Below are 60948 nucleotides of genomic sequence, written 5' to 3' on the forward strand. Positions count from 1 at the left end.
AGCCATCTCAAAGAGGCATAATCATTTCTTCAGCTACAAACCATGTACTTTTTATTTCAAAATGTAGCCCATATAAATATTCCTTATACAAAGAAATATGGTCTTTTTAGCTCTTTCTGGGGAGAGTATATTTCAATATGTGTTTCCTATAGCCAATCAGCATTAACAAGCCCCAGTGCATACGGCACTTTAAAGAGCTTTGATGAACTTCAGTTAAAAAGGTACATATTGATGGAAAGATGCTCAACATCGCTAATTATTAGAGAAATGCAAATCAAAACTACAATGACATACCACCTCATGCAGGTCGGAATGGTCATCATTAAAAAGTCTACAAATAAATGCTGGGAGGTTGGAGAGAAAAGGGAATCCTCATACACTGTTGGTGGGAATGTAAATTGGTGCAGTCTCTATGGAAAACAGTATGGAGGTTCCTTAAAAAACTAAAAATAGAGTTACCATGTGATCCAGCAATTCCACTTCTAGGTATATACCTGGACAAAACTATAATTCAAAAAGATACATGCACCCCTATGTTCACAGCAGCACTATTTACAATACCCAAGACATGGCTATTGTATTCATGTATTCATCAATAGATGAATGGGTAAAGAAGATGTGGTGCATACACACACACACACACACACACACACACACACACAATGGAATACTACTCAGCCACAAAGAAGAATGAAATAATGCCATTTGCAGCAACATGGATGGACCTAGAGACTATCATACTAAGTGAAGTAAGTTAGAAAGACAAATATCATATGATATCACTTATATACGGAATGTAAAATATGACACAAATGAACTTATCTACGAAAGAGAAAAGACTCACAGACATAGAGAACAGGTTTGTGGTTGCCAAGGAGGAGGGATGGAGTGGGAGTCTGGGGTTAGCAGATGCAAACCATTATATATAGAGTGGATAAATAACAAGGTCCTAGTGTATAGCACAGGGAATTATATTCAATATCCTCTGATAAACCATAATGGAAAAGAATATAAAAAAGAATATATATATATATATATGCATAACTGAATCAGTTTACTGTACAGCAGAAATTAACACAACACTGTAAATCAATTATACTTTGGTTTTTTAAAAGGTGTGTATTATATTTTAAAAATCATGCATTGCACAATTCAAAGATAGTTTGGTAGAGAATACGACAACACCTATACCAAGAAATCTATTTCTAACAAATTTTGGTGCTATTTATCAGCAGATACTGCCTAGTTTTCCTTAGAAATCTACACAACCAACTTCAGAAACACTCATGCCTAAGAGAACACCAGAAGCAGCAAAAATCCCCTCAAAGAGCAATGAAATACCTTTCCAGAGAAACCAGATCCAGATTCCATACCATAATTCAGGCAGCACAGCCCATCATAAACAAAAATTCATTATGCCTGCTGTGTGGAAAAATGTTAAGCAAGAAGAAATAAACAGAGAATGTTTTAACAAATCATATTAGCCAAATGAAAAAAAAAAAGGATAAAGCCACAGTTCTGAATGAGTCTGCCAATAAAGCTTAAAACCGAGCCAAAATTTGGAAGAAATCTAAACATAGCCAGACCAAGTCTGAGTCTTCCTATGATATTATATTCTGTTTTTTTCCTTTCAACTATTTCCTTTAGGTTTAAGGGGAAACCTTGACCAGATCTAGAGATGTAATATTAAACGCACCCAGAGTGAATCTGAGCCTAAATTGAGGATGCAACTGAATGAAACTTAAAGACATGAAACAGAGCATCATTCTCATAGAAGAATTACAAAATACATAAGGAGAAGATGAAAATATTTGTAGTTCTAGAATGTTGCCTTTAGAAAAATCTGAAAATGGTTGTTTATCATCCAGTCCTCCGTCAATGTGCAAAAGCATAAGTAGATGCAGTATGTATATTTCTCAGAAGTTCAGCAGCACGTTCAAAGTCGTTAGAAACGTGTGATAAAATGTACTGATCTGTGTAGCTAGGACAATCAAAATACTTTTTGATTTGGTATAACACACACAATGACAATGAGCTGGCTGAGAAAATCCAAAGAAAATGAAAATCCCCATCATGAAATAAAATCTATCATTTGTAGAACAAGGCAATCATTCAGTTCTCTTCCATCCTGGTACTTTGGTCAGGTACTCACTGCCTAAGGCAAGTGGACAGATATAAACTGACTCCCCTCTATGGCTGAGAAGGCCCTCTTCGTGTGCTGGTCGCTGTCCCACAATTGTGATCTTGGAAGAGGGAGAAGGGTTAAAGATGAAGTGTGGAGAGGGAAGAAGGGAGAAAGGAAAGGAAGACACCTTATAGAAGCAGGTAGAATTTAACTGCCTCACCTCTGCTGGGGGGATTGGGAAGTTAGGCACATCTTTTTTTCTTGGGGAATGGTTCTTACATGCATGCAAGAACAAGCTGGGCTGCAGAGTCAGGCTAAATGTCTAAATGTGTCTTTGTGAACTATCCTGAGATCTTAACCACCATTTTTAACATCGTTTACTATTGGAGAAAAAAAAATAAGGTCTATTAAGTTCCAGTTAACTGAATTATGAAGACATTTTTAGAACACATTGCCTTTAGAAATTGTTGTATATTTATACAGTATAGTGGAAAGCCGTGAACTAAATACTATCAATGTACTAACCACAGCAATTGAAACACATCACTCTATATTCACAATTGGGACTCTAAAAGAAACAAAAAATTCATCATCTGAAAATTATAATTGATCAGATGATTATATAAAAGCTGTGTCACATTCTTCAATACAGATTTTTAAAAATAATGTTATGAATATTGAATTCATTCCTCATGGATACATTTCTGAACTAGATGTGTGCTTTGAAACAATCTGTGTTTCTTCCTATACTTCATACCTATATATACTCAAGTGATCTTAAAGAGGGAAAAAGATGACAGAGGAAATGAAACAAAATATGTAGCACATCTTGCCCTACACATCTGTCTTGTCATTCAGTGTCCTAAGGCAATTCTCTCTCTCTAGCCCTTTCTGGTCACTTTTCCCTTTTATAGTCTGTACCTCTCAAATGATTAAATGATTTTATTTAAATCATTGTTTTCCAATCTCCCTTCCTAAAAGAAAAAGGAGGATGGATGGTGGAGGAAGAGAGTATAGAACGGGGAAACTCAGTGAAGACCACGAGACAGTTCTGAGAATCAAAGTGCTAGAATGATACACAGGTGTCATTCACACAGATAAAAACTGCACATATCTGTGTGTTCATTATGGCCTTAAATCCTAAATTGGAGTGGGGGTAGGGGAGTTAACAAGTCAAATTTTGAAGAAGATAATTTTTTTTAAATCCCTAAGCCTGAATTTTAGTGAATGTATAGTTTCATTCTCTTCCTCAGTGCCCTTTTTCTTACTAGAAATACTAACAAGTTGAAATAAGGATTTGAGTTTCCCCTCCTTCTTCAGCCCCTACAATAAAATAAATACATGTGTGTTTGTGTGTGTGTGTGTATTTATGTATGTAAATCGTCATGAAGAAGAAACAGTGAGTCTACAGTGAACAATTAGACTGAAAAAATTAGACTCAGAAAAGCTGACAGATGGTTAATTCATAACTATTACAGGACATGGCTTGTGGACAATTTTTTTTCTTATAATTAAATCCAGCCCTATTCCGACACACAACAAGTTTTGAAGATTATTGAATTCAGTAAAACAGACTGGTTAGTAATCTTGTTTATAGCCCGATTATTATCAAAGACTTACTTATTTGCCTAAATTTTTAAAAATTAGTATTTGTTTTGAAAAAGGCTAAAAGAAATACATTCATCTATATGAAGCTAATACTAAGATTTCCTTCTCAAGTCTTAAAATAAAATCCCAGAAAACAAATATGCAATTATTTATTTCCATGACATCTACTATTTCACGTGCTTTAAATGCTATCAGAATAAAAATTATGGCAATGAATCTGTTTCAGGCTAATAGCTAAATATTCCAGCTTAAATAGACATTCTACTATGTGCTGTTCAACAAAAGCTTTCCTTATACTATACTCAAGGCTGACAACTTCTAGTTAATTTACTGAAACTGAAATGTCCATATTTATAATATTAATAAATCATTTGTTTCTGTGCCTGCTTCCATAGGCACAGAAACAAACATTTTGCTGTGTGATTATATGTATTGAGGATTCACAACTTTTTAACTTAGCCAGATTACACTAGAGATTTAATCAATGTTCTTTATAAGCAAATACAATATGGAACTGCTGACAAGAGGAAAGATTCAGAATTAGAATAATAAAGAAAGATGAGGATTGCTTCTTGAATAAGCTGTTTTACCAAATAATCTATGTTACCTTTAACGTTTTGTATACTGTTTGGGGGAAAATGTTTGTTTCTTTATGCTTTGCAAATCACATATAAGGTTGTTGTTTTCACATGTAATATGAAATCAGGTTACTGAAAAATAATAATTACACTGAATACATGTTTCATTTAACAAAAATTTTAAAGTTTTTTAGCTATTTCTTCACCTTAAGTTACACATACATATTGCACAATCTATCCTAAGAATAAAAACCTGAGTTGGTCAAATTAATCAAATAGCTATCCCAATTTGATATTTTACTCTGCATTTTAGAGAGCAAAAGCATTATAATTTAAAAAATTCCCTAGAAATGGAAAAAACTCCTTGTATTTACATTTTAGTTAAATACCCACACTTGTAATACTAAAACTTAAACTTTGCATTATCTATGTAATTGCTATTCATTATTATTAGCATTCTAATTTTTAATAATTGTTACTTTGAGTAACAAAATATGCATAAAATTAGAATATGTACATAAGCAAAATATTTTTAATCTCCAGTTGATATAGATTTGGATATGTAGAGAATGAGATATAAAGATACAGATGTAATTGTTCATATACTCCAGTGTTCATGGATCCCCCACCAAAGGCACAAACATAAATACGGTACCCCATGAATGCATCCACTCACATACGTATTTCTTTCCTTTTTCTCTTCTTCCTTTTTGTTCTGTTCTTTACTCTGCCTGCAAATGTGTATCTATGATAGAGAGACAGAGACATCAATACACTTTTAGATGGTTTTTAACTTGTCAATGTACTATAGTACTTAGATGGATTTAGTAAATTTTAGAAGTTGTAAAGCAGAAGTATATAAACAGATAAGGAGGATTTGTATCATTTTTTACATATATATTCATAGGTATATTGTGTACACATTCATATACATAGACATCCACAGAGCACATGTTACCAATCAAAAGCTACATAAACTTAAACCTGAGTAAAATCTTCAAAGCTTGTCGGCCTATGAAAAATGTACATTGCCTTTAATTCAATGAAGAAAGCAAAACAAACAAACAAAAAAAACCTTTCCATAAATAAGCACAAGAATTCTTCTATATTTAATTTTTTTCCATGGATCTATAAAGTCAGGGAGGGGAATAGGCAAAGATGAACTCTCCTCAATTTTTGCTAAGTATCATCTAACATAAGAGCTAATTGTTAATATAGTGGTGACATGACATTCTCCTTTGAAATCAGGTATCATATATCTTGCTGCCGTTTGTTTATGATCTTTTTTTTTTTTTTGGTTACTCTTAACTCAAAATTTTAATTTTGAAAATTAGAATGCAAGCATTCACCTATTTATAGAATATGTCCCTAGGCACCTACTAAATAAAAAGAACTCTATGAAATACTAAAAGTATAAAAAAATACTCTCTGTAGTATGTGTAATCTAGCAAAGGAAACAATTGCCTGTTTGGCTAACTATAACACATGAAGTAATGGAGGTATGATCAAAGTGTAGTGGGAGCATTCAGGAGAGAGTGATGAGTTCCAACTGAGGGGCTGAAAAGCTGGAGACTCCACAGATACGTTTTTGAAGAAACAGTAGCAGCTGATTTCAAAGAAAATGTCATAACTTGAAATTTACAAAAATGTCAGGGAAACATGGCATGTCATAACAAACAAGACACAGAGTGATGCTGTCTAGTCATATAAACCAGTTTGATGTTTTGACTGACTTAATCAGTCAGGTCAGGAGAAAAAGAGAAGGCTGTACTCTATGACTGACGTGACAGGTACAGACAAAACAGTACCCCGTGTTTGTGTGCGTAAAGAACCAGTGTGCATATCTGTTTACATTGCACAAGAGAGACACATAAGTGATAGAAGCGACTATGTTAATGCTTTTAAGGAGCAGATTGTTCTCTTTACCCTGTAATGACTGAAAAAGAGAAGAGAAAGGTAAAAGGAAAAATAGAATTATTAGTGCTAAGGAAATACAGAGAGGAATTATAGTTAGGGGTAGAGAGAGAGAGGGTCAAAGCCTAAAAGAAAAGCAAGATTTGGCAACATGGAAGGAAGGAAGGAAGGAAGGGCGGGAGGGAGGGAGGAAGGAAGGAAGGAGGGAAAGAAGAAAGAAGAGGGAGGGAGAAAAAGAAAAGGGGAACGATCAACACAGAAACAGGAACTATTGAAGAAAGATGAAGGTGAAACATCTGTTAAGTGCTGTGTGTGGGGGGAGAGGAGGGGGAAAGGACAGGCAAACTTATGCCCACAGACAACAGGGCTCTCACACGAAAATGTTTTCTTTGATTGTGTGTATCCAGAAAATTTTTTGGTTTATTTATCCTTGTCTAGTAAGCCTGTAGGCACACAGGTTCTATGTTTTAAGCATTCTAAAATTCCTGTTACAATTATCCACTGAAAATGCACATATATATCTTGAATAAAAAGGCACCAGGCAAAGATATTTAATAAAAGAATTTGAAGGAAGCTATTTCATCGTGTTTGTTTCCTTTTGGCTTTGATGATAAACAATGAAAGATAACTGTCACGTTAACAAGCTAGTAAATAGTATTTGCCAAGCCTGTTTCAGTCCCATAAAATTTCTTTATTACTCCTCTTTGTTCAGCACAGTACCCTACCCAAAGCATTCTACCTATGCCCATAACTGAGCTGCAGAGACTTTTTTTTTGGTATTTTGATGTAAACATGCATTTGATATAATAATCATTAAATTAGAACACATGTCATTATTTTCAAGGACTATTTGCTACTTCATAAGCTAATCTACTCTGTAATCAGGTAAAATATAAAGCTTTACAGCTTTTGGAGTGCTCTTCAAAAGACGATATTTATGTCACTTTTGATGGTATTCAATAGATACATGCTAATTCATAGGGAGCACTGTTCTCTTTTTGCTTCAGACCTGGTAGAGCTGATGTCGGCAAACATAACTCCCAACTGAGCATTTCAGATGTGGAATACGAATTGCTTTTTTACCTTTTAGTTCGCTTTAAAATGTGCAAATCTCATTTTCCCTTAAAAAACTAGAAATGGAATTATCATTTACCATGAAAAGATAAATATAGTTTAAATATACATATATGGTTAAACCTCTTTATGGAAGAATTCCAAACAATAAATGTAGAAGAAATGAAGAAAATAGAAAGTCACCATTAGAACGCCACAGTAATAATGACTGCAGGCAAGATCCATGAATGAACACTGTAATTAGCAGGTGAAACTTTAAGGAAAAACAGAATATTTGTGTATCCTCAAGGTACCTCCCCCAAATCCTTATTAATTTCTGTGGTGGTTTTAACATATGTCCACAAATCCTTTGATCCTCTTCCCTCCAGGAGGTGGAGTTTAATTCCCCTCCCAAACAGAGTATGGAATAGGAAAAAAATAGTAAATTTGAAGTGGAGAAAATAGGTAGTGTCAAACACTACCTTCACCAAGTGATCAAGGCTAAGGTCACCAGTGGTGATCCATGTTGATATCATGTACCCCTGATATAATATGATGAGAATGGCATTTCACTTCTGAAGGTATTCTTTCCAAAATCTCATAACCCCACCCTAATCATAAGTAAAAAAATAGGTGAACCCAAATTGAGGTATCCTCTACAAAATACTTGACTAGTACTCTTCAAAAAGTTTAAGAACATAAAAAACAAAGGAAAACTGAAAGACTGTTACAGACAAGAGGAGACAAAAGAAACATGATGATTAACTGCCATGGAGTATCCTGGAGGGGAACTGGAGCCCAAAAAAAGGGGGGAGCGTCTGTAGAAAAACTACTGAATCTGAGTTTAGTTAATAATATGGTACCAATGGTAATGGGTTCATTTTGGTAACTGTACGATGGTACGACAGATGTTAACGTTAGAGAAAGCTGGTCAAGGGTGTAGAAGAATTCTATGTACTATCTGTGCAACTCTCTATCAATCTATTATTACAAAATAAAAAGTAAAAAAAATATCAAGTTCTTACAGTAGCCCACAGGTACCTTAGTGACTGGTCCCTTGTATCATGTTCTCCCTCACACAGTGGGGAGAATCCTCCCTTGGGACCTTGCAGTTATTTCCTCTGTGTCAGTGCCTTTCCTCCCTATGTCCCCTTGGCATCTCCTGCATCTCCTTCGACTCACCTTCTCCAAGAGATGTCCCCTGACTATGTCAATATAAGCATAGTCCTCTTCCACTCTAGTGTTTCCTTACCTCCTCTTTCCTCTGTTTTTTTAACTGAGTACTTATTTGTAACATACCATGTTTTCACTCATTCCTTTAGAATATAATCTCCATGGGGACAGAGAATTGTTTGTTTTATTCACTGCTCTATACCAAGCACCTACAACAGTGTCTAGCATCAGTGAATAAATATTTCTTGAATGAACTAATGAATTCTATAAATATTGCATCTCTACTATGTTCCAGATTCTGTGAACAAAAAGGACATCGTCCCTATATTCATGGAAGGTTACAGTGCAGTGAGGAGTTAGACACAGAAACAGCTGTAACAAAGTACGATAATTGCCATAACCAGGGAAATAGAAGGTGCAGGGCGACTTTGAACAGAACCACTTGGGTCAATGTCAGCAAATGGTCAGGAAAGACCTCCTGATAAAAATGACTTTTAAGTTAGAACTCAAAAGGCGGGAGGGTAACTAGATAAAGAAGAAAGAGAACATTTTTTCAAGGCAAAGTTAATAGAAAAGAATCTCAAAGGGAAAGGACCAGTTTGGATGCCCACCAAGACTCTGAGAATAACTACAAAGAAAACTCCTTGTGGTGAAGGTTCTAAGACTTGGGACCTTTTTCAGATCAAGATCTACAAGCGATTCATTGACTTACACAGTCCTTCTGAGATTGTCAAGCAGATTACTTCCATCACTACTGAGCCAGGAGTCAAGGTTGAAGTCACCATTGCAGATGCTTAAATCAGCCTTTTTAATAAATTTACATCTAGTTGTTAAAAAACCCAAACCCTAAAGATCAAAAAAGAGCATATAGTGCATCCAGGAATTGAACAACAATTGGTCATGGGTTAGAGATGTTAGCAGACACTGGATCACAGAATCCCTTGTCCACCATGTTACAGGATTGTGACTTTAACCTAAGTCACTTGAAGACACTGAAGAGTCTGAAGCAGAGAAGTGACTTGATAAGATGTGAGTCTTACACTCGATTGCAGTTTAGAGATGGGCTCTGGATCGTGACAGACACGACTAGAGGCAGAAATGCAGTAAGCCAGGTAGACACAGGGAATAGATTACATTTTTATTCCAATGTGGAAAATTTCTGCTTTTTATCTTGTTTTATGTGGAATATTTAGGAACGGCTTTTTCTTCAAACTAATGTTAGTCATTAACTCATGAAAGATAGGTTCAGCATGGTCTTAGAGCATCTTTCTTCCTCTCTTACTTTCATTTGTTTTTAACCTGCACATGAACAATCACACACACAAACACACACATTCACGTACATAAGCACACACGTCACATTGAGATCTATTTTTAAATAGCCACTATATAGTAAAGGGAATAGGATCTTTATCTGAGAGGATTCTTCTACAAGGTACTGGGATACTTAATAATGAAACTCTAGTTTCTTAGGAGCTACATGAGTTCTTTAAAGAGCTAAAGTTTATCCCTGCCAATTGAAAGTCCAATATTAAAATACTTTTAAAGTGGCATTTTTTTCATTCACTCAAGGTCAATTTAATGCAACTGCATCACATAAGACTAACATTTAAACTTGTTTATGATCATAGTTAAACTATAAACCCCAGAGGGCAGGATTTATGTCTAAGGATGTATTCCTGTATCCTCCATGATACTTAGCACACGGCTTGCCACAAAGTATATGTTCAGATTGTCCATACATGACCTTAAATTAATTCAACAAAATTTTGTTGAGCACTTCCTATGTGCTGTTCATGGTGTAACGTATAGCTGCCCATCAGTAAATCCTATCACCTTATTTAATTAACATGATATACTGATTATTTCCTTAGAAATATTTTTGCACAGAAGATCATTTTTGGTGGCACATAAATTGGCAGCTCACACCATTAATATTACAAAATGAAAGACCTTCTTTTCTTTCCTTCCTTTTTTTTTTCTTTGTACACTCCTACTTTCAAGAAGTTCTTCTCCAGGATCTCCCTGGCCTCCAGCGCTCTCCTGTTGCTCGCCCTCGAAAGCTGTGTAATGAGGTGTCTGAGCCAGTGATAATCCCCTGAGGTTCTCAACGTCCCAAAATTCCCTCTCTCCCTTCTCCCTCAACAATGAAAACCTGAAACCAGTATTTTGGAAAAGCATTTCTGGAAGGCTGCCAGCCCCTGACCTGGACATTAGTGAGGCTTGATTCTCATTCCATTCATGTGACCTTATTTCTTTAAAAAATAAAATAAAAAAATGTGGTAGGTTTTTCAGAGGCGGCAGCATTGGTAGCAAAGACAATAGAAGAAAGAGTTAAAGTTGTTTTACAGAAGCCAAAGTGAGAGAATCCAGTTCGTTTAACACTGTTCTTCTCTTCTTTTGGGGCCATATTATATGTGCACTTATGATTAATTGCACTTTCACACTTTTTGATTACTCTGCCTTTGCCAGAAATGAACCCTTGATACTTTGCTTTCATGTTTGTCAGTCTCCTCTCACATTAACTGTACATTTACTCTTTCATATCTCATGGCATTGAAAGAAGAAATATCGGCACACAATAGCTTGATTCACAGCATAAGCTGGAAAATGCCCCAGAAACAAGTGGGCCTTCCTGTGGTTGTGCGAAAAACAGGAATTCAGGATGTCCAGTAGATTCCAGGATTCAATCACCACTTCACCACTATATGCACAGTGAGCTTACACGCCTCATTCTGCATCCTGGGTAATGAGACCTCGTAGTAAGGTGTCTGAATGAGGGGCTCTGTAATGCAACTTGCGGGGGGAGTGTGTGCAGTCAGTGCCAGTTAGCCAGTCTTCTATGGGCCCTAAGAGCATCTTAAATGCTTATATTCAAAGTTCAAGAAATGATTAAAGACTTGGGGGCAGTAGGTTTCTCTGAAACGTAACCAAACAGGCATGGAAATCAACATGGCTGGCACTTCAAAACATATATTAAAAGTGAAAGGTTAGTTGAAGGTCAAGGGGGGGTGACAATTCACCTTATGTCCTTTCAAAATGGCTCACAGTCAAAAGTATCTCGTTTGCAAGGTTACCTAATTTTCTCCCTCTGTCAATGGAATCAAAAGTAATAATCCAAAGGAGATCTCGTCCTCCTTGAGGCAGGAAGCTTCCACACTATGCCACTCATGTATTCCTTGCAGTTGATTAAGATCGCCTTACATGTGGGGAAGCTGTTTCTGATCCCCTTATCACAGTGTAAAGTAAAACATGCTTGACTGGTTAATAAAAATGGAAGATGGAGTTACAAAGAGGAAAAGTTCACTTGAGAATCCAAAGACTGAAGTTCTTTGGTCATACCCAAGAAAGTCAGACAAACATATTTTGGAACTATATAGATGGTTAAAGCCTCCTTGGCAAAATTTTTCTAATTTACCATTAATTATGAATATATCTAAGAAAAAGGGCACTCTATATTAGCTGTATGAATTCAAATACATAAAACAAAACCCCCCAAAATGAATGTTTTCCAGACTTAAGCTCCACAGGCTAGGTATGCAGTTGCCAAAGGCATCTGTAAAAGTAATTTTTTCATGTGTACAGGGAACACTAAATGAGTTCACTGTACTTCGTAAGTTATTAATATGTATGATTTTTGACTTCTTCTTTCATAAATCACTATTCATTCTCTCTAGATTTTCCATGTATAATATAATCCATTTTGGACATTGCACAAGTAGTCACTTCTCTAATGTTTTGCTATAACAATTAGACACATAGAACATCAGACCTTCAGTTAATCTCAGGAGTCAGCTAGATTGGCCTCATTTTACAGATGGGGAATCCAAGACACAGAAATTAAAGTCAGAGCTGTGTCAGAACTGGTTCCCCAACAATGCTCTTTCCATGGAAGACCATATATACTATAATGGTTACAAGTGTTGGTTGTGCAGTCTGGTTGCCAGAGTTTGTATCCTGGCTCTACCACCGACTAGCTGTTTTACTTTGGATAAATTACTTACTCTCCAAACCTCGGTTTCTTCATCTATGAATTGGGAATAGTAATAGTAGCTGCCTCACAGAATGATTCTGAAAATTGTTGATGAAGTGCTTAGTGGGATACTAGTTGGCTATACTAACCTTTGTAATATATCAACCATTTTTAATAATCTCACTCCCATTCGGGCTATAAGAGCTAAAACCAACATTTCCTCCAGGGGAAGTTTGCCTGAAAGGGGATGTTGTTTGAAATCAAACAACCACCATGACAAATTCTTAGTTTCTTTATTCCAAAGCCTCTTTGCAGAGTGTCTGATACCACTAAATGTCCATTTTTGTTAACATCAATCTCTATTACCCAGTCATTCAATAAGCTGTAAGAATCAAGAGATCTTTAATGGGCTATCACATATATGAAAAAATATATAGGAAAAAATTAAAAACCAATTATGGAATATAAAGAACATTAAGCATATAATATTTAATTATTATGGCTTTCAGAAACAATTTTTGAAGATTGAACTATTTTGACTTTCAACAGGAAGAATGTCTTTTATTCACAATTGTTTTTAAGTAAGGAGACTCACCAACTTATATTTAACACTTGTTATATCACTCTGAGTATATTTTCTTAAAGCACACTCCTCTCTGTGGTTGAAAAGTTCACAAGAGGCCCCTTTCGTTTCTCAAGCCTCACATAAATGGAGCTGTTTCAGGACATTGCTAAGCACTTAGAAAGAGTTTGCAATGTGGTTCATTTTAGTGCCGGGAAATCCTTCTTGGTGTTACCCTGACCTCAAGTGGTCTATTTCCTAATGCTTTTAGCAGTCAAAAACATCATATTACATTCAAACCTATTTTATACAGTTTATAAATTAGACAGGAAACACCAATCCACTTTAAATAGCCAGAGTTTTCCTTAAAGTCTGAAACAGAATTAGTAGGAAGACCAGTTTGCTCTTTGGAGTTCATCCTACTTCATTTTTGGTCCTCCTTTATCTCACCTCCTCTTCACATAGTCCAAAACTGTATGTTCTTATTGTCCAGGACCTCATGTCTGATGCTTCTATTTTGGTAGTGTCACACGATTTATACCTTTATTTTCCCACAATGAAACCCATGTACCTATTCCCTCAAGACCCTGAGCAAAGTACATATATTCTCCCAGCCTCGGTTTCTTCCACATTAAGAGGTAATAAGAATACTTACATCAGTGTTCTGAGATCTATCCAAACTGTGGCATTATCATGGCATAGTGGGTAAGATTGCAGGCTCACAGGTCAGATAGAGATCATTTCAAAGCACTTTTCAGCTACATACTACGCCTCTTGAGTAAGTCTCTTAAGTTGTCATCATCTGTAAAGTGGATATAAATGGTGAGATTGACTTCAAGGGGTTGCTGAAATCATTAAATGAATCAATGCAAGTAGAAAACTTCGCACTGTGTGTAGTGCGCAAAGTGCTCAAAAAGACCAGCTATTGTCACTATCATCATGAAAAGCAACTGGCACAGTACTTGACATGTGCGGTTGAATAGGGAAATTATAAAAAATCAGGGCTATGGCATTTGACAATAATAGGAACAAACGCATCCTCGCCTCTATGTTAATAGGTGATGTGCCACCTTTCAGATGCAACACGTTATATGTTAACTCTCTGGTGACACTCAACCTCATTCAAATGATGGAGGGAAGTATGATTTGGAAGGCAGATCTGTGGCTCAGGACCCTCAAACTGCAGCTCACAGGGGCCAGCCCGGTACTCTGATCACACACCAGGCCTGCCCTGACTGACTGTTGCCTATGGGGGGGCTTCAGCCATATCACATGTGCTATTCATTAGTGAGAATTATATTTTACCTTTGAAGTTCCTGTTTTTAAATCCAATAATACTAAATATTCAGCCATCCAAATTACATATAACTGCTTTAGGATTTTACATACCTCCTTATGGGCTTACCAATTTCTGTGTCAAATACAAACTTTATTTTATATACACTAAATCCCAAAGACATTTATTTTGAAAACTTTTTGGCACTCTAGTTCAAAACAGATGAACATGACCCAATAAAGCTAGGTCTATTTGATAAATTTTGTGATCACATCTTTGAGTCAGGCATTCCAAAAAACCTGTTTTTAACAATAAAAATCTAGTCAATATACTCACTTACCCTGAGGAGAGTATCAAAATCTACAGTCGGATTTCCTAAATCAGGTGTTAACTAACAAAAAAATTCTGTGATTAATTAGACTAGAACAACTCTATATATTATACATCACCTCCTAGAGATCGATTCACTACGTACATGAACATGTTAAAGTTCTGAAAATTCCTAGAGGACAGAAATCTGTCCAAACTTGTTTTGCCTACCTGATAAACTTATAATGTGTTTTCATTTGAACAACACCTATTATCAATCTGAGGGATAGTGTTCCTTAAGACATATTATGGACAAAAAAATTAATGACTAATATAGAAAAATTTTTTTTTCTCTTAGACTGGGTAAGTGGACAGTATTTGGTATCTCAGCTGTCACCTCCAGCCACTGGAAAGGAAAGAAAGTCCAATCTTGCTACAATCTAGATAAGTTACACACTTAACAGCCTACCACTGAACTTTGCACACCTCTGCCTTTGCGGTTAGAGGAGCTGAGGCTGGCCAGGAACTAACTGAAGATAATTTATATAGTTCCACAAAATTCTAAATCGAGAATGTCAAAGTTAAATACAAAAAGCAATTTCTACTAAACACATCAAAAATAAGTATAAAATCTATCTTAATAGTTCAACTAATAGCAACCTACAATGGCAAAGTGTTAGAATTGAAGGTGTTGAATCCAGTCATAAAAATATTTAAGAAACATTTGTTGAGCACGAAGCATTGGATGTCTAGACGCTGGAGACATGCTGTTGGAAAAGACACTCTCTTTCCTTAAGGATGGTGGGTGAGATGGATGTATTACATGAATAATAGATAGAAGTGGATATTGTGATGCAATGAGCATAGGAGGCTATGGGAACAGATCAGAGGGCACTTAGCCCAATCCTGGGGATGCAGTTTCAGAGATTTCCCTAGGATATAGGGTTGTCCGAAAAAATAGAAGATGCCCAGTTACACTTGAATTTCTGATAAACAATGAATAATTCCTTAGTATAAGTATGTTCCATGCAATATTTGTAACTGGGTATCCCGTGTTTTTATTTGCTAAATCTGACAACTGTAACTAGGACATGATATTTAAGTTGCAATCTGAAGAAAGAGTCAAATGGAGAAACAGAAAAGACCAACAGAAGTAAATGGACCCATATGTACAAAGATGCAGATTTAAGTATGGGCAAAGTGCCTGCAGAGAAGTACAGGTCAGTATGGCAGACTTAAGGATTTGGGTGGAGCAGGGAGTTATAAACATGTTTTGGAGTGTCTGCTTTCTTTAGAGGTGATGGGGAGCCATGAGATGGTTTTATGTTTAGTGTTATCAGATTTGTGCTTTAGAAACAGCAGTCTGGAATAGGGCCAGACTGGATGCACGAAAGCCATTAAGAGAGAGCTGTTAGTAAACTTACTGAAAGATGATGGTGCTTGAATTAATATGATGACAATGAGAAGAGATATTAATGACTTCAAAATATATTTAGAAATTAGTGTCATGGTTGGGGGTTCATATTCTGAAGTCACACTGCTTTGCTTCTTGTGAGCTGTGTGTGGTAATATACCATAAGGGTTAAGAATAAAGGTGTTTCAGTCTATTTACACAGAGTCCCCTCCGAGCTCAGGTCATACCCTAAATAGGGTATGACCCCATTTTCTAAAGTTACGTGTATAGAATGCAAATGCATTAAAAAAGAACTGGAAGATGAAAAAAATAGAACAAAACACAGTACTCTCCATGGATTGGCAGAAATCAAAACCCAGTTGTGGAGGTTTGACTAGTAAATGGCAAGTGAAAGAGACGAGGGCAGATACACCTTCACAGGAAGTTTTGGGGCAAACCTGGAAGTAGTGAAGGGGTGTGAAGATTTTTTTTTCCCACTTTTATTATTATTATTATTATTATTATTTTAACACATAAGGTTAGGTAAATGGCAGAAAGAAGCAGCTTAAACAGACAGGACATACTGTAAAAACTCTTGACAAGATGGAAAAGGATGCAACACAGAACAAGGATTAGAATTAGAAAGAGAATATCTCTTCCCCTAAAATAAGCCAGAAGAAGGAAAGCACTTATGGATACAGGTATATTTGTCGATGTAGTGGCAAGAAATTGGCAGAGTTCCCACAGGATTTTTTTTTTTTTCCCTCATGGAGAAGATGCAGCGCGGTGGGAGAGCATTAAGGTAAAAGATTTGAAGAGTGGACAAGATTTGAAATGTTTATGGTTGAAAATGGGAAGAAAGAGCGACTGGCTCAGGCATGTGGAGGGTCCCTTTGGGACCGAAGGCCCACATTTTTAGTGGACCTAATACACATTCTTTTAGTGGAGCTAATCTGCACGTATTTCTGGGTTTTTTTTTAAGTGATGTTGATTAGCCCAGGTGGAGGCAGGTGTGATAAAAGGAAAACAGCAGGCTTTTGAAGGTATTGGCCAAAGAGTAGTGAAAGAGTGGGCTGTGAAGTTTAAGCTGGATAGGAAAAAATGGAGATATGGAAGGGTGTCAGAGAAAACATGCAGAGGCCCAGGGACTGGAGGATTTGACGAAGTCAGATAATAGGCACATTGAAGAAAGTAAGTTAAAATTTGTGAACGGGGTAGGGTACTGCCAGAGAACGGGAAGGTGGAATTTCAGACTTCCATGATGGTACAATTCTGGGTAACCTGAAGCTCTGAGGTGTCACTAGAGATGTAGATGCCTGGAGGAAGGGGGAGGCGAGAATTACTGGAGTTGATGCTCCAACGCACCGAACAAGTTTGTAATCCACTTGGTAAAGTTTTTAAAGTATTTTCTACATCAGCTAGAATGTAAAATACAGTTGAACAATATTAAGAGTGTATTTATCTTAAAAACATGCAGCATCCTGACTCTAAACAAAGCTGTGAATTGGTGAATTTTATGTACGTATAGCATCTGTTCCTCTTTGTTGGTGTTTCTTATTACTGTTACCTTGCCCTATTTTCCTCCATAACAGACCCATACATTCCCTCCCCCTTGAAGACCCCTTTGCTTTCTTCAACATTACCCCCATGATCCTAAAACTTCTCTGTTTCTTTAATTGGAATCTGTCAGTTTCAATACCTTAGATTTTCAAGACAGCTCCTTACAAACTGTTGATTAGAAAAATGAGTGATTCCTGTTAGTGAATTGAGAGGGAGCAAAGAAGAGAGAGCACAGACTAGATCAAATGCCTGGGCCAAATCCTAGTCCTACCACTTAAGTAGCTGTATGACATTAAAGAATCTTAACCTCTCTGTGCTTCGGTTTTCTTATCAGAAAGGGGATATAAGAAGACTTGCTCATCTGTCATGTAATAAGCACTGTTTGAGTGTTTGGTAAATAAAATGACTGTAAATGAATTTCTGTTCTTTCCTCACATACAATTGTTGGGATTCCTGGATACAGTACTTCAACTATGAGAGAGAATTCTAGTGGAGGGCATTTCACACCAGCCGCTCGGTTGATGACCCTCTCTCGTAGACGTCTCTTACACCTGTGCAGTGCCATCTACTGGTAAAATAATAATAAGTGGATTTAATATTTTCCTCAATAATAAATTTTTTCAAGTTTCTGAACTTTTAAAAATGCATGGAGATCTCTGATCTTTTGCTAGCCCGATATCCTTCACCTAACCTGTTTTTTGTTTTTCAAAAGGTAGAGTTTGCCAAAAATAAGATAAATACAATAAATGCACAGAATGTTTAGAAGGAATGGCTTTCTACAAATGTCTGAAACTGATTATATTATTTGTGGGATAAAGCAATAACTTTTAATCCATATCTGAGTGTCTAATTGCTGAATGGGTTATATACTCATTCAGGAAGACAAGTGAATAGCAAGACCAAAGTATTGCAGGTCCATGGTAGATGGGCAGCTTCCATGTGGTTTATCAGCGGGGTCTACTCAAGATTATGTCATTCACCTTAATAGCGTCAGCCAAACATGCACTGGAGGGAAAGTAAGGAAGTCGCTTTCTTACGGTTGCTGTGTTATCCCAGGGATTGGTAGCTGCTCTTTCCCTGAATGTCACCTAAGATATTAGACTTGAAGAATGGGTTCTGGCTAGGTATGGGCTCCAGGAAAGGGGAGAATAGATAAAAGAAGAAGGGATAGATAAGGAGTGGGGGAAAGAAACTATAGAAGAAAGATCGAGAATTAAGAGATAAGTAGATTAAACAAGCTGATACAGTGAGTTGAGGAGAGATACAGAGGGCAATCAATCTTTTTCTTGGGTATTATAAATTGTCCCCAATTTGAGTTTTTCTCCATTTTTATAATAGGCTCTAAATGCTGAACTCTAGTTTTGTTGTATATGCTGCCATCAAACTGGTTTCATGGATTTCTTTAATGATCTCTGATCAATTTGACTGATTGATAACTGACTTATGATAGCCAAGGATAAATCCATATGATTTCTTAAGTGTCCATGAAATTCTCTTTGCATGGGAAGGCTTAAATTAGAGATGATTTCTTATTCCACGTTTTAGATTCTTTTCAGGTGATCAGATTCAACAGACTTTGAGACACAGCTATGACCACATCCAAAAAAGAAAAAAAAAAACAAACAAAAAAAACGCTTCTGTTAGTGGACTAGGATAAAGGCAATCTTCCCCAAAGGGGTTTGTTTGTAAATTGCTTTGGTCCACTTTACAAGGTCAAATCCATTCTCCTAATGATGAATCTCATCTGTTCTGGCAGAGAAAGAAATGTTTTCTTTCACTTCTACGTGTGGCCAGAGCTCATTCATCTCAGTAAGTTCTGAAGAGAAATCTAGCTACATCAGAGAGAGGAGTATTCAAAGGGCAACTGATGGCCAGGAAGATATATGGAATTCACTTTCCTGAGACAGACATTCAAATGGTAACAAGTGATAGAAAACAGCTCTATATTTCAGCATGATGTGTGTTCGCTCCTGATGATTAAACCCCCTGTGAGCCATCTGCGTTTAATGGGTTAGAACTACTTTGTAGCTGCAGTTTTTTCCTTCCACTGCTCTCTTATTTATTTGAGAGAAGACCGAACTCCACTCTTTAAAAGTTAAGCATGTAAGAAACTCTGCCAAGAGAATCAGAAAGAAAAGACAAATTTATAGCCTAGTGTTGTTTTAAGCATTTAGTAGTATAAATAAGAAGTGTAGATAAATGGGTACAAGTAGACGCATAAGTGACCCTCTGTTTATCTCGGTTACATTATTTGCCTAAATTCCAGAGCAGAATTAACCCAATTAGTTTATATAATGGCTAATGCTGTCCCTCAGCTGAGCTATTAGGGACATGTATAACTGATGCTAGACCAGGGATGGTGTTATTTTACTTCTAAGTCAAGCCTTGGGGACTGTGGTTTGTATCCAGTGATTCTTGCAGATAAAAATCCGAATCCAGTGTGGAAATTATTGTAGCTTGAAGCCATGTATACTATTGGTGTTATTGATGCAATTAAATTGAACTTCTGGTTTAAAATGCCAATGATGATAATGGCTTTCTATATGCAACTGTGTCTTACCCAAGACATGTCACATCTTACTAACATCTCATTATTTTTCTCTGACTTAGAAAAGTCGGCAGCCATAAGCACTCAATAAATATTTGCTGAATTGAACTGAACTCTGAGAACTGAGAGGTGAGGTGGCACTGATCATCAGTGACACATCTGGGATCAGAATCTTGATTCTGTTCTGCCAGACACTTAGTGATCCCAGCCAAAGCCATTGGAAATATTACATGAAGAAGTTTAAATCTAAAAAAAAAAGTCACACAGCTACAAATGTTAATCTGAGTCATATAACTATATAAACCCAGTAAATTCTCTCTTGCCATGTATTTTCACTCAATACGTTGACTGATTTCAGGGTTTTCCCCCTTCATAACATCTAGCTTATAGGTCTCTTCCTAGGTCATTAAAATTTTTTTCAAAGATATTTCCCTGAACAATTTCTCCTGCCTTTTTTTTTTCTTTCCTTTGAACCAGAGAACATATCTACAAGGGGAGGCTTCTTAGGGCTTTAAAAACATCAATCAATTTCACAGCTGGGAATGGAGAGATCTAGATAAGAGGGAGCAATTCGTCCATTAAACCTCTGTTTATAAAATTTAGGCAAGAGTTTTGTATAAAATGAGACAAACTTTGACCATACCGAGGCAGACAAAGAGTTAAGGACACAAAAGCAACACCCAGCTGCTGCTGCTTTTTCTTCTCCCTTTCGTGGAGTAGGGAGTATTTTTCCTGTAATGACCTTAGAATCTTCTGTCTTTTTCTTGGTCAGAGATCAAGGGGTACACCAGGGTGAAACCTTCTTCTTATTGAACTTTTCTATCAACTTTCTGCATGCGTACTTTGAAGCTGCACTTACAATTTTTTCTTGTTTTCTGTTATACATTTATTAAATATTAAATATTTAATAAATACATTTATTAAATACGAAAATAACATATTAAAATATGTTTGCTGTATTTTCATATTAGGTAAGTTTCAGCAAATGTTATCCATCCAACTAAACTGACTATTCCCTGAAGACAAAAGTCATGGTTGCATTTATTCATAACCTCCATGGCTAGCATAGCACATTGTAATACTATGAGCTCAGCCCATATTCACTGAATTGAGAGTAAAAATCTTGAAAAACATTATTGAATAGAACAAACTGTTTCTCCACTGAACTTGAGAGCTTCAATCCAGTTAATAAAGTAATAATAATAAGGAAAAGAAATATTTAAAATTAGAGAAAAGTTGTTTGGAAATATTTTTAAAAAGTTGTTTTTAAAATTAGAGAAAAGGTTTGGAAATATTTTAATTAGCATGGACATAGTCTTTCAAGACACATTTGGGTTATCTTTCAGAGAAAAAGAGATAAAATGCTATACTCTTATAAGTTCCTATTCATCTTTCAATGTCTGGCTCAAATGTCACTTCTTCTCTTCAGCTTTCCAGGACTATTTATAGTGGCTGAATTAATTGCTTTGTTACCTGTTTTCCAATAGTATTTTGCTTGAGCCACTTCCATGCCATATTTTAATTATTTATTGTACTTTTTCATCTCCCCAACCAGCATGTAGTTTCTTTAAGGTCTTAGCACAAAGGGAGTTCTCAATAAATGTTTGATAAATTGAGTAAAACTGAATTTAAATATTAAAAAATGAAGAAAAGGAAGAAAAAATTTAACATCAACTCAACAGGAGGAAAAATTAGAATCTGTAAAAAAAAGTATTTCCATTAAGTACTTTACAGACTACGAGAAAGTATTCTCAAATGCATATTTCAATTATTTTTTTTCATAGCTTTAAAGAAAGCATGTAGAATAAAAAGGCAGAAAGAGAGGTGTTGCACTTAGAAGCTCCTTATACTCTCTGACCATAACTTTCCTTATCTGTGAAATGGAGATGATAATAATACCCACTGTCACAAAATTGTGAAAGTCAGGGAAAATAAATGTGAAAGTGCCTTGTTAATTCAAAGCTTTATACAACTTTTTCAATTATCCAGAAAACTAAGGCTCAGAGAAATTGAATAACCTTCCTAAAACTTTAAAGCTAAAAAGTGGTGGAGCTAGATTCCTAAGGCCAAACTCTTTCCATGATGCTGCCCAAGCCACTTGCCTCTTCCAAATGCCTAGCCCCCATCTACTGTGTCCTGGTTCCTCAGTGATCCTCATTAAAATGCCTCATTCATTCATTCAACAATGAATGCTCTGGGTCTGCCTGCCTTAAAGAGTCCTATTCTCTTTTAATCCTCCATTCTGCTAGTAAGAGATAAATAATCTGATAAATTATTAGGCACTCTATTATACTCCTTCCACAACATAGGACCATCCTCTAGGGTGAAAAATTATTTAATCTGGAGAAACGACTCTGGTGCATCAAAAGGGTTTCTTAATCCCTTTTGTGCCATAGACCCCTCTGGTAGTTTAGTGATCTTGTGAACTCCTTAGTAGATGTCTTTAATAAAATACATAGGCTTAAGAGGGAAATTAACTATATTAAAACACAGGTGTTCAGATATTTACAAAACTAATTTTAGGATGTAGTAGTATCTGTGAATCTTTATCGACAGATAACAAGATCCAGCAACAGAGCTAAAAATTACCCCAACTTTGTAGTAGTTTGAAACTATTGAAGCAGTTTGAAAACTGTCCTAATCAAGTGATAAGCTTGAATTATTTCAAGATATCTTTAATAACTCTAAGAAATGTAATATGCAAATATCTGTTCTTTCTATTGGTGACAAAAGCACAGGTACTGCTAAAACTACTCAGATTTGTTGTCCATTCATAAATAAAATGCTATGTTTCATTCTAGGTGTTAGTGGAAACAAAGATCTAATTATTTTTCTATCTCAGTTTATGTATCCTCTGAGTTCTATCCAGAGATACACCCTCCTATACCCACTCTCCCTACATTATGAACTCTGCTCTAGTGATATGGAGAGATTTTGAGCATTTGAATCTTTTCATCTTCCCTAACTGGACTGTGTAAGTAACCTGTAGGGGGCTCCTTTTGCCTTCTACTGAAAATTTGTTTTGACAATGCTGGTAACTGTTCTGAATTATTGTCTTAAGTCTTTAAAGTGTATGTCAAGGTAAATAGATTTAAAAAATTACAAGTATATATATCTAACATAATCACTCATCATTTACAATACTATTTGATTTAAATGTTGAAAGACAAAAGTTAGGGTCACTGGTTAAGTTTAGAAAATTACTTGAAAATTTCAAACAGCTTATGCAAACACTGTAGTTGATCTTTTCACTTCTTATTTCTCACCAAGGCATTGTTTAGTTGCTGATAAACTAAAACTACAACATTATATATAAAACAGCATTATATAAAACACAGGGAGATGATGCATGACTTGTACCATGGAAGTCAAATAAGCGTCCGGAATTTGAGATGAAAAAGTAAAGATACTAAAAGGAAACAATAGCATATCATCTTTGTAAAAACTGTGTTAAGTGCATTGGTCTGCCCCTCACCCCTTCCTTGGAGGTAAAAAAAAATCAACAGCCAATTGAAACGATGAAACTAATACACTCCAGTAATTTATATGCACAATTTCATGAGTTTCCTCAAGGTTATATAGGTTAAGTAACTCTGTTATTCTTTTAAGATATGTTGTCAGGACTGAGGGCAAAGATTGCAGTGGCTTTATTTCTCTGCTTTCATAAAACGTTACGTAAGAAGAAAATAATCAGTATTTAATGTCCATAAATATTTTCAGAATTTCACAAACCATTTTCTGAAATTTAATTTTATGTTTATGAAAGAAACTGCATACTTTAGCTAATACTCCATTAAATTTCTTTCTTATCATAAGGTCCAAACCTTAACCAACTCACTCAGGAAGAAAAAGAGTATAAGAATCATCTATTAAACCATCTGTGCAAGAGAAGTGTGGAAGGGGCAAATAGAGGATGAAATTGTTACAGGAACAAATGTCCAAGTGGATCAACTACTTAAGGAACCAAAATACCCAGTTTCAATACTGTCAATAATGAACCAAAATAAAAGTAAATGAAATGCTCCTTAGTTTTTCCTTTAAGTATGTACATTCAACATTTTTGTGAGTGTTACGAATTCTAGTATATAAAACTTTGTTAACCTAAGTTCAGAAAGAGCAAGAGAAAATTCAGGAAGTGCATCTATGCACTTTTTGTTTTAGCTTTATCTTATCCTACTACATCAGAAGTTCATTTTTGTTATATTTTAGTCACTTAAATGTGTAATAAAATTTTCAGCCAATAAAAACAAAGGTCAGAATGTTAACACAAGAAAATTCGTGCAATTCTTACTACCTTCATAAAATGAGAAGCACGGTTGAGGGTGCAAACTTTAGACATGTGTCTGTCCAGGAAGACTGTGAACTCATCAAGGGCAAGAACCATGGTTCCATTAGTTTTTTTATTATCCCAAATAGTACTTCACACACTGTAGGTGTCAAAAAAAAAAAAAATGTGCTGATTGAATTAAATTTATACAAAGCATTGAAGACGTAGAACTTCAATTAAAAAGATGTTATTTACACTGAAAAGAATTGAGTTACAGAAGCTCCAACTAATTATTAGAATTAATGAGGAAAACATTTAGAGAAGGAAAAAAAAAGGAAGTGAAATTCAAACTTGATTCAAAAATGAGTTTTGTCTCTCATTTTAAAAATATAAGTTATTAGGCAAGGGACACTAAAATTTCAATTATGAAAGCAGAAGAAAATGAACATGGATACCACTGATTGGGGAAATTTTTGAAAAAAAATATCTCACATTTTAGTTCTAAGTTTTAGTTCACAAATTCCTACTGACCAGATATATGTGTGTATTAAAAGAAGTCATTCTCTTCTAAAACATGAAGGATATTTAACAGCTGCCTAAACAATCCTTTGACAAAAGCTCCTGCATGTAAGCATAGTTCTCAGGGCCAAAGTGGAACAAGTTTGTCTTGGGAACAAAACGAAAAAGAGAGAACACAAAAGTAATAAAGAACAGAGTTATTATGAAGTCAAAGAATGTTTGTTTAGGACATCACTCATCTCCATCATCTGCTTGATTTAAAATTTTATTACAGAAGATGTCTAACTGCTGTAAATATTTTCCCACTAGAAACAGACACTTACTGGATTTAAGTACTTTTTCTGAAATTTAATTTTAAAAATTCATTTATTCTTGCCCTTCAGCCTTTAGGGCTTCCAAGCATATCCCTAAAGGTTGTAGGAACCACAAGGAAGATTCTAAGTGAGTACAAAGAGCAGATCGTGCTCTGATCCAAGCCATGGAAGCCATCTTCATTTCAATTAATTTACTTTGCCTTTATGAACTTAAGAGTCTTTCAAGGAGGTTGACATTTCACTCATCTGAAAAAGCCTGGAATGTGACAGGGGAAAGGGAGGAGAAGTAAATCAAAGGGGTTAGCAATTTTCCAGATGCAATGTATTTTTCTTCTCTTCTTTTCCACCAGAAATTTTAGAGAGACTTCTGACATTTTAATTCCCTGTGCAAAACCACAGTAGCAAAAAATGCTTACAGTTTCTATGTCAAAAAACAAACACACACACGTGCACTTGCACATACTCATGAAATAAATACAGATTCCAACTGCTGCTCCTTTAACTGAAAATATTTCTTTGAGTGTATTTATTAGATGTTTGTGTGTACAGTTTAATTGACAATTTTAGTTTGAAAGCAACAGCGGGTTTTGTAACTTTCTTTTTCTCTTGTGTGTGATAATTAATTGCTGAGTCCGTGCTGGCTTTTTCATTAAAAAGATGGCATTTATACAAACTGTTCTTGTGACTGTATTTTAAATCACACCAGGATATTTCAGTTATCACCTTTAGCCACATGGTTTCAGGAAACGATGCCCGAATATTTCATGCAAATGCTGGTCATTTCCGAAGAGTCCTTTTTTCACGGAGTGGAAATTCACCAAAACATGTAGAGGTAAAAAAATCTTCAAGGCCTGTAGATAAATTCTCAGCAACAGAGGATATGCCCATTGTGTCTTGGAGCCAGAGAGGGAGAAACGCCAGTTAACTCCCCCAAACACCCTGCTTCAATATTTACCTGACAGCTTTGGTATCTTGACATTTTCCCCAGTGCATTTCCTCCTTTTTCAGGTATTATTTTACAAGAGATTTCTTGTTATACAGAACTAACATAAATCAATCTATAACAGAGGAATTTGTTTAATACATTTATTCTTTTCAGAAGCTGCATGATCATATTTCATTGACTCGTACAATAGAAAAAAAATCTTACTACTAAAACAGAGTTTGTGGAGACGGGTGCATGGTAAACCTATTTAGTCTTTTCAGAGGTTCATTCTTAGATTTTAATGTTAAATAATAACAACTATTCATTTAAGCTGGTCTCACTGTATATCTTGACCTTTAGCAATTCCACACACAGCAGCTTATTGTGGTATCCTTTAAATATGAGAAATAAGAATGTTTTACTTTGCCATTAAGAGAAAAAGAAAAGAGTACTGTATGTTACATGGCCCATGAAATATTGGCAGTGTGCTCCTTGGCTTTCATTCGAAGAACTGCGATACTGGAGGACCTCCTTTCAAACTCTGGCTTTGTTTCAAATGCATGTCCATTGGTAGCCCCGGTAAGAAGAGAGTCAGTGAAAAAATTGTTGAGGGGCACATGGCTGAACTGGTTCTGGTGGTTTGAAAACCCTGTGTAACTGGAATCTGTCCGAGGCGAGTGAGAGTAAGGTGTCATACAGGAGGAAGTGTCACGTGGCAACATGCATGAAGTGACCACAGAACCACCACTTGCATTTCCTGCCCACAGATTGTTCTGAATCTGGAATATATAAAACAACAAATATTACATTTACACGTTCTCACTTTTGTTCCCTTACTTTTGTGAAACTGTATTTACGAAGTTTTGTTAGTTGTTCATTTTTTTGTTAGTTGTTCAGTTGTTTGCTCCTGTTGGGTGGTCTGTAATTTCATTCTGAGTACATCAAGCAATTACTGAAAAATAGTTATTTGAAAGATTCTTCTAGTTTGTTATACTGGAATGGATCACCAAAACCCACATATTTGACCACATAAAATACTCTCAAAACATGTCAATCTCGAGTATTCTTTTTATAGTCATGATTTTTAAAATGAAATCTGGAAGATTTAGTCATGATTCCTGACCAATTCATGTGCTTAGAAAAGTGGTTAAGAACATGGTTTTAAGTTTAAATATAGTTTTCATCTTTCTAAACAAAATTACACAATTGCGTTTGTTTTTTTAAATTCCACATCTGGACTCTTGATGTGGTAGTTTGTGCTGGAAACCAATGCTGATACGAGGCTGTTTGTTCTTCAGAGATATTTTTGATCAAACTCATTTTGGAAAATGTTCACTGTTTCATTGTTTTTCATATCCTATAGTCTTGAATACATAGCTCTGTGAAAAGGACAATTATACACATATTTTAAACATTTATTCTATGATTTATATATGATATAGTGAGGTTGCAGCAGAAGTATGACATGTAGAACAGATTTAGAATTCTAAAACTTGACTATTACCCAATAATGAAAGCACAATTGAGAAAAATATGCAAGTATTAGCAAAAATATCATATAAATATAAATAAAGTACTAGATAACATCTTATATAAGATTGAAAACTGGGTTATCATTTGTGCCCAAGAAATTCACAACTCATCTCATTAAATCTCTACAGGAAACATTTCAGTGCAATATTATCAGCAAATACAAATTTCTCTAAAGTTACTAGCATGTAAAAGAAACATTAAGTAGAATTTGTATACTATGAATTTTAAATAGGAGGTATATTAAACTAGCTATTTAAAGAAGGGCAAAAAAAAAGTGATCACATGCATGACTGAGAAGCACAGAGAAAATCCTGATAAACGGCAGGAGCTGGGAAAAAAGGAAAACGTTGCTTGGTATAGCATGGCAGAGAGATGCAGCCTTAGAAAACGAAATTTAAAAATTATATGCCTTATACAGTATTATTACAATAGATTTAGACTAGAACACAACAACAATATATATGTTTATCCCATCTGACTTTCTTTTCTCTTTTAAAATCATAATTAGAATGGAATCATCAATTATTTCCACACATATACAAGAACTGTTTTCTCATATTTATTTTTACATAGAAATTTCAGTCTGCTACATATAGCCTCTGCTATAGTCTTACAACACCCAGGCTGAAGCCATATTTTTTAAGACAACTTATTTTCAATTAATAGCCAAAAATATGTTTTAGAAATTTCTAGATTACACTGTAGAGATGTTACTCTGTCACTTAGAAAGGATCACAACCAGTTCTAAACTGAACAGCAAATATTATCCCTTAGGTGGTGCTTCAGTGATTGGCAAGATGCTCATTTTAGTATTGTTTAATAGTTCTTTATAGAAATATTTTCTAAGCTGCTTTAAATATGTCAAATCTGTGAGAGATACCTATAGACATCTAGCTAGCTATCTAGCTAGCTGTCCATCACGATTTGCATACATTATCAATCCTTAAATCGTCATGGGCTATGCTGTTTTAATTTTGGCTCATTCTAGTATATGTCTCCCACTTTAGCCAAAGTATGATGATTGGTGCCAGTGACTGCTGAGTTATGTATCTCAAACCAACAGGAGGGGCTGTTAATGTCATTAGTCTGTCAAACTAGCTCTTCTAACTTGATCTGGGTGATTTTCCTCTGACATTCAATCAAACATTGTGCTACACTGCAAAAACCACAGTCATATGTCTGACAAAAGGGCTTTCAGGAAATGAAAGTGAACTTGCTTGCTTACTTTTGAAAAAATAAATGCAAGGCAAGATAGTGGTGGAGAAAGATTATTTACATTTCATGTTTGTTAAAGGATCCCTCAACTTATACACAGTGTTGCTAGAATTTATTATTAAAATCATCTACTTGTATTCCAAATGCATAGAAATATATTTAACAACTCAGTCAAAAAGAAAAAATAAGGAGAGTAAAAGCAAGGAAGGAAATCTATGAATTTAAATTTAAAATATTTTTCCCCTGAAAGAATTAACAGTAATCTATGTATAAAATGAAAAGAAATTCTCCACTTTCCACGACATGAGCAAATATTGTTATTTTGATCAAAACTTCTTACCTGAACATGATCAAGCAAGTTAAATGAGTTACTTTTCATGAAATACAACATATAGAAATGTCTTCGGAACAGAACAGATTAATAAAGCAATTTACAAACAGCAATACTTCAGTTGGACTTGAGGGGATACCCAAATATTCTCATGGGTAGTGATGCTGTCACATGCTTTTACTGCTATGCCCTGTTTCCATGATCTCTATCACCCCTCTCTTCCCAGCCTTTCTTTGATTTTCAAATTTCTGGCATGTTTTCATTAGACTTTGGGGATCTAGTTGGTTTCTATATTAAAGTTAGATGCAAATCATAAAAAATAATATCCCCAGTGAACTGAGGTTTTGCTTCCTCTGAAGCATTCCCTCTGGATGTTTAAAACATCTGATGATGACGATCAAGATCACGCTCATGATAGCTAACAGTTATCAATTAATTAGCATGTGTCAAGCATTATGTTAAAAGCATGATGAAGACTTCTAATCGTTTTGACATCGGAAAAGGTATGTGCTTTTACTATCCCCATTTCGTAAAAGGTACAACTATAGAACAAAGAGTTTAAGAATCTCACCCAAGATGGCATAACTGCAATGGTAGAGGTCAAATCTGAACCCAAGAAATCTTATAAATGCTACAATGACATAAAAACTAGTCTTATGAGTTGAAATTGTTATTTACTTATTAATAACCCTAAGTTTTTGGTTGTTCATAGACTCCACTTTCTGAAAGCAAAATTCCCAATGATCGCTCACAACCGTTTTCTCATCCCCAGGCCTAACACAGCATATGAAAAACCCTTTATATACATTTATTAAATAATGGAAAAATCTCTTAAGAATATGAAATTTGGACTGATCCATCTTGCAGATGTAATCAAAGCTTTATGGACAATTTATGCTAATATATCTGAATTTTTTTTCATGATTTGAATGCTAGAATCACCATACTACAAAATCTTAACAGAAATCATGAAAATTACAAAGCTGGACCCTGTTGACTATATTTCCCTAGGCAGCTTTTTGGTTTTTTTTTTCTGTTAAACACTTACTATCCACCACAGATGCATCTTCCTGGAGATTCTGATTCATTAAGCAGGGGGTGTGGCCGAGGGGATTTGTACTAAAATAATGGCAATAGTAATACACACAAGCAATTCCTAAAATCACCTAGGATTAGGAAACGCTATTGAAGTCCAGCTTCTTTCCAAATGCAAAAAACCCTTGTACATTTTCAATTATGTTCGATTCCTGTGATAAGAAGCTCACCCTGTTTAAAAAACATTCCATTCCCTTTTGGAGAGCTCTGTAAAAAAGTGACTGTTATCTTTCTCTATCTATCTCTTCTATGTCTGTCCCTTAAAAGGATACAGAATAAGTAGCATCCTTCTTACATGGGAAAACCTTCAAATATCATCAGGTGACTATTATACAATCACAAGTCTCTTTCCTCTAAGGATTCCTCATATGACATGATTTCCAGACTGTATCATTCCAGTCACGTTCCTCTGGATATGCTAGAGGTTGTCAACACCCTTCACCCTTATTAACATCCAGCACTGACAACAGAATAATCTAGATGTCGTCTGATCACCGTAGGGATAACCCAGCAGGTATCATCTTTGTTCTAGATCATCTACTTCTGTTAATATTTGAAGGCGATATTTGATTGAACAACAAAGTCGTTTGAGCTTGTGGTTTAATAAATCTACTGCTGTCCAAGTGGGCTCGTTCTATGCCTCCTCCATCCCTCCACAAATCCTATTCTTGTAAGTGATCATTTTAAAATGATGCGCTAGAATCAACACATATTGTCTAAAACTGCGTATATATTTGTCAACAGAGAAGTCATACAAAAATCTTACTCTCTGACTTATTAAAAATACTGTATTTGCTGTTAAATTTTGGAATGAAAGAATGCACTTTTTTCTAAATAAGATCACTACTTTTCTTTTTTTTTAGACTAGTTTTAGACTAGTTCACTGACACCAAATAATTTTTTTGTAGGCTTCTAACTGTATAATATTCAAGGGCTTTACAACCAGGAACAGCATTACTGAATCATGTCCACATCCTTTTTTCACGTGTGCTTAAAAAAAAAAAGAAAAGAAAAATGAGAATAAAAGACTGCTTGCCTTTCCATTTTTTCTTCTTTGTGTTTAAAAGGAGTGGATAATCTAAAAATATTCAATGTTTTAATGCGGTTCACAGCATTTTTTAAAGTTCTGATGGTATGTTCAAAGCACTGTCCAGGGAACTTAGCCAACTACTTCCCATTAGCATGAATGGAAGTTCAGCTGACTTAGAACTCTCCACTTTGAACGTTTGCCCCTTAATGTTTTTCTAATCACGTAAAAACTTAATTATTCCATAACTTTGAATTTTGGAGGAAAGTTGATTTTTTTGTCTCTTTCCAAACAAATCAAATTCATTTAACATTCACTTTCCTTTCAAGGAATTAAAAGCAATGGCTAGGAAGGAGAGGGGTGATATATAAGTATACACATATATATTAAGAGTTCTTCACTGTGGATCTATATATGTCATGAATTGAATAGGGTAAATCATGGATAGGAAATTATAAATTTCATTTACCTTCATCATGGAAACTTGATACAGACATATTCTTTATATAACCAAAACTGTAAAGAAAATTTTAGTATGCTAAATTTGGTGTATATTTCTAATATATTTGCTGATTTTATTGTAGTGGGGAATTTTTCATACTTTTAAAAAACCTTTTAATGTAAGTTTATTAGTCTTTCCCTTAGTTGTAAAGTAGCATGATGTGTAAAAAAAAGCAAATAGTTTCCTGATTTATATACACTATATCCTACTGTTAGTGGTATTTATTGAGACACTAGCCAATGGAATTTAATCTGGATTTAATAGAAATACTGAAAAATGTGAGCATATATGAGTAATAACTGTTCCTTAATTTTAGAGCATCTCTAAAACCAACTATTTTTCTACTAAAACAAGTTTATTTAACCTTACTCCTCTACATATACACTGCTTCTACCAGCCACCAACATCTACATGTACACACATACATAGACACACACACACATCACGATACACATATTATCCTATCCTCACACTACCCTCACATCACAGCCCCAACACTTCCCTGAGGGAGTTAAAAGGTTGCTATAAAAAGACAGAGATCAGGGATTCACAAAGAGGTATTTGTGATGATGTTATAGCAATAGCTTCTTTGCATTAAAATCTGAAAGTTGACTTTGGTTTTTCCTGTTTGACAGAATGTTTACATTTATTGACTACTCTGAATATTATTCAATACTTACTATATAGATTTATTACCACATTATCACTATATAATTTAATTTACCTGATTTCTTATATGGTCTCTTTTAAAAATGAAAACATCACTGTTTACAAAAGCAGTTCAATTTTTTAAGAGACCATTACATTCTTTATTAGCATATCTGTTCCTTTAAAATTTAGAGGGATAAAATATTAAAAGAATCATATGCTTAGTAACTTGCAGATATTTTTAGCTGTTGTCTAAACTTAGGGTCCCATTAACTTTTCTAGTAACTACATCAGTAAGCTGCTGGCAGGGAGAAGGGGTATAAGTGTTTTTCTAAATAGTGAATTTGCTACCAGTGAATAACACACACTGAGACTTTGTGCATCTGGAAAAAAAAAAAATCCCAACTTGAATTAATTACGCAGTGAAAAGATCAATCTGAGCAAGTTTAGGTACTACCTGAGATAGAAATGAGGGTATGTTTTCATCAGTGCCCTCTTATTAGTGGAATTGTAATGAAAAAAATTTAAGATAATATACAAATACTAAGATTTGGGGGGAATCAATTTACATTTCAAAAATTCCAAAAATATATGTTTTCAGCACATGGTACTATTAAGTTGAAGGGATTAGAAATTATTTATTCATCAGAAAAGGACCACATGTTAAGTATTCATTGCTACTTTGAGTTCTTAAATAAAATTTCACCTTAGAAATGTATACAGGGATTTGAAACAAGAAAGAATGCCTTTTCTGTTAAAAAAAAAATCACTGTTAGATATAATAGTCATATGAGATTAATGAACTGAGAAGAAAACTGCTATATAGAAAAAATAAAAGTATATATCTCATTAGTGCAAAAATTAAAAGCATTAAGTCTCATGAGAAATGTTAATGTCTGAAAATTTTAAGAATGATACCATATAAAGGTATTTAAATTTTGTATTATTCGAATAATATTTGAAATATGCTCCAAGTCAAAGACAGAGGAAGCATTAAGAACATTTCTCGTTTCCTTTAGTGTTGAATGTGTTCTCAAATTTTGTATTAATTGTGATCATTTTTAAAAAAGATTCATAGAAAATCTCACCCTACATGCCTTAAAATGAAACTTTCCAAATCAACTCACTTAAGGAGAGAATAAAATCAAAGCACCTAGCATTTGCTATTTTTTTAATAATTATCTAGCAACAATTATCATATGAAGTATTTTCCAACTATTTGTCACCTTATTTTTCATGTATTTTAATACATGCATGGTAACTATTGCTGATTCATTTTTAATGACAATTCATCTATTAAAAATTTACAATTATAAGAAACAAAAATTATAATATAAATTAAGTTTTCTTTGTGAATTATTAACTTAAAATGTAAATCAAATATGCAAACACTTGAAGTATTTACACAGTATATTTTTAATCTTAGAGTCCCACATGGTGTCATGTACGAGATTTGAATTTATTCTTAAAATCCCGAGTAAAGTTATCAATTATATTCATCTTGTATTTGTGTTAACTATAATTTGAATTTTATTTTTGTGATTTTTAATTCAACTGTGCATTTGCACAAAAAATTTTTCCTATTTAACGCTCCATAATTTAAAAGAAAAAAGAAAACCCACAGACACATGTGGCCTAATAAATATGGCACACATAAAATTCTGGATTAAAGTATATCCTGAGGTTCACACTAACAATAATGGTTTGAACTGTAGGTTTTAATCCACAAGTCTGTTCTCATAGACTTCTCAGACTTTGATGCTTAATTTCCCCCCTGGTTCTTCTCTATTCTCCTATAAGGTAGTTTTCATATGTATGAGCAACATTGGCACTTCTCAATAATTTATTTTCATATTTATTACTTATTTTGGTAACCTACTCAATTTATTGATTTATTCTTTCCTCTTAAAATATAAAATATGTATGACAAATTCAGTTAAATACAATGCTTTAACAGTGGTCACTTATTAAAAGCAAAACAAAAACAAAAACAAACAGCTAAGTTATTACGACTATGTAAAGTCTTTAAGTCACATTAAATTTGAATATTACATTAAAAAAATAAATCTTTTATAGTCAACAACATGAATGCACTTTACTTTTTTTGGAGGATATTCTTTACCTCTTTAAAGAACCTGTACTTTCAACAAAATAAAAGAATTATTCACTGTCTGTGTCTAGCTGCACCTTTACCTGATACTAACAAAATCTACCTCCTACTACACGTAACTTAGTTTTAACATACACATATATGTGAAATAGTCTTTATATGTGTTTATATAAAATATATATGCATATATTTAATTAAATTAGCAACTTTATCCATTGTAAAAATTATATTAATTTGAATAAATTATGTCCTTCTATAATATTAAATATTTGTGCTTATAATCAGTGAGAAATTGTACAATACCACTATGACCTGCTGACCTGATGCTGTTAACATTTTTGTCCCTCCATTCATCATGAGGGAAGTTTTATTGTATCACAATATATGACCATCTTATTGGTTGTTGGACAGCTATGAGACTGTTCATTACACAATGCATCAAGTATAGCTATATTATTAACATTTTTTAAAGACCTTGGGATCTTTGTTTACTTCAAATATTTGGGAAAAATAGAAATAATAGTGATAAAAATGTGATACTTTTTCTAAAGGTAAAAACTGCTCCAGAAAAAAAACAAAAAACAAACCTGCTCCAGATACCTTTAAATCACTAAACCACGGTGGTGAAAGAAAACAAGTTTCATATTCCTTATTTAGATTAAGCAAAGGTAAACATTAAGATTAGGACAGATACTTGTGAGAGAAGAAAGTAGGGTGCACAATATCTTCAAATCACTATTTTACAGAAACTTTAACATTTCCTTTTATTGTATAATAACAATGTTTGAAGTACATTTGTTAAACTAGAAATATTATACAGCTTTCATCTGTTTTTTTAAATTACTCCAGTTACTACAAATTATCTATAACTTGAATCCAACTCTTGGTATGTTCAAACTCCAAGTGGCATATATTTATAAAGTCATCAATTAAACAACAGAAAGCAAAAATACTGCATGGGTCTTTTAGTGCATTTGGAATATATAGATTTAATTATGATTCTCAATATATACTAAGTAAAACCTCATTGAAAATTTTGGTGGGAAAATCTTCAACGCTTTTTTTGAAATTTTTGATGAAAATTTTTCTTCATGAGAAAATAATTTTGGTGGATTAAGAATATACTCAAATTTTCCCAAAGCTACCATATTTGTTCATCCTAATTTAAAGAAGAAAGTGTATTTAACTGAATTTGATCTTTCTCTAGATCCCCAAATAGTAAATATACTCACAGATTGGATGAGCTTAAATGCTACAACACAAGGGAAAATTCAAACCACTTAGCTACCTCTCTATTGCAGAAAAAAATTAATAATGATTAATGGCTATCATAGAACCATGACTATTGAGCACTCATTATGTACTAGGCAATATCCTAAGAACTCTGCATAAACTATTTTGTTTAATCCTCACGAATAACATATGAACTTGTATCACCATTTTATAAATGAAGAGAAACGTTCCTAGAGGTTAATTTATTTGCCAAAGGTCTAAAAATCTATTAAGTGGCAGAGCCAGGATTTGAATCCACAACTCCCTAATTGTGCAGCCTACAGTCATACATGAATCCATGACCCATCCCAAATCTCAGGATTTAGCTGCAATGACTGTTTAGAAATCACTCTAATCCTCTCCGTAACAGAAAAAGTATCCTCATCATCATCATCACCATCATCATCATCATCATCTACACTACTAAGACCACCAACTCTAGCACCAACAATACCTCAATCTTACAAATAAAGACTCTGAAGATCAAGGAAGTCCGGAGACTTACCCAAAGTTACTCAGCTAGTAAATGATAAAGTTAGTGTACTTTTAATCCAAACTAAACCTAATGGCATGAAATTAGCTCTTCTTTAAGAATGAAGGCTGCTATAATCTCCTAGAAAATGTTTATAACTTAACAGAAATATTTTATTCACTAAAATTAATTATTTTAAAAATGCTTTGGTTTTGGGCTTCCCTGGTGGCACAGTGGTTGAAAGTCCGCCTGCCGATGCAGGGGACACGGGTTTGTGCCCCGGTCCGGGAAGATCCCACATGCCGCAGAGCGGCTGTGCCCGTGAGCCATGGCAGCTGAGCCTGCGCGTCCAGAGCCTGTGCTCCGCAATGGGAGAGGCCACAATAGTGAGAGGCCCGCGTACCGGGAAAAAAAAAAATGCTTTGGTTTTGATAAATTAGAAACAAGTTAGAATCTAATGTTGATAGATATGTGCTTGCTTCTTAAACTCAAGGACAAAATTATGTAGGTCTCTAATTGGTTTGGTTTTCTGGGTCTAGTTTGCATCAAGAAGTGTTTGCAGAATTTGTAATATCTAGTTTGTAATCTGTCCACAAAGCAGGAGATTTTGTCTGGATCATTTGTATAACCTCTGTGCCTAAAACAATACCTGGCATATATTTGTTTGATAAAATGCAAACAACTCTGCAAGAAAAACAAATTAAGCTGCAAGGGGTCTACAAAATCTTTCTAGTCTATTCTTTTCAAAGAGGAAAAGTTAATTGCTTAAGACCACAGAGCTGGTTAATATCAGAGATTCAGAAACCATCTGTTTTATTAAAAATAGACTAGTTTTTGTTTTATAATGTACTCCTGAACAGTGAAGTGAACCAGTACTTTTTTTCACATCTATTCAGTGTATACATAATTTGCTTAATACTGTGGTGATACAAATGTGAATAAGAACTGAATCATCTTTTAAATACTTTACATTCTAAATGTGTGGGAGACATTTTACACAATCCACCACAATGTCAATGAGAAAGTGATGCGCTGATTGAGGGAAAATTGAGAGGAGGCTTCATGGAAGAAATATGGTTTAGGTGAAGGGAAGGGAATTCAGGATAGAGGGAAACAGACTTAGCACAAGCAAGGAGACTCTTTTCTAAAATATCATGTGTTGGAGAATATCAAGTAATTTAATTTAGCTATACAGTGTTGACAAATAGCAACTGATATTGTGACCCAAAATAGAGCTTTAAAAACTAACAGCTTTTCACTACATCAAAATATACTGCCTTTAGAGTACATTACTACTGACATCACAGCACTCACTTATTTGTTTGTTTGCTATCACATATGATGAGTAAGTTTAAGAAAAAGAATATCTTAAACAGTCTAAGAAGTATCTACATTTTTAAAATGTTTTATATTATTATTTTACAAATTTAAAAAATGAAAGCATTTTTCCTTACCAAAGTAATGCGATGCTTTAGGGTCAAAATTGAACTATTTCAACACCGTATTGGATTAGGGAGACTCCAACATAATGTTGCATAAAAAGCCTGGGACTCCTAAACTCAAGAAACTTGGGCTCAAATTCAATGAGTTAATGGCTATAAGAAGGAAGCCTGGCTTAAAATAAGCCCTCAACTGGTAGTTACTATTTTTACTGTTACAGCTGTTGTTACTATAGTGTAATGAAGACCAGTGGAAACAAAGTATTTAGAACATTTTAGAAAATATTAATTACTATTCACAAATAAACATTATATGTTATATACATATACCTTTATGCTAGGTAAGATTATGATACACAGGCTTATTTTTATGAGCAGGCTTAAGGAGATCATTTTGTAAACCATTTCTGGTTTTGATGTATTTCTGTGTATGCTTTTGTTTCCCTGCCAAATTGCTAATTCTTTATTTCTGTCCTGCCGCCAACATTTTCTAGTTCCAACATTTTGTAATTAATAATTTTTTTTCTGTAATTAGTAACAGTAACCAAATTCAGTGTCTTACTGCATTGAGTTGGTTAGGCTCTATTTCAGTTCCTATTTTTCCCATTATAAACTTCTATTTTTAAGCCACATAATAAAAAAAAAATTTCCTTAGGCTGAGTCTTGAGAGACATGATTTTTGCATAATTATTTTTTTTCAAACAAACTAAAAAATGTCAACCATATATTTTTAAGTTAAAATGGAATTTTCCCCTGACTTTATCCAATACCTACAGTGGGGAGTGGGAGATGCTTGATTTCAGAATTTTTGGTAACCAAACATTAAATGACTTACCAATACAGAAAAGTAGTGTGGACTCATCAGTACTGATTTTTATCATTGTTAATGAATTGCACTGTCAAAATAACTTCAACATATGATCTCTGCATTCCCATACTTAAATTATGAGGTGGTGTAACCAATGTATATAAGTTATGGAGAAGCCACAAGAAGAATTAGTGCAAATTCTGTTATCTGTGAGGGGAATTTTTTTTTTAATTTATCCTTTGTTGGAGTGAAAAAGACTATCAAATGTACAATTTGATTTTACCATTTCCTTTCCTGCCTGAGCTACTAGGTGACCTCATTCTGCTAATCGTTAATGTCACAAGCTATGAGGCACAATAACATAGTAGCAAGATAATTTTAGGAAAAAAGGGTGACTAGTTATATTGTTATATTAAGCTTTTGTATAGAGCTTAATTGGTCCAGGCACTATTCTACATGTTTTATGATACACTAAAGAAGAAAGGGGGGTTAGAGATAAGGCAACCAAAAGCAAGGAGCAGAAAAGTGGCAAATAGAAATGGTAACAAGGAAAGGAATGAATATTGAAATAATAAGGTGAAAAAAAGACACATCACAGTCAAGTGTTGTGGGACATATCAGTAAGACTGTTTAAAGTCCATTTGAAAAGAGTTCATAATTTGTGACTTTATTAGTTCTAAAGTCACCAACAGTCAAGTAGTTCAAAATTATATGCAGTATATGCCATCTCCGTTATTTTTTTAATTGTTATTTCACTGGTTGTGAGAACATTCTCTGCTCCCCTGAACTAAACTGCAATTTGAATAATGCAACTTAAGCTCCTTTGGTATTAGTTCATCATTCAATCATTCAAACATATTCCCTGGGAGAGACAGTCTATTGTGGGAATTAGGATCTTGCCCTTGAGAACTAGACTGGCTCTGCTCAAATCTGGGTTCACTACTCACTAATGAAAGTGAGTAAATACCTCACCTCTCTGTGCCTCAGTTTCCTCATAAGAAAAATGGGAATAATCAACAACACCTACTACATAAGGTTGTGGTAAGGATTAAATGAGTTAATATATGGAACCTAGTTAGAACAGTGCCTGACAGTAAGGGCTACAGTCGTGTTAACAGCTAGGAAAATAGCAGTGCCTGATCTCACGGCACTTACAGCCTAGAGGACAAACATCCTCACAGCACTTTGTTTAGAACTCAACTAGGACACTCAAAATATTTGGTGAATAAAATTTCATTAGCCCTGTGATGTTAAGTAACCAGGAGTATATACATGCTTTTAAAATAGGAGAAAATACAAAGGAGCTACTTTAAGATAAAATTTTTAAAGTGAAAGAAACAAGATTCTTCTTAAGGTAGGTATGGGCATTTATTCAAAAGGTACCCATAATGTTGGTCTTCTGGCAAACTGCAGTGGCAAGGCTTAGCTGTAACAGTCTTTTATAGACTAAGGAACCATTTGTGTGATCACAGACCAATTTTTTTTACCTCATCTGGGTCTGGTTTCCTGACTTCTAAAATGAAGGAATTGAACTAGGTGATCTCTAAGGCTCTTGTTTGCATATAATATTACATTAATAAATTTGGTGGATTTATCTGGAGGAATGAAGTTCTCAAAATAGGGTTTTAAAAAATCATGAAAAGCACAAGAACAAAAAGATAGCATGAAATTAAAGGACTGAATTCATGCTCACAGGGTATGAATTTACAGTTAAAGAAAACGAATACCCTTAAGTTTGGGGCTGAGATGATTTGTTTACTGGACTATCAAGGTATTCTACCAGCATATATGTTACATATTTGTTTTCAAAGTAGTCTGTTACAACGCATATCATTAAACAATCAGGAATGAAATAACAGATGGTTTAAAAGTTCCTTATGATACACATGTCCTTTATCATGTATCAAATACAATTTTGAATATTATAATTCAGTATTAGGAAAAAGTAATACCCAATTAGAAAGACAAAATTTATTTATGTGAATTACAAAGTATGAAAAAAAACCCTCTCTAAATTAAAAGGAAAAATTATAGGAAACAGAATTTCTAAATATTCTTTGAAATGAGATGAGAGCTCCCATTATAAAAGAAGTCTTTCTTAACATGATACATTCAAAAAATTATGTCCAGTACTAATTCTATATATGTTTTATGTCACAAAGGACTAAATGTTTCCTCGAAACAATGAGCAAATTCAAAGCTGAAAAGACAACATAGTTTTAAGTGGAACTTAAAACTGAAAAAAAGATGGTTTTCAGTGAAACTGAAGGTGTCACAGGCCACATGTGACACCAGGTTATGGTATGGTTCATAAAACAACAGCCACAGAGATAGCATGCCAAGCAATGCTTTATGTATTTTAAAAGTTAACAAAGGGAGTGAGTAGAGAAATTAAAAGACATACTACTGAATGATGCTACTTAAGTTGTTTCAATGTATACCAAAGAAGAGACCCTGAAATATTTTTAAATGAATGGTTCTAGAAAAATAAATTAAAATAAATAAATAAATATTTTAGTAAAATAAAAATCTAACAAACATGGAAAAATTCTTTTGGAGATTAAAATTTTCATTCTTGGCTATTAGATATAATAAAGCTTATACTAGCCCTTTTAAGAATATACAAACCACACCTATGCCTCTCAGTGTTCTGTGCAGTTTACCATACCTGTGGATAGCTGTCAGTCCTTGGCAAAACTGATATGTCATAGGTGGCAGCAAAGTGGCTTTTAGCTTGCTGGATTTGGCCATAACGTTCTCTTTTTCTCCACTTGGCCCTTCGATTTTGAAACCAAACCTAATTTTTTAAAAAAGTAGAATTTTAGGCAAGGAATAGTTGATAATGCAAATATGATGTTCAAAGACTTCAAATTAGAAAGGTAAACCAGGTCAACATAATTACTAAAAAGGGAATTTTTTTATATTAGAAAAGGATCCACAAATTTTACTTTCTGTTTTACCCTGACAAGTGCCATGTCCATGAGGCAATATAATTTAATACAAAGAGACAAGACATTTTCAAAAATTTATTTAATACATCTGAGCCTCTGTTTTTTCATTTACAGAAAATAAAAAAGAATTAGATTATATGACCGTGAAGATTCCTTGTATCTTCAAATTATCACAGATAATAATCCCTCTCTCACAGAATGCTGCAAGTCTGGAAGACATTCATAACTTTTTAGTTTGGGGCTATGTATACAACATTAACCCAGCCAATCTATAACCAAATTAATATCTGGGTCTGTCAAAACAATTGGCTCTTCTGGGTTGTACCCAGACTTAGAAAAACTTAGAAAAATGTAAACATAAAGATTATATCTAAAACATATGGCATCAGCAGAAATATCATGATTATTTAGAAACAAAAACCATTAGGATTATATATTATATTGATTATGATAAAGACTTTGGGTAAAATGGTATCATCTGAAGCTGAACTATGGTTTTAAAATATACAAATTGTTTATTATGTAAATGACACCACTTACTTATTTTCTCTTATAGAAAATGCTCATAAAATCTTCAAAATCATTTATCCAATTTAAAAGACTTACGGGTAATGTAAATTAAAAAAGAAACAGAGCAGGTATAATCAACTGTCAAGAAAGCCTGTGAGTTAGTACGGCCTCTACAGGGTCACTAAACTGCCTTCCAAATCTCTCTAATTAATTGCATAGATGAAATATCCATTATAACACCTATCTCCCTCAGAGGGTTAAATATTAACTAATTCACACTTGTAGCTTTCCAGAATCATCATTTTAATATTTTAAGGTATTAAAGCTCTCTTTAATACAGCTCTCTATACAGAAAATTATATTCAATATGTATAATTTGATATTCAATATGTATAATTTACATAAGCAGCTTTCAGGAAGCTCTTTAGTCTTTACAGAACTATATTCAGAATATAAAATACTTAGGAAAGAAGCTGGAAATGAAGTATAAAAATGCAAATTGTAAAAAGCCTTTCATTAAACTTTATTTGAAATTTTTACTCTTTTTCATATTCAATTCTAATCTTTTATATCTTTACCTTCACACTTATGGAGACATATTAATACTCAGTTTGGTGCGTAAGCATGTATTGTAAATTTAAGATGGCACTTTGAAGAGTTTTCAGCAATTAAAAGAAGGCAAAGACAGCTACCTGTTCAGATGGTTTCTTAGAACACTGCTGGGAAGTGTGTATTATCCACTATATTCAGGGCTTAAGACAACATCAACAACAAAGCAAAACAGAACACACTTTCTTGCTCTCTCCACAGCAGGAGCATACTGAGGGAATTTAGTAATGAGGGCTTTTCTACTGAGAAAAAGACCTTGACAGTCTCCTTAAAATGGGTGCCAATTACCACTCTGATGTGAAAAGCAGAAAAGAGAACCATCTGAGTAAATTAGGTTCAGGCTGGCTCTCTATGCATGTTCTTAGACAAAAATTAATCAGAACTTGCTGAAATGATAAGGGGAAAACATGCTTTGTGCACAGCTGATCACTGTGTGTGTGTAAACACATTTTTCTATGGTTACAAGTATAACTAATTTACATATATGAACACAAGACCAAAAAACACACATGTGGGGGGCTTGTGTTAACACTTGACAGTTCTAAAATTCTTCCTTAGCGTTGACTTTCTATACATTTACTTCCTGAACTAAGGTAAAGTAACCATTTGTCTCCGCAAACTAAAGCAAAAATCTGCTGCTTGGTATTCCTGCACCACCAGATGTTGTCTTTACTGATGTATAAGGGCCTTACAATGGCTCAATCTTCAGGAGGAATACTATTACTCCACTCAGAAAAAATTTTTTATTTATTTCTCTATTCTAGTGGTTTATGGGAATTTCAAAATTCAAATTATTTTATTTGGAGTAGTAAAAACACACACAAAGAAAAAGGTTATTCTCCTGAATTATTGTTACTTAGGAACTAATAAAATATAGTTTCAAATATCAAGGCTAGTAAAAATAAAATACACTTAGGAGGTAGAATTTTACCCAGTATTTTAAAATTTTTTTCAAATTATTAAGAAATTTAGTATATTGAATCATCCAATTTTATAATTTGAATATAACATATAGATATAATTTAACTGAATTTATATATTTAAAAATTACTTTAAGATTATTATTCCTATTGCCTCTGCAAAAATCATATAAATTATCTAGATTTTTAAAATTATAATGGAAGGGCATGTACTGGCAATTCCTGGGGCGAGAAAATTGTAGATGAACTATATGATCTTTCTTTAATTATGTATAGTGAAAATAGTTTATGGTATACATAACAACTGGGAGTTTGTGAGACTGCTTCATTTTTCCTTGTTTTATTATAACCCCAACCTCAGTAAAATTATAGACGTATGGACCACTATACAAAGAAGTTACCAATATAGGGTATCTAACCTCAAAAGAACTTCAACGGCTGATAAAATAGAAAAATAAAATACATGGATTACTAGATTGAATAGCTATGACTAGTTTTTTGTCCTTTAAAAATCACTTTTTGAAATCAGAAATTTGTTCATATTCTGTTCTTTTAAAATAATCATTACTTTTTATGCCTATGTAATAATTCAAGTGTTCTTTTCTTTTATACTTGTGTGCGAGCTGTCAAATCCTTTGCAAGTAAAAAGTAACTTTAGTAGACTTACATGCTACACTTACATACTACACCGTTCTACATCTTCAGTAGGAGAATCGGTTTCTTCCTTTGTAGTAAAACACAACTATGGATCAAACCCTATCCCCCCTCCAACTCCGCCTTCCAAACACACACACACACACACACACACACACACACGCAAGCCTTCATTTGGCTCCTACCTGGACCCTGGCCTCAGTCAGCTCAGTCCTCAGAGCAAGCTGTTCTCTGACGTATACATCCGGGTAATGGGTTTTCTGAAAGACCTTTTCCAGCTCCTCCAGCTGCAAGCTGGTAAAGGTGGTTCTGTGTCTCCGTTTCTTACTGCTGGATACGTTGCTGTCACATTTATCCCCAAGTTCATCCAGTTCTCCCTTCTCTGGCATCCCTTTCACGGGAGACATCCGGAGACTGTTACAGTTGTCCATAGCTCTATTTAGTTCGGTGTGAAGAGGCTGTCCTTCTACTTTAGTGATCCCATAGTTCACTGTACCCAAAGGGGGAAAACAACAGTTCTCAGGATTGCAAAACATGGATGAAGGACTTAAGTTGAAGTAATTTAGAGCATCAGGCAAGCGGTCCATTATGATTTATTGTGCCAGTATTAATTTGATCATCACATTATTAATTCACTTCGGGCAGGTTTAGAATCATCTAAAAATGTGTACATGGAACTCATATAATTTGTCAAAACACACAGTTCTATTTTCCAGGATTAATGTAATGTTTATGCACATAATTTATAATCAAATTAAAAGACGCTCTAGTTCAAAAAAATCTAAGTGAGCCAAATTTAATATGTCTTATTTATTCACAGCAGACAAAAGTAAGCTACTTACATGGCTCAAAAAGGATATTTCAATTTTAAATACTACCCGTAAACCAAAATCCAAACTCTTTTCAAAAGTTATGTTTCTCCTCCACACAAAACCTATGGACTATAAAGATATGGTATTGTTTCCTACTGTATTTCCAATATTTCAACTGTATATCATGTCTGCATTTACATTTTTTATTTCAAAAAGCGACCTACTAAGTTAAAAAATGAATTTTCCATCAGTTTCTGTGTGTGTTTCCTACAGAAAATAATAAGATTTAGGTAGACTTCTTTAGCTTAAAAACTCATTAGCAGTTCTTTCTAAATTTGTCAAATTTATGCTTAACTCATGAAACATGTTTTAAGACAGAAAGCTTTACTCTTCCCTCTAGTAAAGCACGGAAATTAAAACATCTATTAAAAGATTACAAAGGATGTCATCTGGCATTCTGTTTAGGGGTGCTTTAATTTTAGTGATTTCCTCCAGATTTGAGTGCATGCTTGGCAGTATGATATAAAACGAAAATATATCATATGGTGCCACACACACACACACAAATGTAATGGAGGCACATAATGCCACGGGAAGCATTTTTTTAAGTCAGTCCTGCCACAACAATGATTTCCAATGAATTGTTATACTTTTTTCGTTTCTGTCTATCTTAAAATTCTCTCATGATGTATTTTTACAACTGCTTTAATCATCATACAAATGTATTGAACTCTAGTACCTAGGTAACTTAAATACGGAAGAGTATTTAGGCAAAAAAAGATGTGAGGTAAAACTAAACAGAAAGAAGAGCCTGGACATTAACAAACAATACGGTTTTGTCTCCGCGGGCAGAGTTAAATGGGGAACTGCGGTAATTAGGGATGGGGGAGGGGAAGCAGGCGTGAGGGTAAGGGCATCTCAGGAGAAAGACTTCCTAAATTTAGCGGACTGCTTGTTGCCTACATTTATCTTACTTAATACTTTCCTATTAAAATCCCTCCTAATAGTATGATGTTCTTTAAAAACTTGATAAAGTATCAAAAATCACCTATTTCTCTTCTTATTTTTGGAATCCCGACAATTTAAATAAAAATTATGATTGAGTCGGATCCAGCTGTCAACAGAGGACATTTCAGAACCATTTTTTAAAAAATCCTGTCCATAGAAATAACTTTATGTATACCTCTATAAATTTCAAAATAAAAATATTACAATGTGAAATACAGCCAGAAAGCCAAAACTTCAGTGTATTAAAATAAATTGTTTTTGCGTCTTCCTAAATAAATGACTGAGATTTAACTGATTTACTCTATTGTTTGCGCCTTTATTTTTTATTTAACCTTGCAAGTCAAAAGTTACTTGCAACGTTGAACAAAATAAGTAAAATATACGAGGTCGTTTTTTAAGCTTATTGCGTACTAGGTATTTAGAAAAGGAGCTTCTATGAGCCGGTGCCTTGCCAGATTTTGAACTACCATTAGAATAGGGGGCGGCAGGCTTGCTGTAAATATTTCACACTTATTTCGTTTGTTATTTTAAAACAACCCGCTCCTTACAGCTTAACTGTGGAATATATACAATGATAAGGAAAAGTCCTCTTGGAATTGTAAACTTGCTTTAGCTGTCGCGATCTAAAAAAAATACGTTTGTATTGGGTTACAAGATAGAAAAGATAGATGGTTTGTTTTGATAACATTTTGACTTTGAGATACTTGGCCATCCAAAGTTAAAGATTTCATCCAGAAGCATTCCGAAAGTCTTCTGAGGTGACTTCTACGTGGAGTCAGAAAAATAGACAACGCAGAATTCGGGAGTGAGTGATTATATTGAAGATTCTTTGCCCGAAGCTATTTCAAGTGATTTGGCGTTTAACAAAAATGTATGTTGTTGTATCGCAAACCCAAAGAAGTAGAAATCACAGATCCCCACAAGCTAATCTAGTAACCCTCTAACTTCACAAAGAAAAATATCGTTGCGTCTTGAAAAGTAAAAAGCATTTTTCACCTAAGTTTTCTTATTCGTGACGGTAGTGACGTCCTCTAACGAGCTGTGATGGATTTCAGCTCCTCCTGCCTGGGCAGCTCGGCGGGCTCGCAGAGGAAGCGCGCTGTCTTGACTCAATTACGCTCTATTTAGCGCCCTATCAGTTTACAGGGGGGTCCTGGATAGAGGGACTCCAGGACCCGTGGAGGACAGCGAAAGGAGAACCGCGCGGAAGTAACCGGGTGCGGGTTCCTTCCTTGGCTCTGCAGCAACCAAAACTCCGCTTCCTAAAATAAGCAGCGTTCCACTGCCTTCCTCCGCCCTCCAGCTCTCTCGCTCCCCCTCCCTCCCTCCCTTCCTTCCTTCCTTCCTTTTTTCCTTCCTTCTTCCTTCCTTTCCTCCCTCCCTGCCCCGACCACTCCCCGCACTCCGGATTTGCGGGTGGGCTTCCGCGACCCCGGCTGGAGCAGTGGACTCACCGCTGCCGTCCTGACAGGGCGAGGTCCTCTCCAGGCGCACGTGATGCTCGGCGCGGGGCAGGGGCCCGAAGGCCTGCACGCATTTGCCCGCCGACGCTTTGCTGTAAAAGGACTCATTGTCCAGCGTCTCCATAACGTGCTCCAACGCGCCTCCTGCGCCCATGTAAAAGTTACTGTTTTTACTCGGTGGGCTCTTGAGGGCAAACTTCTCGCTCAGAAACTCCATAATCCTGGAAAGCTGTCTCGGAGCTACTGGAGCTCGGAGGCTGGAGCGCGCTGGGGGAGGGAGCGAGGGGGCGGGAGGAGGGAGGGCCAGAGAGGAGCGAAGGGGAAGCAGGCGCTGCGGCGCGGGGAGCTGCCCGGCTCCGAGCCCTTTAAGACGTCCCGGCTGGAAAGGGGGCACCCGAAGTTGCTTTTATATCTTGAAACTCAGCTGGGCTCCTCGGGCAACCTCCCAGTTCTAATGAATATGAAAATAGGCAGGCGACTAACTCCACCCCGGACTCCCCTCCGCCCCCACCCCACCCCCATCTTCCCCCACTTACCCGGGAAGGGCGCGTCCAGGCCTAGGTTAGACAGCTCCATTTCAGACAAATGCCATCAGGGATGAGGCCACGACACCCAGAAACATTGCCGTCGTGACAGTGGACTGGCATTTCGGAAGAGCTCGGTGAGATCGCAAAGCAGTTAACCCTCCACTCCCCGCTCTCTGCGCCCTCCCGGGCCGCCCGCCCGGCACCCGGTCCCCACCCCACCCCCACGCCGGCCACTCACTACCAGAAAGATTTAGAGGCGTCTTACGAACTTGAAAGGAAGTACTGCTCTAAAGGGCTTTTACTTCATCCGTAAATCGTTTATGTGGAAGATCCACATTGATCCGAAGCCCAAGAAGCCGGGTACGTTGGCAGCTATTAACTGGGATGGCCGTGGTAGAGGGGCCGCTTCTCCTTCCAATCCCGAGGAGCTCGGCGTCCGGGGCTCTCGGCGCTCACGAACTCGTGGCCTTTTCTTTCTTTCTGGAATGCGGTGGCGTATGGATGTGGTGGCAATGGGAGAGGAAAGCCGAGCAAGAGGCACTGAAAACATTATACCGATACCAACCTGATTTCCCCACCCTTCTTCCACCCCTCCCCTTGGTCCACGATTTTATCATTAGATCCAGATTATTTTAAGAAACCCCGATAGGAAAAGTACCTCCTAAGGGCCCCTAGTATAGGCCAGAGAGAGGTTCGTTACACAAAGGGGTTTAAGTACGAGGAAGGCCTTCAGGGTGGTTTTCAAAAGATTATTATTTTACTCTTAAATGGTCGCGGTCGAGTTTGAAAAGCGCGTTCGGGGAGCGACGGGCGCGCGCGGAGCTGGGCCAGGACCCCGGTCCCAGCCCGAGGGGATGGTGGGAGGCTAGGGAGCTGGCCGCTCCCTGAGGGCAGGCAGCACTGCGGAGATGAAAGCCCCTCTGTGAGGCTTCGGGACTGCCTTTGGCTTCGGAGGAGCCCGCCGCGTCGGAGGGAAGAGCGTTCAGCGCCTTGGGCAAGGAAAGGCCGCCATTAGCAACAGGCCTCTTAAACTGGCAAATAGGGTGAAAACTCCCACAAGTTGGGGACTACGGGTTGCGCCCTCCAAGGGAGGCCTCTACCCGACGGCCTTTTTCACACAGGCCCTTGCAGCGCCCGTCGCGTCTCCCCAGGACAGCCGGGCAGTCACCCCGCTGCCTTGGGCACGCGGGGCAGCCCCGACGCTGGGGTGGCGAGGCCAAGCCCAATTCTGGCGAGCCTCCGGATGGGCTCGGGAATTTCCACTTTCTTCGGGGTGTTGGCTGTCCTAGGACTCACTGGGAGACCCTCTTCGAGGCCAGCATGGGCCGCAGCCGGGGAAGAATTGTGGAGCGCTGCGCCCCTCAGAGCGGCGCTTCAGCACTGCCCAAGAAGCGGGGCCGGTCCTAAACCCAGATCCGGCCGGGTGGGACCCGATCAGGCGCCCCGGAGCAGCAGCCTCCATTCTCCCAAGACGCTTCTCCCGAGCAGGGGCGCAAGCTCGATTCACGTGGCGCCGCGCTCTGCACGGCCTTGAGCGCGCACTCAGGTTCTCGCGAGTTGACACCATTCCTGAATGATACAACTTTAGCTGTATTATTACTATCTCCGGAGCCGTGCAGCCGGCACCAAACACTAACTGTTAAATCTCAAAAGGGGCGGAAAGCTTTCAGGGACTGGGCTCAGGGAGAATTCCAGACTGCACCAAGGCTCGCGAACTCCAAGCTTGGCATCCTCGGATGGGGGGTGTGGGGTGCTGCGGGGGTGGAGTACGCGGGAGGAAGGCCAAGGAAAAGCTGGCGAGAGGTTGCTCTGGTACATCCTATCCATGCTTAAGGCGAAGGAGCAAGCTATGCGCTTCCTGAGCACTTTCTAGCTGTTCCTGGGCCATCCCTACAGGAATGTCGGAAGTCGAGTTATCCACTCACTCTTATCCGGGTTGATAATTTTTGATTCTCTCCTAACCCCTTCTGTACCTTACCTTCAGATGTTCTGACAGCCTGCCTTTCTCTAATAGACACGGGGAGGATAAGAGAAATGGTCGTTTAATAGGTTTTTCAAAAATTCACAGCAGCAAGAACAACGCCTTGCTGACTTGAGGAAATATACAAACAACTCCTAGCTATGAACTTAGTTACCTCGTAGAGCTCTGTCAGCTTGTTTATAAATATGCGTCTTAAGAGCCCTGAATTCCCTGAAAAACATTCGGTGTCTCTTAAATGAAAGACATATGATGCAAGCTCTAGAGTACTTGTAAACCAATAAAGGTCCAGCTCGCAGAGGAAGCTACAGAAGAGCCAGGGTCCACAGCTGCCTAGTAAACCCGTTTCCACCCCACACCTCAACCCCACTTCTGATGGTAGTGGTTGGAGGGATGGGTGCAAGGTGTCACCAACCCCACTTAATATCCCTGGAGCCTCTTGGAAATGCAAATCTATTACACAGAGTCCTGTATGTTTGGGGACATGTAACCACATGTGCCCAAAACATAGGGAACAGCTAATGGCAAACTCCCATAACGAATGCTTAATCTGCAGTTTTTGGCAAGAAGCTGGGTCTCTGGTTGCCAAGAGCTGCATTAAATGGATTCTGAGAGGTTGAGATGGAGTTTATGGTAATGTCACAGCTCTAACCATTGGAGCCTTAAATAATAAATTTAAAATAATACTAATTAAAACAACAATAATTAAATGATTTCTGGAAGGCACAAGAAGGGAGAAGAAACTGGAGGCTGATTGGATTGGAGGGTGTCTTGCCCTCTCTGAGATTTACCTGGGCATTTTCTGCCTGGTGCTTTGAGGATAACCTTCTTGGAAATTGACCATAGCACTTTGATAAATACTTTCAGCTACTCTATCCAGAGCCTACATGGCTCTTTCCTCTTCAGCAGGCTTTAAAAACCTGCTTCTAATCCACATTCCTCATCCCAGCCTCCCCAGTTCCAAAGGGTCAGCATGGCTAGGGCCCCAGGGTGCAGTGCCTGGAGGAACCATGGCTGGCCAGAGAGACCCAGTTTATTAAACCAGGTTCTAATTGGGATTTTATCTCAGCACACTCAGTCCATCACCCCCAGGCTACCATTCCCTTCTTTCCTCCACCTTTCTATTTCTCCTTCGAGAGAATTCTTCATCACTTTCCATACCTGGAACCTGGGTTCTAAATCCAGGATTCAGCTCCCCATCTTTCATGTTAGTGAAGAAATCTACCTGGCAAAAAGCACTTGCAGGAGGTGGTGGGAGTGGGGTGAGAGTGGGGGTAGGAGAGGGACAGAGATGGGGAGCCATCAATTTCTTTTAAATCCTAACAAAATTTAGGACATTCTAGGATGCTGGCACTTTCAGATCCCAGGGTGCAGCTACTGATGCTTCTTCACATCTCCTTGATGGGATTGAGGCAGAGTCAGGAAGGAATGTGCAGAGTCCAGGAAGCAAAAGGATGAGGGTTAACATGACCTATTGCAGGTTCAAGTCTCAGCCTCTTTGCAACACTGTTTTCTCATTTCTCTGGCACCAGGGTTGCTAACACAGCGGAAAGGCTGTTTTGTGAAGTGACTCTGATGTTCTGATTTGAAGTTACATTTAACATTCCTGCAACCAGTTTGTGGTTGTTCCTGCTGTTGTTGTTAGGTGCCAGCTCGCCAAACACAGTGATTTGGGATGTGTTTAAAGTTTTCTTTATTTAGTTCCCTTTAGAGCCTAGAATTAAAGTAATTAAATTAAAACTAGTTTAAAAGCCCACTGAAATGACTGACTCCTCCTCTCCCCCCCCCCCACATACAAAGGTAATTTCAGGTAAGTCAAGTTCAGATAAGGGATTGGCTGTCAGTTTGACTTATTTTACATTAAAAAAAATTCTCATGGTCTGAAAGTTGCTTTTGATGCCTCCCTCCCCCATGAGACTATATTTTGGGAAATGAAAAATATTTTGAGTACATACATCAAAGCAACAGTTGAGGCAATGTGTACACCACTCTGGTTCCTTTCTCAACTTCTTGAAAGAAATGTCACACTTATATAGTAATAGTGGGAATGTCAAGATAGGATTGCAAGAATTTTCATCTTAGCCCTTTCTTTTTTTGGCAAGAGTTTGAGGCATACTAGTAAGTAAAGCTAGGAAAAATGCGTGCTGAATTAGATGAACTATGACAAATGTAGAAAAGCAGGAGTCTGGAGAGGGGAGGGGAAGCTGGGTGGAGAGAAAACTCTCATGAAAAAGTACTAAAATAATTGAATGTCATGTAGGATGGCAAGAAGCCAGGTGGCCTCATGTTTTGTGTGTGCTCCGCTGCTGCTTTCCTTCCCTGGCTTCATCTTCACCCTTCCCACAGCTCTACAGACATAACAGATACAGAAATATAGTCTGCATCGAAGCAGCTCAAGAGGTTTTCATCAAAATAAAAAATATATATGTACATATATATATACACAAACACAAAGAAACCTTTCAGCTTTCCTTCAAAATATCTGTTCCATCATCTACTCCAGAAAACACACCTATAGACTAATATATAACTTTGTCATATTTTTGAAGCTTCTGTATTTTAATTTAAAAAACAATGGCCTGAATTTTAATCAGTCCTGTCAGTCTTTCAAGTGTGCTGTTAACAAAGCTCTCAAATATAATGGATTAAATTTACCTGTGATTTCAATCATAGTACGTATACTGGTATTTTAGAAATTCACATGCTTTTTCGAAGACCTACGCTTGTTTTTGAATTTCAACTTGTTTCAGTAATAGTCTCTTACAGAGTTGCCCTTTTCTTAAAGAGAGAAATGGATTTAATTTCTGCTCTCCTGAAGGATCTAATTTAAATGTGAAAGTCTAAAATGACTATTTTCCCCACTTGCAAATACTGTGACTTATCTAACATGCCACTGTTTACATTTAGTAGAGAAATGTATTTTATTACAAATATTAAAAAATCATAATTCAACTGCAATAATATAATTACCTTTATTTCTCTTTATGGCTGTCGTCATTGCTCCAGGAAGTTCTAGATATAATAAAATAAAAAGACAGTTAAAGTTAGATCTCTTTTATGACACATATACTTTCGTATAGTGCATAATTGAGCTAAACTGTATTCAATTCATAAATCCAGATTTCACTAGCATATTGTTAATCGCTTACCTATAACATGTCTTCCACCGTTTTATTTGAGATATGAATTGTTTAAGCTTCTATCCAATATGTTTTCGATACATTTTTCCTGCTGATTTATTAGCTATCTCTTAAAGACAGAACTTACTTTCAAAAAGATGCTGTGCAAACACGTTTACGAGTTGAGGTTTCGCGTCTCAGGGAAAGACTTAACATCTCAATACAGACGGAAGCAAAAACGACAGGACGGATGTTTCTCCTTTGGACTGGAATTATATACAATGTAAGTATAAAGTCCATGGTCATTAAACAAACCCGATCAGGGTAGGGCCAATAGACATAATCAAGGCAGATCCAAACCGAGAGGAGCAGATTCTCCTCCTGTTAGACCCCCACCTACTGTGCCCCTCCCTCGCCCACGAATACCCTTTACCTCTGGACAAGAAAACAGGGTTTGGGTGCCGAGGAGGTGCGCTTAGAACGCACCTCATCGTAAGCAGCTGAAAACCATTCGTAATCTAGTTTAACCTCTTTGCCGCGGTGTTCTGTGAATTCAACAGAAAGAAAAACACAAACACGGTCATTACATCAAGGATTAGTCGGGGAGGGGAGAAGGGTGGGGGGATGGGGAGGGCGCCAACTCCTTCATTCGAAAAATCATTAAAGAACTTTAGAGAAAGGTCAAGATTAATATTCACTCAACTTCTCCTTTCCAACCTGTCCTGCCTGTCCCCAACAACATGGATTTCCGCTGTGGATTTTGATAAAGTAAACTTTAACCTGCAAAGTGCCGTAAGTAGAGATGCGGAATAAAAAGTCTCTGTGGCTCGCAGAAGGAGAGCCGAGCCCCTGAGATGCCCCTCGTTGGGGCGCAGGCTGGACCGGGGCTGCGAGCGGCGCCTCGGCCGCGCGAACCCGCATTCCAGAGTCTGCGCGCGTGTCCCACCGCGGCCGCGGTCGACCTCACGCCGGCGCTCTCCAGTCGGGAACCTGAGAAAGGCTACGAGCCGAGCGAACTTCCGAGGCCGGTCGGAGCGCCCCCTTGCACCGGTGGTTCGCCACCTGGTGCGCACCTCTGGGGTAGGACCACCCTCCCGGCTACCGGCCCGGGGGAGCCGCAGGGGACCGCCCTGGCGGGCCTCTGGGCTGACGGCTGCGTCTCCAGACGCCGCCTGATTTGACCTCAAGGCTGTAGGCGAAGTCACCTACCGGCCGGGGAAGACGCTGTGGTTAAGAGAGCAGATGTGGAGGAGTCTCTGTTCTGAGCAAAGAGAATGAAGTTTCCTTTCTCCTGAAAACTTAAAAGAGCCTCGACGACTACAGAAAGAAGTTAGTGGTTAACCGATTTGCTGCTAATATTTCATCAGTGGTGCTCTCCCTCCTTTAATGTCTAACTCTTGGGAAAACAACATATTTTAAGCTTTCCATCCAAATATTGATATTGGCAAATAGATCATCAAACAGTCCCCTGGTAAGGACAGGGCGCTTTTTGTTTCACAAGTTGGCAACCAGAATTATTCCATATCACAAATTGCTGCAGATTTAGGGGATAAAGCAGAAGACGTGTGACTCTTTAACAGTAACGTGTGGGCGTGAGTGTGTGAAGTAGCGCACACCTCACTCTTGGACCTGCCTTCCACCGGGAATGAGCACCTCTCCCGTTGGGGAGAGCCAGGTTTCACCCTGATTGCAAGAGGTTCCTAGCGGATACATATGTAAATGCAAGGCAATGATTCGGTCTCTTCTTAAGACCTTGTTTTGCAGTAAAAAATTCTCAACCTTCACTGCATTTTTAAAAAAATGTCCTTTTTGTTAAACAAAACCGACGCACTACATTTAGCAGGGTGGTGCCCGACGCATTGGAGGTCGTCTACAGGAAAGGAATCCTCCGGTCCTTAGCGGATTACGTCATTTCTCAGCTCCCAGAGGCAGATGCCCCATGGACCTTTGTTATAAAGTCACATCAGTCAAACACTTTCCTACGTTCACAGTTTGCTCTCGGAGATAACAAAATGTCATGAACACACAATTTATTAATAAAGTTCAAATATAACAAGCAGTTAAAATATTTACTGCCATTCTACCAAATCCTTCAGCGAGTATTTTCTCAAGTTCCCCAAGAGAAAGAAAGAAAAAAGTTGGCTTTAAACAATTCATTTATATTTTATTCTTTGTGAGATTTCAACCACTTGTGCAATACATATATATGTGTTGCATGTGTATATATATATATATATATATATATATGTAGTAAGCTCAGTTCTTAAGGAGAACTTTAATTTTAAAGGAACTTGTGTGGGGGGAAATCTCTTTAATACAGTTATTTATAGGGAAGCCACATATTTCCAATAAAGTTAATTTCTTTTTTTTAAATAAAAAAGTTAATTTCTGATTAACATTAATGAAATTATTTCTCTTACCCTGTATTTGATTCACATGTCCTACTTTTGCGGAGAGGGAATTGCAGTCATTCTTTTGCTGCATTAAGAATTGCTCAATAATTGAATTGAATTAAACAAAATCTAAGTAACTGATTTCTGTTTTTAGTAAGAATGCTCTTTAATCTTGCATTCTTTTTAATGTTAATACAACTTTGAATATTGTCTTAGAGTTTAAAAAGAAATATAAATCTTGGCAAAATAAATAAAGAGACTTTATTAATGTAATTTTTATTTTTCAGGAAATAAAATAGATCTATGGGCAATGTTTAACTTGAACTATATGAGCTTCTTTGGGCATCTTTAACTGCTGGATCACAGTTGAGGCAAACTGTATAGGATGGATATAAGAGCTTCTCTGAAGTATCTCTTGCAACTTTTTGGCTCTAGAAGTGAACACTGAGGAATCCTGTAAATCATTAAAAAAAATTCCTTCAAGTACTATCTATTCAAAGTGGACCTTAATTCGATTCAATATTTTCACCAAAAACTAAAACATAGTTTGCACTTACAAAATTTTATGAAGTATGCATTCCTAGGAGGGCTAGTTAAAGCCTTAGAATACAAGAAATTGGGAGGCAAATATTTTTGGAGAAGGTAGAATGAATGATGGAATTAAACCAGTGAAGACCAACATAAAGCTGCAAGTTAAGGTTAAAAAAAGAAATATAGGAGAAGGGAAACAAAGCTTTATTATAAGAGTCCATAGAATAAAGATCTGTAGATATTTTGAGTCCACAGAATGACTTAGTTGCTAAGGTAGCTGCAACAAACTTAGCTTATATTGCATTAGCAAAAGTGAAACAGTCACACATCAAGAAAGATCAGGTCCTCATTACACACTGTATTATGCAGAAATCTAGAGAACTGAGAATTGCTCTGGAAACTTTTTACTGAGAGAAATTAACAATTTTGAGCTTTTCTAATGTACAGGGGGTGAGTCAGAGAGGATCTGGAAACCGTGTCATGGAAAGAATGGCTAAAGGAATTAGTGCTTTTTTAGCTAAGACATACAAAAGAGCGATTAAATTTTTTCAGTTTAGCCCCAGTGTGGAACTAAGTGGATCACGTTCGGTTGGAAAACAGCTTTTTATGTAAAAAGCAAATTTTTTTAAAAAAATGACAGTTCTCTCTGACTAAAGTGGGCTGATTGTCAAAGTTGCACACTGCTGGACAGGAGATGTTAGAGAAATCTGTCTTGTTTAAGTCTCTTCTAAACCAAAGCTTCCAAATGATGCTCTTAATGCTTACAGTAGCATTACATCTCTGAAGTTCCTTCACAAAAAAATTACTGTACTAATTTCCAAATTAGGATTAATTTTCTCTAAGGAAAAAATAACTTTGTAGCATATTTTGCCTTAATTATGAGCTTAAATTAAAGACTACACTTAGAAAGCAGGTGTTTTCTGTCAAATAACCATGGTATCATTCTGGTCTGCCTATATTTTTCTTATCTAGATAATATTTTTGATTACCTATTGATGGCATTTGGCTAACTGGTTACATACAACTTCTAGGACAATGCATATGTAGGCATATCTATTTATCTATAACACCAAAAATGCTGAAAAGTACAAACAAGACACATTCATAGGATTTGGGTCCAGCTCTACCACCTGCTGGCTTTGTGATGCTGAGAAAGGTATGTAACCATTCTAAGATTCAGTATCATCTTCTGTAGCATGGGGCTAGGAGTAGTACCTATCTCAAAGGATGGGAGGAAATATAAAAGGAGTTAATGTATCTAAAAGATTTAGGGACAGTGCCTGGCCATACTATAGGCACTAAATGTTTACTATTATTATGATTTTTAAAATTCATAATAGGGAAGCATTTAATAAAAATTATGGATGTAGTAAAAATAAATTAATGGTGCTAAGAAGTGAAAAGTGATTTTAAAAAACAGAAAATTCAACTATTTAAATTTTTAAAAAATGAAATATATAATTATGGTTATTTAAGAGTTAGAAAGAGATGGAGAAAGTATCACATATGGGAAACAAATCTCCATGAAGATGCTATGTCCTGAGGTGTGTGTGCTAATGCAAGGTAAGTGTGCTTGCCCAAAGCTACTATTCAGTTAGGCTGTAGACACAGGCATTACCTCTAATAAATTTTCCAAGATTTTTGTGACTCAGAAGACTGGGGTCCTACTCCCAGCTCTGTGATTAACCATCAATTTGTATAACCTAAAACAGAGTTACCTGTTAAGGTCTCAGCTCTCCTTGTTAAAATATTCTCACTGTAAGCCATGTATTGAAAAAAAGACTCTATTGAAGTTATTTAGTAGAAATACAATTCTTATCAATTAAACTATATGGTCTCTAGGAGGCTGCTATGGACTGAACGTTTGTGTCCTCCCAAAATTCATTATGTCAAAACCTTAACCCCCAATATGATCTATTTGGAGGTGGGGCCTTTGGGGGATAAATAGGGTTATATTTGGTCATGAGAGTGGAGCCCTCACGATGAGATTAATGCTCTTATAAAGGGATGAACAGACACGAGGTCTCTCTCCTTGCCATGTGAGGTTACGGATAGAAAATGGAATTTGTAAACCAGGAAGAGGGCCCTCACCAAGAACCTGATCTCAGAATTCAAGTCTCCAGAGCTGTGAGAAATAAATATTTGTTATTTAAGCTGCCCAGTTTATGGTAGTCTGTTAGAGCAGCCCAAGCAGACTAGGACAGAGGTCTTCCAATTCTTTGATTCTAATATACTCCAAGTAAATAATATTAGAAATTCTAGCTTTTTCCAGCCATTGCTGGACTTAGAGGACTCAGCATAGTGCTCCTGAAGCCCTCATGGAGCTCATTCCCTGGGGTAGAACAGCTTGTTCAGGATGTCACCGTCTGTAGCAATATCCTTGTGAGGAAAGCATTTATAAAGAATTCTGCCAGTGAAGCTACTTGGAAGCAGCTTCACTCAGATTTAAGAAGCATCAGCATATGTGAAATCAAGTCTCAAAGGACTGAAAGGCCAACGCCTCTGTAAGTCATTCAATTTTCTCCCACTTAACACGAATTAAAAAAACCTCAGTGTACCCATTAATCAGGGATTTTGGGATAGGCAACTATACTGTTATTTCGGATTTGAGTCAAATTAATGTTTTGCCTAATAATATCTATTTTTATTTTGAAATTAGCCAGTAATTATTGGTAATAACATTATCTGAAAATGCTAACATCTTCCTATTAATATTTTTGAAAACCATCACATAGCAGTTTTCCACCTAGAGACCACACACATAACCTAAAATCTATAGGCTGGACAGGTCTCAAGGTACTTTATCCAATGCTACTTTTCAATCCTATTTCCCACTAATTCCCTGTCTCTCTCACGGGGCTCTCTCAGTTCTGTCCAGTAATTCAGTCCCTGGATTGTCTACTCTCCATTCCCTGGACATGCTGCTATCTGTCTCCAGGTATTTATTCAGACTGTGTCCTTTGCCTAAAATGCTTGCTTGCCTCAATATCAATTCATCCTTGAAGATCAGTTAAATAAACAGAATACGAAAACACCCTTTCCCTGTTCATTCTCCTTTGAAACTAACCTTCCCATGCCCCAACATTTTTTATCCCTTTTAGGACACTAAAATAAAAGTTCCTTTTAGAGCTGTCTATTGGTATACTCATCTTTTAAAATCAGTTTATATTTATGAAGATAATAAAATATGCAAGTTTTTGTTCTCAATTTTAAAATTGAATAAAGATTAAGAAAGAAATCAAGGGATGGATCCCCCTTTTTTTCTTTGTCTTTCCTTTGAAGAGAAGGCATGGGGAGTGGAGAATTGGGAGGAGAGGAGAACGTGAGCCAATCTAGCCAATTACTTGGCATCCCCTTTGGGACCTGGTAGTGGAAACATTTTATGAGTCTATTTTGGGGTATAGAGCATTGCCTACAGAGCTGTGGTGCTGACATTTCAGCCCATTTTATAGAAATATATGTTTTTACTTGTCCAAGTGAAAAAATAAGTTAACATGCTATTAGAAGTGTATGACTTTTACATTTCCAAAGTATTCTGCGCACATACATATGGAGGAGGCTCAATATGTATGTATTTGAAGCACTGAATTCTGCTTCCATTTCAAGGCAAATCTCGAGAAGTAAGTTTTCAAGATATTTTAAAAATATTTTTTCATCATTTCATGGAAATACTTCCTAAAATAAAGTATGCGGAATTGATCCAATTTTTTGTTCAACTTTGGAAGATTGGTCTGGAAAGATTTTTCTGTGTCAAGTCACCATTTATTGAGTGCTTATGATACCCAAGGGACTGAGCCAGGAGCTTCTCATCTACTTTGTCACTTGATCTCACTGCATCCTATGAGTTGTATTTTTAATTTACTGGTAAACAAACAGACTCAGAGTTTGCTGCTTGTCCAAGGTAACATATCAGAGGATTAGAAGTCAGGACAGTTAGATTACAAAAAAATCATGTTCTTTTCACTTTCTTCCATATGTGTCATATCAAAATATGTGCTGAGCAGAACAAAATTGATGTGCTGATTTCCTACTTTGCTCTTTGTATTATATTGAGTTATTCTAAGCATTGGTTTCATTTTGAAGTTAATAGAAAGTCCATGGTTAGACCAAATCTGAATGATCCAGGGAGAGATGAAAAACAGACCCACCCTTACTGTGTCTTCTTGTAATTTTCTGTTGCTACATGAACTTTGAGAGAGAAATCTTGAATAACTGTGGTAGGAAACCTCAAATCCATATCAAAGAGCAAAACAGTAAAGTTAGCATATATTTGACTTGGAATGTGTATAGCTGAATATTACTAATTGTTATACATTAATAGATATCTAATCAGAAATCATCTTATTTTTATACCTTTTTATTTTTTCTCCAAGACAGGTAATTTTAGAGGCTGGTAAAGTTGAAGTTTTCTCCTGTAACAATGTTCTTCTAATTCCATTTGATTAAAAAAAGGTATTGGATACGGGTTAAATAAAATATATTAATTTTATCAATTTCTTTTTACATTTGTAATGTGGCCACTGGAAACATTAAAATTACATATGTGGCTCACATTATATTTGTATTGTACAATGCTGATCTAGACCAACTCTATGAAAATTATAAAACAAGCTTGAAAGTTTCTCTTATAGCTTTTGCAGGAGAAAATAACTTTTTAGAAATTCCAATGATATATTTATTTTAAAAAAAGTTTTACGTTTACTCACCTGGCAACCACTGGCAGATGCAGTCAGGCCTTTATAAGCAAAGTATGGACTTGCAGTGGTTTCTCACCTTTGCTCTTGTGATGTAAAAGTGGTTATAACAAGACCTCCTAAAATGTAGGGATGCTACGAAGGTTACACTCATAGTAAAGACAAACCTTTGTAATGTTAATTCAGTTGGTTCACTTTTCTACTTTGCTACTTTCTGTAGCACCTTGGTT

At 36.2% G+C, this 60948-nt stretch overlaps 1 protein-coding gene across 1 annotated transcript; it reads right to left on the reverse strand.

Annotated features, from left to right (window-relative positions):
- Positions 1–26555: 26555 nt before the first annotated feature.
- ALX1 (ALX homeobox 1) lies at positions 26556–47693 on the reverse strand. The gene is made up of 4 exons (XM_060306892.1): positions 47468–47693; positions 44379–44683; positions 41218–41346; positions 26556–26876 (listed from the first exon to the last, which is right to left on the reverse strand). The coding sequence occupies exons 1-4, from the start codon at positions 47691–47693 to the stop codon at positions 26556–26558; spliced, it is 981 nt and encodes a 326-aa protein (XP_060162875.1).
- Between the last annotated feature and the right edge of the window lie 13255 nt (positions 47694–60948).

This window comes from Globicephala melas, chromosome 10, assembly GCF_963455315.2.
Source record: "Globicephala melas chromosome 10, mGloMel1.2, whole genome shotgun sequence".
Classification (NCBI taxonomy): Eukaryota; Metazoa; Chordata; class Mammalia; order Artiodactyla; family Delphinidae; genus Globicephala; species Globicephala melas.

Bases quoted from the DNA above. Each gene is read 5' to 3' on its own strand.
- ALX1 (XM_060306892.1), bottom strand. From the start codon at position 47,693: ATGGAGTTTCTGAGCGAGAAGTTTGCCCTCAAGAGCCCACCGAGTAAA. The intron at 44,684-47,467 runs GTGAGTCCACTG...CTTTGGGTACAG, and splicing joins GCCCTGTCAGGACGGCAGCG to TGAACTATGGGATCACTAAA. The intron at 41,347-44,378 runs GTAGGAGCCAAA...TTAAAAAATTAG, and splicing joins TGACTGAGGCCAGGGTCCAG to GTTTGGTTTCAAAATCGAAG.